This window comes from Setaria italica, chromosome VI, assembly GCF_000263155.2.
Source record: "Setaria italica strain Yugu1 chromosome VI, Setaria_italica_v2.0, whole genome shotgun sequence".
NCBI classification, from domain to species: Eukaryota; Viridiplantae; Streptophyta; class Magnoliopsida; order Poales; family Poaceae; genus Setaria; species Setaria italica.
In genome coordinates, this window is record NC_028455.1 from 19,176,113 (window position 1) to 19,247,336 (window position 71,224).

The 71,224-nt window shown below is 46.7% G+C and overlaps 3 protein-coding genes across 7 annotated transcripts in view; 2 read left to right on the top strand and 1 right to left on the bottom strand.

Moving 5' to 3' along the window:
• LOC101781131 overlaps positions 1-4,312 on the top strand; it is a 12,525-nt gene extending 8,213 nt beyond the window's left edge. For 2 of the 3 annotated variants that reach the window (XM_004973171.3, XM_022827545.1), the window contains exons 12-13: positions 1,402-1,443; positions 1,919-4,312. In XM_004973171.3, the coding sequence (XP_004973228.1) occupies positions 1,402-1,443; positions 1,919-3,874 (1,998 nt within the window). In that variant the 3' untranslated portion in view covers positions 3,875-4,312. The remainder of the gene's footprint in view (positions 1-1,401; positions 1,444-1,918) is intronic. The other variant, XM_004973173.3, reaches the window with a different exon arrangement.
• Positions 4,313-16,307: 11,995 nt separating this feature from the next.
• On the top strand, positions 16,308-35,747 carry LOC101782057 (protein ENHANCED DOWNY MILDEW 2). 3 transcript variants are annotated; one of them, XM_012847039.3, is made up of 21 exons: positions 16,308-16,453; positions 16,814-17,255; positions 17,353-17,449; positions 18,015-18,062; positions 18,152-18,333; positions 22,135-22,231; positions 22,326-22,421; positions 23,436-23,683; positions 23,779-23,862; positions 24,014-24,421; positions 25,315-25,459; positions 25,540-25,641; positions 26,495-26,587; positions 27,401-27,442; positions 27,695-27,805; positions 28,681-28,752; positions 33,750-33,868; positions 33,966-34,029; positions 34,100-34,249; positions 34,326-35,148; positions 35,209-35,747. In XM_012847039.3, the coding sequence occupies exons 2-21, from the start codon at positions 16,843-16,845 to the stop codon at positions 35,544-35,546; spliced, it is 3,732 nt and encodes a 1,243-aa protein (XP_012702493.1). In that variant the 5' UTR covers positions 16,308-16,453; positions 16,814-16,842; the 3' UTR covers positions 35,547-35,747. The 3 variants fall into 3 exon arrangements, with proteins under 3 accessions (XP_012702493.1, XP_004973232.1, XP_022683434.1); XM_004973175.4 differs by having other exon boundaries at positions 34,326-35,747; XM_022827699.1 differs by lacking the exon at positions 16,308-16,453 and having other exon boundaries at positions 16,462-17,255; positions 34,326-35,747.
• A 1,585-nt stretch (positions 35,748-37,332) lies between these two features.
• Positions 37,333-40,805, bottom strand: LOC101783010 (growth hormone-regulated TBC protein 1). Its single transcript, XM_004973177.4, has 8 exons — positions 40,390-40,805; positions 39,541-40,272; positions 39,062-39,178; positions 38,790-38,968; positions 38,612-38,705; positions 38,430-38,507; positions 38,207-38,308; positions 37,333-37,906 (listed from the first exon to the last, which is right to left on the bottom strand). The coding sequence occupies exons 2-8, from the start codon at positions 40,084-40,086 to the stop codon at positions 37,775-37,777; spliced, it is 1,248 nt and encodes a 415-aa protein (XP_004973234.1). The 5' UTR covers positions 40,087-40,272; positions 40,390-40,805; the 3' UTR covers positions 37,333-37,774.
• Positions 40,806-71,224: the final 30,419 nt, after the last annotated feature.

Here is a 71,224-nt window from a genome sequence, read left to right on the forward strand (position 1 = left end):
AGCATGTAGGTAGTGGCATACTAGGTGTGGGTGCAGTGGCTTGGAAGTCTGAGGATGGCTCAACCAGCTCAGTGGTGTGGAGTGTTAGCCCAAAATGATCCTTAACATTCCACACACCCACAAAGGGGTTGTTTGGGGTACATATAGGCCAACCATGGGTAGATGGCTTAGAAGCTAAGCAAAGCATCTAAGTAGATAAGAGCATCTAAAGCAGTAATTGGTGATAAGGTGCACGTAGGCACGAACCACCCACGGGTACAAGTGCTCACAGGCACCAAGTGCACACAAGCACTACTAATATATTATTCTATCACCATCAGGACTTAACTCTACATGGAGGGCTACCCTCTGCATAGGTATCGTGGCAGTGAGCTCTGCCACGAAGGTAACACCGTGGTTGAAGGTAGCCAGCTAGGCATCCGTACTCGTAACGCAGCCATTGTTGTAATACAACATCCCTCCAGCTTGCAGCAGTGCTTGCCAGGAGGAAAGCCATGCCACAGTGATGTGATATGACAAATGACACCTGACTTTGGTGGTCCAGAGCATGCACGTGTGGTGTGAGCTGTCAACACACGTTGTGACACTTATCCAGTCATACTAGCACTTTGCACTCACATTTGTGGAGCTATTGATACCTAGTACAGTTGTCTGCTCATAAACGAATTCCTTTTTGATCTGCTGCCACTTGGCCCCTTAATATTTTCCACTTACATGCTTGGTGTGACGCCACTGCCTTGGGCGGTTGGGCCTACACTGCTCATGCTGCCATCACTTCAAGAGATTGTTTCTTCTTTTGCTGTTCATTCTTCATACTTGTTCTGCCTTGAGCGATCCTAGTCTCCACAGCTTACGGCCTGCACCCATGTTATCACACCCACAGTGATGGAACGGTAGTCTCCACAGCTTACGGCCTGCACCCATGTTATCACACCCACAGTGATGGAACAGTAGCCCTCAAAATCAACCAATAGTTGTGACTACCACAGTACGACTTGCAGTAGGAGGGCATGGTGTCATCTCTTTGATGAATAGCCTTAACTATACAAATTTCTTTTGTTCTTGGTCTAGCTTGTTAACCCTTGTCAGATTAGTAGATTACAAGGAACCTCAAGTTTGTCACCTTGTTGTCGCACCATAGGAATTGTATAGTTTAGGTCTTTAGCAAATTTGCAATTTAATGATCATAGTGGCATTATGCACTTTTCTCTTACATAAGAGGGGTTTTTTTACCTTCAGTATTATGGCTCTGTAAGAGTGTTTCGAACAACATAAGTCATTATCTAGGAAAGAGAAACCCTGTGAAATACAAAATGCTTATGAATTATGGTCCTTCAAGCATCTGTAGTATTTTTCTGAAGTTCCTTTTTGTGGCTCATTTATGTCCTTTTTTTGTTGTAGATTTCTGACAAGCTTCATTCGCACATGCAGCCCAGTGACATGGTATGTTTTTTTATTATTGGAGTATGAGTTGTATAGATCCTTGGCACATGCCCTACTCTTAAGTTGTTCAGTCATTGTATGCTGGAATGTACAGTTATGTTTTAGTAATGGCTGTTTATGATCTTTGTGTCATGCCATTTCTTATGAAACTACTCCCTCTGTCCCAAATTACTATTCGTTTTGGCTTTTTCAGGTACATAATTTTTTATATGCACCTAAATATATACTATGCCTAGATACATAGCAAAAGTTATGTATCTAGAAAAGCCAAAATGAATAGTAATTTGGGACGGAGGGAGTAGATCCTAATGAATTAATTGAGGGAGTTGAAAAGATAAGCAATCATATACTTCATTCCATTAAGCCATAGTTATGGATATATAAGAGTAAATGTTGGGTATGGGCTAATCCTATAGTACCTGGCCCTACAAGGCCAACTTCACGTCGTATGAAAATGATATGATATCTGTGACAGCAGGACAACTTGATGGATAATCCCCCTGTGGTCAAGGATGCTGAATTGGACAATGAGATCTGCAGAATTCCAGAGGATAAAGATGGCAATGGGAAAGAAAAATCATCAGAGCGTTCAGGAAAAGCAGAAGAGGCTACCAACAAAGCCACTTCCAATGAAAATAATGAGCCAAATGGTGTGCTAGGCAAGAACTTTGTGGATATACACACTGAAGCGGATCAGAGTGAATTTAAATCAAGAGCAGAGAGAAGCATGGAGTTGGGAGAAAATGCAAATGGACGTGACTCAATATTAGGACAAGAGATCTCAATGGGAGAAAATCAAATGTGTCGAAACCTATGTGAACAAGAATTAAGATCAGGTAAAAGGAAGAATGCCAGTAATAAAAGCGCTAAATTTGGTTTGGGTAACGGTGTAGTGACACCAGATCATGCTGATGACAATCCTCCTGAAAAGCTGCTGCATGTTCCACATGTGGATAAGATGACTATTATAGATAAACAACACACTCAGCCAGAATATTGTCGTGACAAAGGCCGAGAAGGTAATGCGAGCCATGCTTTTCAAGAGGAGCCAAATAATGAGCAAAATCATGTGCTAGACAAGATCTTTGTGGATATACACGCTGATGTGGATCAGAGTAAATTTAAATCAAGATCAGGGAGAAGCATGGAGTTGGGAGAAAATGCAGATGGAGATGACTCAATATCAGAACAAGAGATCTCAATGGCAGAAAATCAAATGTGTCGAAGCCTGTGTGAACAAGAATCAAGATCAGGTAATGGGAAGAATGCCAGTAATGAAAGTGCTAAATCTGGTTTGGGCGACGTTGTAGTGACACCAGATCATGTTGATGGCAATCCTCCTGAAAAGCTGCTGCGTGTTCCTCATGTGGATAAGATGACTATTACAGATAGAAAACACACTCAGCCAGAATACGGTTGTGACAAAGACCAAGAGGTTAATGCGGGTCATGCTTTTCAGGAGGAACCAAATAGTTCTCGATGCGATGTTAATCGTAAAGCGATGGCCATAGATACTTCAGGTGACAAGTCAAGAAAGAGAAGAAAGCTCAAGGAAAAAGCAGCTGATGGTAACAACACAGACTTGGATAAGAACAAGAGATGCAATCACATTGAAGATAGGTGGCCCAATGGTTCTCGGTGCCATGATGAGAACGGTAGAACTGAGGTTTCTGAATATAAATCCATACAGAGTACTAGATCAAATAGAAGAGAAATCTTGACCCATAGTACAAGGGAAAATTCATCTAACTCAAAGATGCCTAGAAATTCTTGGGAGAAACCAAGAAAGCATTCACCAAACAGGCAGAGGACATACCATGACATGTATGAACAACATCCCGCAACCAACAAACATAGGTATGAACAGTGGCATCATGTTAGCTATCCCAGTAATCGTAATTATGACCTGAGGAGTCATGATCCCTTGCGGCCAGTGTTTGCTCCTACTGATTTTGATGCTAATGGATGCTATGATCCCCATTTATACCTGAGAGAAGCAGAACATGATATTCCTGGATGGAACAGTCCCTGTTTCGACCCTGGAAATCAGGAATATTTTACCAGTGGATGGCACGGTCCTCCTTATTGTCCAGCAAGACCAGAGGATGTAGACTATTCAAGGAATGTGAACAACTTGCCCTTTCGGGGATATGATGAGCGCGGCAATTTCATGCATGGTGAATACCGTGCAATGGGATTTGATCCTTCCTCTATTTATCCCCCCCTTCAGGTCAGCAACAATGGCACATATCAACCTCACCCAGATGTCAGCGTGGAAGGACGGGGAGCAGCATATGGTGGGCGCAATAGAGAGTATGGAGCTAGATCGAATTATACATTTGCCTTGGGACCTCAGCGCCCAGCTGCAGGGTCAGTTATGGAAAGGTATGCTCCTCGCCTTGAGGAAACAAATAATCGACCAAGAGGGTGACCTACATCATGACCTGCCTCATATTCAGTGGTAGCAGGACTTGACACTAACTCTATGCCATCACAATCACCTGCCCTTTTCAGACAACGAAAAGCTTTCAGGAACCTAATCTGAGTAGGTAGCGTATGTATTCCGACATGTCCTAAGGTTGAAGTCACTGTCGTAATCACGTAATCCTCTGTTGTGATGGCTTGTATGATATGATCTGAGTTTTAGAACTCCAATGCACCCGATCCGAAAAGCATCGTGCGTTTGTCGTTCATTAGATGCTTTACTTGACGTGACTTGTGTGGAGAGGCTTATAATCTTCCTATACCCCTAGGCGTTTTGTTGTTGTCATGTTGGTTGACTCGTTGCTGCTGCATGTGATTCATTTGTACAGTATTTTACCTTTTTTTTTCTCCTTCGTTTTGATGGTTGCGAAGATGAATTTGCTTATTTGTTCTCATGCACGCATAAATTCGTGTCACATTCATTGCCTTTGCAATGAGAGCTTGTGCACTAAGGAGATCTTAGATTTGGTTCGATGATATTGATAGTAGTTTGATACTAAATGGAAGTTGTTCATTTGTTAATAATCTGTCTAGTAAGCAATTTCGAACCACGACCAGGCTCCTGCATCAGCGGCACAAAATGGAACTAGCTGCATGCATATAAACGAAAAAAAAATCAGAACACACCTCCATTCGGCATGCATCCATGCCTTCCTTTTTAGGTGAAAAAATGCATGAGCTTTACCCCTTTTTGAAAAAGAAAAATCAAAGATAGAGATCAGCGAAATTTATCCGTATATCAAGTTGCCAGTTCTATCAAGAAAAATGATGGCAGATAGCAGTGGCGAACCAGGATGCAGCTCGAGGGGTCCTTTATGTACATACGGTCATATGTACACATACGGTAATATGTACACATAATCACTGGATGTAGTCGTTGGTTCTAATACATAGTGTTTCTGTACTATAGGTATATGGCCGTGCATTGCTACACAATAAGAGCATGAAAAACATATTTTGAGATCACCAGATAGTATAATCTACTATTCTACTTGAGATCACCAGATAGTATAATTTGCATATCTAATTGGTAACAACCAGTCGCAGGCCCAGTTGCACTTAATCAATTCCTTCAGCAAAGCGACCCAAGCACGCAAGCCAGCCCAACTCTTTCCTAGCATGCTCATGCGTCATGGGTCCTGCCTAGACTCCTGCCTGCTGGAATGCTGTAGCTGTTATTCTGTAATCTGTAGCTGTAGCGCGTCCACCCATTGCCAGCGTCAGCAGCGAAGCGCGCTCAACAACCGTGTGATCACCCATGATCTCAGCCACCACGGTTCCGTTTGTCGTCTCTCCCCGTTCCGTTACGCAGCTGGCGACGGGTTGCAGCTGTGCTGTCACCGCCCTTGCTCTTTATTCCGCGCCGCACAACTGCGTGGCTCGTGTGTTTTAACCGCAGGTTGCCACCGCCCATGCACGCTGCTATTGCTCGATAGATAAAGGGCGTGCTCGCATGCCAGCCACGGGCTGCCACGCCACACATGCAACTCGCCATGGCTATGGTGCTGATTTTCGGCGCCACACTCCCTACGAAATTTTTTATTCTTTTTCTGCTGCTGTCACACGTCACGGCTTCCAACCAAACAACAACTACGATTCTATATTGCAACCATAGGTTTGGCATGGCAATTGGTGGTCTGGATCCAAACATCCCAAAAAGCAACTGCCTGTTCCTGTCCTCCGTCTTCCGTCCAGCGCTCATTGCCACCCCAGCAGTGTCGTACGTGACGCTTTCACTCATGACACTCGATGGCCTTGCCAATGCGAGATATCGGAGCCCGTACACCCGCTCGGGACAAGAGAGCGTTGGCCCTCGTCATGCCGTGGCTAGGTGAGTAGGCGTTTCGGCCCCGCGCACACAAGGAGATCTTGATCGCGACAGGGACGGCTTCCATTGTTGGTGGCCCATGTGATGTGAGCATGTATAGATGGTCACATAGGTCGCCTGGTACTAGTCCAGCAGTAGCCCACTTTGGCCCGACACGAATAGGTTCGATGGCTTTTTCGTGCCAGGTCAGGCCAGCACTGCGTGCTGAACTGTTAGCCCAGGCACGGCACGATGGCCTTTTTATCGTGCCAGGCCGGCCCACTAGCACGGCTGGCATTACCGTCTTAGTGCCGAGGCACTATAGGCCATGCCCCACTCAATCAAGACTCCAAGTTAAGGAGATGCAAAATTTTTCATCAACATCACAGAATTCACAACCAAAGAGACAGGAGAAACATTTTGAAAAGTTTGAGCTGGTGCAATAACTGCCTCATTAAAAACCTATCTAGGTAAAACTCACACCTCGTGAGAAACCCTAGATAGGAAAAAAGAGTGTAGTCCAGCTTAATCAAATAAACGTTAAAGTTGTTCAAAGTTATTACAGGTCAAGTTTTACACATCTGAATCACCAGGAACATATAGATAAAAATTAGCAAAACTATCTTCAAGTTCCTTATCCTCCAACAGGTTCTGAATTCTTGTTTTGCAGCCTCCCAGTACTTGACGCAAGAGAGCATCTCCACCATCTCCAAGCTCAATCGACGCCGCCTCTCCTTGATGATCTTGCCAGATGTACTGAAAGCAAACTTTGATGATACTGTAGAGATAGGCATAGTTAGAACATCTTTAGTTAAGTATAAGTTCTTTTATGCTCATGCCACCAATTTAAGATGCTGAAGCTATCATCAAAATGGGTGACAGTGTCACTGTTCAAGTAGATAGAGAGTTCGGAGCCAATACCCATACTAGTTGCACTAGTGCTTGCTGCTTGCAGCAAAGCACTTGCAGATGATCTTCTAGACAAAGCAAGAGGCAAAGCAGGAGGAGGGGTGGAGAAAGAAGTACCAAGGACATCACCAAATCCAAAAGCAGATACATCAGCATCACCACCACTTGACAAAAAGTCATCACAAGCATTATTTTTCTTACCAGAACTGGATGGCGGTGGAGGCGTTTGCAATTTAAATGCACCAAACTTGTCATCATACAGCTTAAATGCAGTAGAAAGTTCCTCTCTTACATCAGTGAAGTAAGCAGAATAATTAGTACCAGTAAGACTACATAACAACGTGAGCACATTTTGAAAACCTTTCAATTTAGCTCTAGGGTCCAAGATAAATGCAACAGAATAAAGCATTGGAATATCCCTCCAGTACTTAAGATAGTAATCTTTCATAGGAACAACCACATGCCTAAGGAATTCATCATGTTCATAATGTTTCAGATCCTTAGCAATCAAAATAAGCTGATGCAATATAAGTGGAGATGTAGGATAATAAACATTAGAAAGTGCAACAGTAGAATCATAAAACAGTTCAAGGAATGGTAACATACTCTCTGCAACAGTCCAGTGATCTTTTGTCAAAAGTAAATGATCCTTTTCACCAGTGGGATAGTTAGTCTTAATAAAAACATTAAATGTCTGCCTGTAAGCGATCAGATGCTTAAGCATGAGGTATGTGGAGTTCCACCTGACATCCATGTCCAAACCAAACTTTCTAGGATGAATATTCACAGCAAGGCAAAATCTCTTAATGCAGCAATGCATTGGTTAGAAGAATTGATGAAATAAATTGCACTTCTAAATGCTTCAAGATATTGCTTAATATGATGCAAGGCAGATTTAACCATATGATTAATGATATGACAAGCACAACGCTGATGTAAGAACACTTTACCAACATAAGCAGACAATTTAGGACTCAGTTTCTTAATAACATTGGTATTAGCAGAGACATTATCCAAAGTAACAAAAAACACCTTTGAAATCAAACCATACTCCTCAAGCACAGCAATCACACGATCAGCAATGTTCTAGCCAGTGTGAGATTCATCAATAAGCTTAAAACCAATTATCCTCTTCTCTAATTGCCATTCAACATTAACATAATGAGCAACCACACTAAGGTAATCTTCCTTAGTATTACCAGACCAAATATCAGAAGTGATAGATACAAATGAAACACTACTTAATTGGAACGACCTCGGTTAAAAATCCCTCTCATTAATCTTAATCTGAGTCCCTGATCCCCTGCCTCAGTTTTACCAAGCCTAAGCGCTCAACCTCCAGTTCGGTCCCGACCCCTGTTATCCGACCCCTCGCCGTTTTCCCCAATTCCGACCCCGCCGATCCCAACTCACCCGCCGGATCTTTCTAAGTCCTCCCCTTACGCCTCCCTTCGATCTGAGCAGTGGACCACCGCGATTGACCGGTGGACCCACGAGATCTTTCTCCCAGATCTCCCGCGACAGGCGCACTCGAGTTGCATGCCCGCTTCAGAGTTCCCTTGCCGCGTGGCTCGACTTCTCCGACGCCCGCCGCTCCGCCTCGTCGCCGGTCATGACCGGATGGATTCTCGCGCTCCCTTCCCCAATCGCAGCGGAAGCTCCTCTGCTACCCTTTCTGCAGCACCTCGCCGCCCGCGCCCATCATCACCTTGCCAAATCCCGGCTACAGAGCCAGACGCCACCCGTCTTTTCCGTTGCCCCTCCATAGTCGTGCCGCCCCGGTCCTCGCTACGCGACGATTCCTCCTCCGCCAACCCAGACCCTGGCAGTGACAGCTCCTTTCCCCGCCCTGTCAGAGCTCCGCCCCCGACAATCTGTTGCTCCGCGCTCGCCCGCACGACCGCAGCCGCTTGTCTTCTCACCTGTGCGCTCTCGTTTCTAGCACCGTTTCCCCGGTCACTTCCATCAAATCCACCACACGACCGCGCCTGCGCCGTCCTGTCATCGGTGCCCAATGACCGCCGGTGTCATCCCCGAAGTCCTGCTCCGCCGCCCTCGTCGCTCAATCGCCGCCCCGGCAGCGCACTCCATCGTTTCCTCCCCGGCCTTCGCGCCGCTTCCCCCTTCTCTCTTCCGCGCAGCTATAAAAAGGAATGCCGGAGCCCCGCCGGAGTTCCCCTTCGCCATCGCTGCCCTCCCGCTTTGCCCCCTGTTGGTGCTCACAGCGCCACCGCCTAAGTTCTGAGGAACTCTCCTCTCCGCTCCACACCGCTCTCTCAATCCGCCCAGCCTCTTGCTCCTCCGCGCTGCGCAAACGCTTGCTTGTGGTTCACAAGAAGCCCCGCCGCCGCCGGAACCCACCGAACCTCGCCGCTGTCCCAAGCCTTAGTCTTTCCGCCCGAGTCTGCTCTTTCCCAACCCCAAGCCTCATCTGTAAGACGAAGGTAAGCTACCGACCCTTTGTTCATCTCCTCCGACCCCTCCTATCTGCCCGACTCCGGTTCCGTCTCGCCCGACCCTGTCTGTTCCGCCGACCTTTCTCCGCCTCCCCCGAGGGCTCGGCTGTATCTTTTTCCTTGAACCGAGGGTGTATGTGTAAAACTTGGGGACTTTTCAACGTTAAGTCTGAGGACCCCTAGCACATCTATTCCTCTAGATTAAGGGTCTGATCATAAGTTCCTTCCCATCTGACCCTTATAGCTTGATCTCCACCAACTCAAGCGAACCTCTCCACCCTCCCGTAACTTGCCGCAAGTTTCTGGGCTCAAACTTGCAAGTGTTGCTGTTGAAATAACCGTCTAAATGCTAACCAATGCATTGCATTCGTGTAGAGCTGCGTCTCGCCGACGGCTTCTACGAGCTGCACCTGGCGCCAGAAGACGAAGGTGTAGCCGAGCTCCCGCCTTCGGAAGCCGACGCCGTCCAAGCAGAAGAGCAGCTTCCCTCCCCCTTGTTCGAAGGCAAGCCCCGGATGCATGAATCCCCCTGTGTTTTACCAAACTTGCGCATGCCTTCTTTATCACGCTTGTGCATTTACGTTTAGGAGTTGTTTGGAACCATAGACGCATGACTTAGAACCCTTGATCTGATCACTAGTTGTTGGACCGAGTAGATGTTTTGCTTAAATAGGAAACGGTAAAAGCCGAGTGATTTCCTGTCACTCGTGAGTTGTAGGAGTTGGTTGTTTTCCTTCTATTACAACTATAAGGACGATGGACGGGGCAAGGCGTTGGGTAACTTTTTGGTGGTCGGTTGATCGCCCCGTCTGTCTATGAAACTTGCTAAGGCCCGACAGTGGTGGTGTTCGTGATCAAGTGTTTGAAAGTACTAATCTCATACCTAGTATGGGATGGGGAAGCCTAGTACCTGATTGAACTAGGGCGTGACTTATACCCCTGCTGTCCCTGGAACGAGGTTCCCATGGTGCATCATGTGGGTGCAAGTACGGTCACAGTACGGTAGAGACCGGGACTGTGGAGCATTGCATTCCAAGCGAAGTTTGGACCTGACACGCGCCTGGGAATTGATGGGGACGGCCGACACAGGAAGCGACCCTTGTGGTGCGCGGATGTCGTGAGATTAGGTTCGCCATGCATGGTTAAAAATCTCGAATCGATTCGTCTGCCTCTCACAGTTTGAGACTGCTTGATCACTATATCACCCTGAGTAATAAAGGAATCTGATGATGACATGGTCTTGATGATTATATATATATACACACCTTTTGGTTGGTTCTATGGTTGCTTAGAATAGGTTGCAAACTTAGACCGGATAATGAACCTAGAACCCGAGCTCAAACTTGAAAGTAGGAATACACCTAGCGCTTTTGGCAAACAAACCCCCCCTCAGCCAAAAAGCCTTGCTTGTCTAGAAGTGGTGGAGTAGCTTCCTCCCATCGGTTAAGTCTTGTTGAGCTTAGTAGCTCAGCCTTGTTGTGGCTCTTCTTTTTCAGGTGAAGTTGCTGCCCCTGAGCTCTCCTCTGTTGGCACTTGGCCGCCCCAACTCCCTCCGGGTTGGACAGTTGAGTGGGATCCCTACTCGGACAGCGAGGAGAGGGATCACTGACGTCCCGGTTAGCCTCACCAGGGATGTCTGACCCCGACGAAGTAGCTTCCGCTCGTTGTTTACCTTCTGTTGTTTTCTTCTGAACCTTGTAAACTCTGATGTTGTTTTATGGCCAAACTAAATGGTTAATTTGTTAACTCAGTGGACTTGTTGTATTCTCTGGAACCGCTCACCTTCGTGTGAGTTTGCTATTCGGTCCTGTTCAAGTGGTTAAATCGGATGAAATCTGACGGCACTTCGTGTTTACTTGGTTAAGGCATGAGTGTCGCATATCAGGCGGCTTAATCATGTTTAATCAAGCAAATTCGAAGTGGATCCGCCACATTAATGATTCAATAAGCTTAGCACGACAATCATTAAAGTATTTGCTGAAAACTCTAGTGGTCGTTTGCCTAGAGACAGTAGAGAATCTAGGATTATGAGCAAGCTTAATGTACTCTTCAAATGCAGCAGATTCACCAAAGCTAAGAGGAAGATCAAGTCTAGCAGTCATTCGACAAATCTGAGTACGAGCTACCTCAAAACTGTAATCCTAGTAATTGATACTTTTGTCCGTATTGAACTGAATCAAAGATTGGGAAACATGAAGCTTTGACTTCGTCGTTGGGCATTTCTCAACATGATGGTTTAGATGGCCAGTGCTAATAGAAGATTGAGCACTGTATAAAGTGTCATAATGAATGCACTTGGCAGAGATCCTTACCTTGTTACCATTGATGTCCTTGAATATCTTTTCGAAGTCCTTCCAGAATTCAGAGGTGGTGGAACGGCTCCTCTTGGTGCCGTTGCTCACCATGTCTGGATCAGCAGTAGTAGGTGCTGCTTCACCAGCACCGTCATCGCCACCATCAGTGATGTCAATTGGTTCAGCAGCGCTGCCACTGAAGAGCTCTTCCCGCTCTGCCTCTACGTCACTCTCGTCATCTGGACACTGGCCCAGCATCCGAAGCTCATTGTTGTAGGTGTGCCCCTGGAACTTGTCATCTTCATCCATCGCTGGTGCTTTGGTCCCTCAACGAACTGCCTTGCAAATAGAGATGATAAGACATCAAAGAAAAGAAGCAGTCAAGCAGAGCACTAGAGCTAGGGAGGAGTGAGAGATCAATGGCTTACCAACGAATTCAGAGCACCAGAACGGCCGGCGAGGTCGACGAACAATGGATCCGGAGCACTAGAGCCAGGGAGGAGCGAGAGGACGAGAGAGAGGCGGCGATAGGAGAGAGGAGTGGGCTGGGGATGGGGAAGAAGACAACTAGGCAAGAACAAGATCGATGGCTTACCAGCGAATCACTGGACCTCTGGTCCCTCAACGGCTTCGAGACCGGCGGTTGCAGGTCCGAAGCACAGAGCAACCGGCAAGGGAAGGAGATCTTACCGACGGTTCTGGAGCACCAGAGTGACCGATGAGGGGAGATCTTACAGACGGTTCTGGAGCACTAGAGCAACCGGCGAGATCAACGAACAATGGATCTAGCAAAGAGATGACGAGAGCGACCGGAGAGTGGATCTAGTTATCTAGATCGAGAGAGGTGCGAGATGTTAGAGGATGAGAGAGAGAGAGAGGCGGAGAGCGATGGGAGTCGAGGGAGGCGGCGACAAGAGAGAGGAGTGGGTGGGGGAGCTAGGAGGCTAGGTTTTCTGGCTGGGGCGGCGGCCGATGCTGGCTTCCGGTTGCCAGAGAGGGAGGAGACGAGAGGGCGAGAGAGCCAGAGAGGTGTGAGAGGGCAAGAGCGTCGACTGAACGGAGGAAATGAGCCGCTAGGGTTTCTGGCAGGGGGACACGGCCGACGCCGAGTTATATACTACCCTCCCCCAACGGTCCGATCCAACGGTCGGGGTGGAGGGGGGTCGCTAGGGTATCGGGCGAGCCCAAAAACCGTGCCGGGCTCAAGCTAGCCCAACATGTTGGGGAGGCGGCCCAGGCACGGCCCAATGCATTGTGATAGGCTGGCCCGGGCACTATCCACTACGGGTCGTGCTAGGCTAGTGTCGGGATTTTTCGGGCCATGCTACGGGCCGCCCAGTGGGCCTGGCCCATCTGGCCATCTATATGAGCATGGCGTCGCCGGTCATAGACATCTCCAGCATAGACCAGATTAGTACGACCGAGTGAGGGCGATGGTGCAAATGGAGCAAACTAGGATTGTAGGCCTCAAATTGCTAACTATCCGGCAACACCGCGGAGCAAGGCGGCGTGTGCTCAGAGCCGCGTCACGACTGGCCGAGCAATCCAGGGTGGATCCATATGAATTGTTGTTGCGATGAAAAAACGGAACGTGAGCCGCTTCGATGTGATCGAACGACGCAAAACTATCCATGGCAGGAGAAAACGAAGGCCGACTATGGTTCGCAGGGGTCAGTCAATGGGACTGAAAGTTTTTTCGCCTAATCACCTTTATTAGTTGTATTGTAGAGAAGTTGTAGAGATTGCATCAGTTCTACAGTGCTCCATTTTATAAACCGAAATCCGATCGCCCACAGATCGTGCATTACTGCATATAGCCGTTCATTTCTGCATTTTGTCACTGCATTGGAGAGGATCGTCCAAACCTCCCATCTCAGCCATGTGTGTTTAGCTTTATCGATGCCAGTACCACAAATGACCCAGTTTTGGGTGTCGGAACATGCCATTGTTAATCAAACCATATCGCGGGTTGCCAATTTACGGCTACAGCCAAAATCTGGCGACTGAAGTTAACTTTGGTCAATGCTAACTCGCACGGTATTTTACTCCATGATGACCCATTTGGAGAATGCATGTGCGTAAAAATCTATCAAAAATTACCTTCTTACCCTTGCGGTATTATTATAACTCTTCTACATCTGCGTGTGCGTAAAAAATCTATCAAAAAATATAGATGGATTTCGGTATTATAGGCATTTGTCATCATGCACATTTGAAGATGAACAAACACTTGTGTAAGGAGAAATAAAAAAGAAATTTCTACAAGAATAATTGCAGGTATAAGCGTTTGTCTGAATTTTGATCCACAATTGTTCACATACATGTACTTTCTATTTTCTTCTCCTTGCATAAATTTTGTTTAACAAATTTTTACATGATATGTATTTGTATGCTCTAACCGTTCATATTTTTTTATGGACTTTTATGCCCTTAGATGCTTTTTTAAAAAGTAGTTACACGGTGGCGCTATATTGCGCGGTGGCAAATCTTCTCTTGCTTTATTTTTGCAGTGAAAGATTTTATTATCTTTACCAATTTCTCCATCATGTTTTTTTTAATAATGATTTCTCCGTCATGTTTGAGGTATACAAAGGCAAATTGCTTGGCGTGAGAAACACCATGCAGACAAATCACACACATGTACATACACCTACAAACGTCTATGAAAGACTATTATGGCAGGTCTCTATATTGACTCTGCAAGGATCTTACTATTAATGGATGTATCACCTGCCACTAAATAAGTAGCCACTGCACTTTGACGAAAAGCAAGACATCAACCTAAAATATGGTTTGATTCTTTATTGGTAGTAGGTACAAGTACAATCACCCGAGCAATTGTTTGGTTCGTACCTAGATCTGAGTATTTTGAGCCCAGCACGAGCCTGTGGGTTTTGGCCCGCCCATGCTAGCTGCCAGGTCGAGCGAAAAATCGGACCGGCTCGATAGTCCAAACAATTAATTTTATTTATTTCTCAACTTAAAAGGAACAGGAAGCCTGAGTTCAGCCCAAGCTCGGCCCGAAAACTTAGCCCGACAACACTTATGGAACTTTCGTGGGCACAAATTTTCAGTCTAAAATAAATCGAGCTTTTTTTTCAACTCGACCCCGTAAAATGCTCAGGTCTATTCGTGCCCTTTGTCAACTAGCATGTGACATTATAGCATGTTTGATTAAATTAGTTAGATTGCAAAATTAGGAACATTATCTTTGCCTAAGTCTGGTTGACTACAAAGAGTACCTTTGCAATTTGGGTGGAATCTGTCTAACCGTTGGGTTATTCTAAAACTAGGTTGCACCAGCTTGCTTAAAATCTGACCATCATGTGAGGGTGAGGGAGCGAGGAGAGGTACAACAATGTGAAATAAATGCTACTCCCTCCGTTCCAAATTATAAGTTATTCCAACTTTTTTGGAGAGTTAAAGCATCTCAAATTTGATCAAATTTATACAATAAAGTACTAACATTCATGATACCAAATAGGTACCATTAGTTTCTTCATTAAATATATTTTCATAGTATATCTATTCAGTGCCATAAACTTTTGTGATTTTCTTTATAATTTTGATCAAAAATAAAATGGTTCGACTCTCCAAGAAAATTAGAATGACTTATAATTTGGAACGGAGGGAGTAACAATTAATTTTAATAGGGTCAAAGAATTTGATTTGGGAAATTTTCGGAATTAATAGAAAGTATTGGAAGCCTTTGATTTCAAAGATCGTCTAAATCTTTTTTTCCCACAAGATCTTCTAAATCAATTGAATGTATAACCTTTGCGCGGAAGATCATATGCATTAATTGCAATTTCACTTAGCCCCTAGAATTTTGTTCAAATTGGTTGGAAAGCTTTTGCGAACAAGAGACGCAGACGCGCAATCGTTCGTGGATAACTTCATATCAAATGCTTCAAGCCACTTGAATGCAAAAAGAGATTTCCTAGAGCTCAAATGTTTGATTTTTAAGTTTGTCTCAATCACTTTTTCTAGGTGTTCTCCCTAGCTCCGGCAATGGTGCCGGCAAGCTTTAGAGTTCAGATTCCGGGTTTGGAGTGGGGCATGTGGTTACATGTGGTCTTCGGGTCTAGAGGAGGCTTCGGGGCGGCTCGCCGGCCGGCGGTGGTGGCGGTTGAGATGGCGGGAGAGTGGAGGTGGTGCAGGCGTTGCTGGAGTCGGCAGCGGAGGATCCCCGGCTAGGCGGTGGAGGTGACGTGGGCGAGCACCATTGATGGGTTAGCGCGGGAGCGCTCGAGACGGCGGCGGTGGATCCGACGACCCCACCATCGGAGACGGGAAGGGCGGCAGCGGAGGTGGGGGCGAGCGGCCATCAGCGGCGGTGGCGGTGGAGGAGGAGGAGGAGGAGGAGGAGGAGGAGGAGTGGTGGGGGACGGGGGCTCGATGGCGGGCCTTGCCGGTGCTGGGATGGCGCTGGCGAGGCGGAGGGCGGGCGGGCAGTGGTGGCATCGGAGGAGAGAAGGAAGGATGCGGTATCGGGGGAGATGAAGAGGAGGAAGGCGGCTGGGAAGAAGATAAGGGGGAGAGAGAGCGCAGATCCAAGTCATTGATTTGCAATCGGACAATCATAAAAAAGTGATTAAGATATAGCTAAATCTCAAACGAGGTATAACCAAACGCATGGAAAACCATCGAGAAGCACCAAATGATTTGTGTATGGTTTTCCTCGAGCCCCTCCGTGATTTGTTATGCTTTTTCCTGAAAAATATTCAGGCGAGGACTTTCGTGCGAATTTGCGCCACGTTTTCCCTATCCGTCGAAAGCTTTGCGGGTCGCCCGCAGATTGTTTCCGCTGACACGTCCTCGCGGCATCCGCACGTCAAACCCCCTCACCAGCAGCAGACGACACGCACGCGCGCGGCGCACTCTCCGAGTCAAAAAGCGCCGCCTGACCGCCCGACCCCTCCCTCTCATGTTTCGTCTATCGTGTGCCTCCTCATCAGCCGAGGGGGCCCTCTCACTAATCACCTCTTCCCGCGACTGCGACGGCGGCGAGCCGTGCCGAACCACGGCAGGAAGCGCTCCTCCGCCTCGGCCTCTCTAGGGTGCGTACGATCCCGCGATTCCCGCCTCCGCCTAAGCCTGAGAGCCCCTCCTCCTCGTGCTGTCCTTGCTCCTCTTCATTTGGGGGATTTTTGGTTGGTTTTAGCTGCGATTTTGGGGGGATAAACCTCGGCTTCTCGTTCCGGGTGAAATTCGGGCCTTCCGATTGTTGCTTGTTTCTGGCAGCGGATTTCCCCGATTGATTTGGTGACTCTGATTATGCCGTACTCCACTTGGCGTGCTGCTCTTGCCGAATTCCCCCTTCTGTTTATGGAGTTTCTCCCCAACTTTGCTTGGAGATCTAATCTGTACTCGGTTAGTCGGTTACCCCGTGCCGCGCGCCTGACGTTTCCAATTTCCAGATTGGGTAGGCCACGGCCGCGGCGGCGCCATGATGTCCTCGGACGATGACGACGCGGAGCCCCGGCTGAGAGCGGTGCAGGGCTACTACTTCGTCGACGACGACGACGCGCTCGTCTCCTTCGACGTGCTGCCGTTCCAGTTCGACGCCGCCGAGGAGGTCCCCTCCTTCAAGAAGGACGTGTACCTGCGCGGCCTGGCGGACGGCGGCCTCCAGAACGTCTACAAGCAGGTGGTGGCGTGGAAGCTCGGCCTCGACGGCGACTCGCCCGAGATCACCGTGCTCTGCACGGAGGGCAGCTGGATTGCCCTGCTCAAGCCGAGGCCGAGCTACGAGGAGACTGTCCGCTCCGTGCTGGTCACTGTGGAGATGCTTCACTTTGTTCGGAGGAGCCCCACAGCCTCTGAGGAGAATATTTGGGGTTACCTCCGCCGAGTTTTTGAGTATGTGCTACTGCATCTTTTTCTTTTATTTTATTTTATTCTCATGGTGATTGTGAAGTCTGATTAAGATTCTGAAGCGTACCTCTTTGTGTCACAGTAAATATGAGGTTAAGCCCTCAGATGATGACATTAGGGATCATGTACGGCTAATAAAACTGTTTTCTGAGAGAGACCCTGCTATAGCAAAATCACAGGTATGTAATCTTTTTCTTGTTATATGCTAGTTGGGTTTAGTGGGGTTGTCTCCAGCTTTCAGTGTTTGTAGTCCTTAATATTTACTAATAAATTCTTGTAAACTTGTATAAAGGAAAATTCTGGTATGAATGCAAAGTACTGTCATCTTGAATAGTATGGATTCAATTTTATAGTGTGAGGCATGCTGTTGAATTTGTTTTCACATTTCCTACCATCATAAGGTCTTATCTTAATAGCACTATTAGCACCACTTGTTGTTAGGCATGCTGTTGTATTTTATCACCTCATTGTTAGGCACCACTTAATTTTTATTTTTCCAGATTGGTGATTTAGTTGTTATGAAAAAAGAATAATACCAGCTTAATACATAGTCGTAACCTTTGTTTTATAATTGTCTAAGATTGAAATATTTGATTTTCTAAAAGAGCATGTGTTTGTTGCAACATTTACCGATTTATAATCTTAATGTCATGTATGTCTTCATTATCATTATAATTACTTACTACTGATTCCTACTGCTTACAATATCATGCTTCATGACAACTTAATGATGAATTTTGACAGACTTTGCAACTATTCATTAAAGAGGAATCTATGGAGAAGATTGACGAGGTAACCCAGATTATGTCCATATTGAAAGTTCTAAGTATCAAAACCATGCTTCTAACCTTTCTTTCTTTTTTTTTTTGAATTTCAATTAGGCTGGCTCAAATGATCTGGACAATAAACAACCATTTGTTGTTGATGATAAAGAAAGGGAGGAGGTAGTTGAAGATAACAATAAGCATGAGCCTAGTAACGATGATGATGAAGAGGATGAGGATGATGGAGATTTGTTTGATTCAGTTTGTGCTATCTGTGACAATGGAGGGGAGCTCTTATGGTAAGCCCTTTTCTATTTTGGCAGAAGCATGATGTTTTTGTTAATTAGGTGCTGACTGTCCTGTTTCAAACATACTGGTTGAACGTTGCAAGTTGTAACCGGATGTATCTTGTGTATGACTTCAACAGCTCAATGCATTTCATGATCTTTCAGGCTTCTGTTAGAGGAACATAGGGTTGTTCCTCAAAGCTTATGTTTGGCTACACACAATACCTTGATAAATCAGCTATTTGATGTTGCTTAGTTGATGGTCATATGCATTATTATAGGGCAAAGATGCACAACTTGATTACCAGTAGCAGTTTCTAATATCGCTCTGTTCTGCTTAGACCCAACATGAATGATTGTAGCTAAATTCTCCTCACAAGCTAATAGTTCACAGTTTTCATAGACATTCAAGTGTGTTGTCCGTAGGAAGAGTCCTTCTATTCTTATAAAGTGAAAATGATCAATTAATCACTATCATGTTGGCACTGTAAACTCGGACCATTAGAGTTATAGGTAACAAATAGGACATGTACCCTCTGTTCAGGATCTGTTGTGGTTAGCTGTAGAAAAAACTATATTATAATATTGTCTATGGGTTTTTATGTTAAGTTAATCATCATGTGATTGTAGCTATAAATTAAAACAATGTGATAAATAAAATTTAAAAGGAATACAAGAGGCTTCTTTCTCTATTTCCAAAAATATGATAGTTTATAGGATCTATGTAGAGACAAAGACTGTTATCAGCTATATGCTCAAACTGAATAAGGTTGTACAGTTGAGTTTATTTCATCTCTAGCAATTACCGGTCTCTCAATTTGCGAATATCACATTTTAAAAGAGTAAGCTTCAAAAACATACGACTATTTTGGCATGTTGCAGAAAACTACAACTTTTGACACCCATTGCACAAACCTACAGCTATTTTGATACTTACTGCTGGAAACTACAATTTTCTTACAAAGCTACAGGTTGACATAATGGGCCTACCTTAGAGGCTGATGGGTGGGTCCATCTTGAGAAAGTTGTAGCTTTTTGCGACAGAAGTGTTGAAATAGTTGTAGGTTTCTGCAGTGGGCACCAAAACTTTTAGCTCTGTGCAACATGTGTAAAAATAATTGTAGGCTTTGAGATATCCTCCATTTAAAATTGTTAACAAACATGCTGATGTTCGGATTCTCTGATATATTAATATGATGATGCATCTTCTCGCTGTAGCAACCTTGCCTACAGAATTGCATCTGTGCTCCTACTTAATGTTTATTTGCCCTATGCTTTGTATTGTTCATGATTCTCATTGGTTTTCAGTGATTCTGTCTTATGTTTGTGGTAGCACTGTATCCTCCATTGTACAGCACTTTTGGGGTTGGCACTCCTGGCATTTTTTGTTGGCTGTTCACTTGATCTAACAATTGCGTGAAGACGACAATGACAAGAACACAAGTCTCCTTTTCTTTTCCTCCTTTTTCCAATGTTATATAGAGAGAACACATCTGCTTATGCAAAGCTATTCCCATCTTGTCACGCATGCATGATGGACTATTACAGTCTTACTCCAGCATTGTTTAGTACATGGACTCATGCAACAACTAATGCATGGATCCTATGACTAACAAAGTTACCATATAGTATATGAAACACCTTGATCTCTTACCAAATTAGTCACGCAGGACTCCATACATGTGGCTTCTGCCAAAGTGTACAGCTTCCTACTAGCTACTCGGGCGACAACACCATCTGCACCTGCACGGCACCTCCTAAATGCAGGATTAAGATTATTTCTGTCATTTCACGCCTTTAATCTTGGTATCTTCAAGTACCCTTGCACTTCTTTCCTGCTTCCGCTCGAGTTCTATCATCTCCACTTGACATGGAGGCAGCGCGCGCTGGCGGGGAGCCAGGCGGCGACACCCTGGAGGATGGCATACTGGCACCTAACGAGGAGGTGATGGAGACGTACCTTGCCAGAGGACAGCGAGTTGCAAAGATGGTGGGGATCAGGAGCCCGCGAGGAAGCGAAGCTCCGGGAGGAGGGCCAAGCCGCGATGCTAGAGGCTAGAGGGGTGCTGGTTGGGACGGCAGCATCGGTATCGAGAGTTTAGACTTGAGACGGAGGATGACGATGACTGGGGAGGATGAAAGTAATGGGCTATTGGGCTGTTCGTGGGATAACTTTGGCTCATTACTCATTCTTCTTCTCTCGTTCTTTTTTGTTTTTTTCTGGTACATATAGTGCTAACTCAGCCAATTAGACTAACAAAGGGCATCATCTAATCCTCGCCTAGGGAAGCGCCTAGACATCTAGGCATCCAGTCAGTTGGACGTCACCTCACCTCAACGCAGCGCCGTCACAACTATGACAAGGTTACCATTTGTGTCGTGCCAAACTCATGCATATGTTTTTGCCACCACGGAGGATGCTTTGATGGCTCCATCGCCGTGACACGCTTACCAGCAACCTTTCATCTTAGCCTCAGCTCCAATTATCTTCTACATCTTGATGGTGTTGTAGACTCACTGGAGCCGACCCACAAGAACTCTGCACACTCTACTCACCTCGCGTGCACCCACATGTACTTTTGCACTATCTTCTAACATGTGTATTGACTCGAACTAACATGCATACCGACATAACATAATAGTACCATAGTATGCATTCATGGCCATGATATGATACTGTTGTCTGCGTGTACCTGTGGCATCATTGAGCACAATGAGATTGCAGGCATTCTAGACACCTTGTACAGCTGGATTTCCATGGTCTCCCTTACCTTGATGAATTTGTGCTATTGGTGCACCTGGGTTGCCTCCTTTAACGGTGCCTTCAATGCTGCCTTGCTTGCCTAGCATCTCTGGACCAGTGTTGTCGATGTCGTAGCCTCTCACTACTAATCTGATGATGGCATGCTGCTAGTGTTGCCGCTCCTAGACGTAGCACTAGCCTCCGGAGAGCATAATCTTCTGCATCTTGATTGGCTCAAGTCTCTGATGCCAAAACTACTGGTTGTTCACATAAACACAAGAGAACACAAGTTTCTTTGAGGCTGTGATTACTTAGCCCCGTTTCCTTTCCTTTTCCACTCCTTTTTCTCATGTTACATAGAATGCAAGCTGCATGTTGTTTCATTAAAGAAGAGGAAGTGACCAAGTACAACCCCAACCCACCTAAAATACATTTGCAACATACGTACCACATATAATGAAAAAGAGCTACCAAAAACAGGAATGCATACCAGCTTATACAAGCATGACTCAACCTATTATAGTATCATGCACACATGATGAACTCAAACTCCCAACATCGTATAGCATGTAGACTCATGCAACAACTCAAGCACGGACCCATAACTAACAAAGTTACCATACTAAACAAAACAACTTGATCTCTTACCTAACTAGTCACCTGAGGACTCCATACATGTAGCTCCTGCCACATTAGACACCTTACCACTAGCTACAAAATTTTGACTATCTTGTGCCGCACGTCAAGTCCTACACACTAGTACTTGAGAAACATCATGATTGCTTCCATCATTCTTTACTGGAGACCTTTGTCGGTTGATTGTAGTTCATTTGATCCAGCTCTCATGATATTTGATTGACATGACAATGGAATTGAATAGGCTAAGTCTAAATTACGTGTGCATATAAAATGTTATATATGGGATTCCTTCTGCAATGATACAAAAGGTGCTTTTGTCATATGCTATGAACATGAATTATTATTTCCATGCACCTTTCCTGAGTGATAAAGCCTGCCATATTTTGCATACTTCTCCAATATTCTAATTTCACCACTTTTTTACTTGTTAGCTGTGAAGGTTCATGCATGAGATCCTTCCATGCAAAATTAGGAGATGGTGAAGATTCTTACTGTGCAACATTGGGGTACACAAAGGCAGAAGTTAAGGTAATTTTGAACTTTGGCTGATAAAGAGCACCCAGACTCAATTGCTTTTTCTTTCCTCCCTATTTTTCAGGTATTCATTTGTAATTCTTTGTAGGCTATAAAAAATTTCCTGTGCAAGAATTGCGAGTATAAGCAGCACCAGTGTTTTGTCTGTGGAGAGTTGGAGCCTTCAGATGGAACAAATGCGAAGGTATATGGCATTATGAAACAATGGACATTATAAGTGCTTGACAACTATATTAAGCCTTGCCAAAACAGTGCATATGTTGAGTCATCCTTTGCAAGCAAAAAGGGTAGTTGTCATCGTAGAAGCAAGAATATAATGGGCTTGTTCATATCCTTTATGAAAGTACTGCATCATTAAAGGTTGACTGTCATCAATAAGTGGCAGCGGAGCACTTAATATGAGCGTTTCCATACCCTTTAAGATGGTTATTGCACGTGTCATTTAGTCACATGTTCACATCCATAAGCCAGTTTGCTGTTGCACCTACTGCTATTCACTAGTCATCTTGAACTCCTTCGCTATCTGAATGGAACCATGTTGCCATCTGTTCTTTCCTTGCTCTAGTTTGCTGTAGTTTTAGGCATATTGTGATGTGATCCGGTCTATCTCCCTCCTGCCTGTTGGCCTGTTTCCACCTATTGTTTTCCTTGGTTCCTTTCTTATTGCTTTGAAGCCTAAGAAGCAGATGGCTGTATCCCATTACTGCTGAGGCTGAGTTGATATGGCATCGGTGTCTGCTGAAGTGCTGAGAGCACCAAGTTGTTGTGGGCTGTGGCTCCTTGCTGTCCATAGTGTCAGACAGCAATTTGTATCAGCAATCCAGCATTACTTTTGATGGTCACTCATGATCTCACCAGGCGTTTATGTCTTGATGCTTCTGGTACCTGGTCTCAGAGCCAGGAATATATATGTCTATTTATAGGTATTTTCACATTTATTGCGAATTCCTTCTCTAATGTTAACTAGGGCATTATACCTTTACATTACATTTTATTAAAGTGAGGAGCATCTACTTGAAATTTTAGAAGTTTCACATGCTAAAAAGTGCCGCTTCCTGGAACTCTTCTAGCAATAGATGAATGTGCAAGTTGAAGAGATGCCAATACTTTTCCTCATAAATCCTTTATCCTATGTATCTTAGTTGATAGTTGATTAAAATTCCTTCTTGAAGCTTCTGAGACTAACATTATTATTTAGGTGTTTCTTTGCAATAACGCAACATGTGGGCACTTTTACCACCCCAAGTGTGTTGCGCAACTACTTCATCCTAACAACAAGAATGAAGCCTTGGAGTTGGAGAAAAGTATTGTGGCTGGGATTTCATTCACATGCCCTGTGCATTGGTGCTTTCAGTGTAAAGGCCTAGAGGATAGGACTCAAGAGTCGCTGCAGTTTGCTGTTTGCAGACGTTGCCCAAGATCTTACCACAGAAAATGTTTGCCAATGTATACAATTTTTACTATTTGTTCCCTGGATCAATTTATTCTTAATAAAAACATGAAATGATTTTATACATCTAATTGTTGAAATTGTTTTATAGGGAAATTTCATTTGAAGACAATGATGCTGAGGGCATCATAACGCGAGCTTGGGAACTTTCAAAGAGAATTCTTATCTACTGCCTGTATGTAAACCTCGTAAAATTTTCAGGCCCAGTTGCACATGAAAATTTCTGTCATAGTTTCTCATAACTTCCATAATTTGTGCCTTTTAGCTTCTCGCCAAATTTATACCATAATTGCTTATCAAACCCTACATATAACTTACTGTTACAGGGACCATGATATGGACATTGATATTGGAACACCATCCAGAGATCACTTAAAATTTCCTCGTATTTCAAAGCCACTGGATTCTGTAAAGAAGAAAGTTAAGGAACTAGCTGAGAAGAAAAAGAGGACTTCTGACTACTTGTATGTTAATGAACCTATGCAGAAATCTTCAAGAAGGGTTGGTATGAAGGGTTCATTTGACCAATCTGGTTTTGAACCTGAGAAGAAAAAAGCTAAAAACCTCAAAGGAATGATACAGCCTGAAGAACCTGTGGTCAAGCGTGCTGCTCTTGTAAGTAGTCTAAAACATCTGAAGGAAGAGGAGCAAGAGTTGGAGAGTTTGTCTTCACTGGCAACAGGGAAAACACCCCAGAGCTCATTTCCTGTTATTGATGGTGATACTGAGAAGAGGTAACTTGGGTCCACCATTTCATATAGAAACAAACTACTATAGCAAGGCACTAGAATATGTTATTTTGTTTTGCAAGAGCACATGTTGCTTAATTTTCTAGCTCGCAGAAACTCCTTTAGTTAGTTGACATAATCCAAGAATTCAAGCCTCCTTTCCTTCTGACTATCAGCAAAAGAGCTTTTGGATATGTCCAGACTCTGAATTTGATTTAATAGGCTATTATGTCTAGGCTGCCTCGCCTTGACATCATGTAGAGATGAGTATTCAGTGGCTCCAGAGTTAGATATTTCTACCCAGGGCCAGTCCTGCACCAAACATATAGTGTTAACCCTTTCAGTTTGTTTCAGGATGAGTGATTGCTCAGATCCAATATGTAATCACCATTTGATGGAAAAATTAATGAGAAAGTATCTGTGTTTGGTTTATTTTTCCAATATTTATCTTCCTTTTATGGTTCCCAGTATTGCGGATTCCTGTGTGCTTATATTTTTTTATTCGCAATATGCCACCTGTACATCTTAATTGTATGCATTAGCTCATTGACACCTCTAATCTAGGACCACCCAGATACAAGGGTATATCCATGAAATAAAGTGGGAAAATGCTGTCTTTTATAAAGTGAAACAGGTCAATTATCCTTACTCTTATGTGTTAAAATATAAGAAATCTTTTGCTTTTGTGATCTCTGAATCTGTTGCTGTACTATTTGGAATTATGAGAGTTAAGAGAATTTTGCGAGAGTGTTCAACACAGAATGTTTGGGACGTAACATGTTGAGGCTCATTTGGAATTGCAGTGATAATAATGAGGCATAATAGGGGTAAAAGCTATGACCAAACATAAAGATTCCTGATGCCAGTTATGAATGATGATATATTTTATTGTATCATAGGGTGCTAGCTTTGGTAGAAAAGGAGGTCTGTTCCTTGACATTGGACGATATCTCTCGACGGTGTGCCATCCCTTCAACTTATAAAACCTCCGGCAGGCAGATTGACAAAATCATTGCACGGGGCAAGCTTGAGCGTTCTATTCAGGTACCCCAAAATTCAAACAGTGAAAACTAGTATATCCATCGATAGTCGATTGTTCATGTATGGATCTATGACTTTTGCAGGCTGTACAAGCTGCTTTACAAAAACTGGAACACGGAGGTACCATTGATGATGCTAAAGCAGTATGTGAAGCTGAAGTCTTGAGGCAGTTAACAAGGTGGAATGTATGTAGATACTAGCACTTTATGTATCATTTGATAATAGTCATTTTGTAGCCTCTTTCCCTTTCTGATCAGCTATAGCCTTTTCTTTAAAAAAAAATGTATATCCATCATTCAACGAAACAACCTATGAAAGAGCAAACCAGTAATAGGGTTGTGTTAACCTTTTTGAGTTGCACAGCATAAGGATGGTCTCCATTTTCTTTATGGGTTTAGTTGAGCAAATGGTAAGTTATTGTGGCATTTATTATGTTTGCACTGAACATTTTTAGCGGTTACTCCCCTGCTCACAAACCATTATCATCCGGCTGCAAGATGCCAGTTCTCATAAATCATGTAGCGGAACTTTGATCTTTGATTATGTAGAAATAATTAAATAGACTGGTCATTAGAAATAGTGCACAATTCAGTGGGTACATGTCTGTAGATTTAATAGTACCTGGCCAGTGCATATCTCATGAATTACCACTTATTGTAACTGTAGCTACTTAGGTGGTGTTTGGTTCAGCAAAATGTAACGCATTTGGATTACGGATGGTCACGAATCATGTTACAGCTGTTTGTTTGCACCCATCCGTAATCGGTTAACACTGTAATCAAATCCCCATGCTATATAAGCATCTTACCACCCCTTTCCCTCCGTAATCAGAAAACAGAAGCTGTTTTTGCAGATTAGAAGAAGCATACTATTCGATTACGTTACCGCAGTTGAACCAAACAAAGAGTGTAATCGCTCATTCCATAGTTGAAAGCACTGCAATCCCATTCCATTTGCATTTACGTTACCGTTCCATGAACCAAACACCAACTTATTGTATTGATAAACTATTCTAATATAGTACCATTCTGTTACCAGAATAAGCTCAGAGTGTACCTTGCACCTTTCATTCATGGTATGCGCTACACTTCGTTTGGTCGGCATTTCACAAAGAAGGAGAAACTCAATGAGGTACATTTATATTCAAAGCTTTGCAATTGCATGATAAGTGGGAACTTAACGCTTTCATTCTCAAATATATGTTGGTCTCTACATTGATGAAATAAAAGCGCCTTTGTTAAATAGGACAATATTAGATGCTTGATTTAAGCAAAGATAGAAAAAAATGCACATTCCCAAAATTTTATCCATTTATTGAGGTGGCTATTGTAACCATGGGTCTTGCCCTACCTTGAGGTCTGTGCTAACATGAGACGACTGCATGGTGGTGAACAATGGAATGCTTGACCGTAAAACACCAGTTCACAAATGACATTTAATGTGAATGATTTGCGATTAAATGTGTGCATTCAATACTTCTCGTATATATAGTTAAGCTTGTTTGACGCCTCTATTCCAAAGACAATAATTGAGTATACATGTTTTTGTGAGCATTGCATTTCGATTGAAAGTCTGGAATTTGTCTGTTTATTTAATATCTATGCAAATTCCACTTGGACATCTCATTATTAGTAATCCTCCTGTCATCTATATATATTTTAGTTGAAAGTGTGGTACCTGCAAATGCATCTATGCATGTTTAGTAACCGCTGCCTGGGTCTATTCAACTGTTTGGGCTCCAGTGGGTTTTGTATGAGTAACATCATCTAGCTGTGATTTAACAACGATAACATCTCCTGAAAATATACCTCTTTTCAGTTATCATATAAGCAAACATAATAATTTGCTTCTTTAGTATTTTCATTTGAGACTTTCTTAATTAATGTTGTTCTGTTGTTTTAACCTGCTTCACACTTGCAAATGAATCTGTCTTTCTTGTCGCAGATTGTTGATAAACTTCATTGGTATGTTCAACCTGGCGACACGGTATGTTCACCTTGCAACCCCAAAGCCACACATGCTTGCATTGACATTTTGTAGATCAACTAAAGTTGGTAGTCTGTAAATCAGAGATGTAAGGCAGTGCAAAACTTGCAGGGTTCACTTTATTTATACTTAAATGCTTACAACTATTGTGACAGCATATGCATCTTTTGTTTCTGTTATAGTTTTCATTTGTTATTAAGTACATTGAGTAACTTGCTTGGGACATGGTCACATAAATGCTCTTTCTAGCAGATTGTGGATTTCTCTTGTGGTCTAAATGACTTCAGTCAGTTTATGAAAGAAAAGCTTGATAAAGTTGGCAAAAAATGCAACTTCAGGAATTATGATGTTATTCGACCAAAGGTAAAATTGGTAAACTATAGTCCCTTTTTATAAGATCATGCTTGACTAAATAACCCTTTGAAAACTTGTTTGTTTATTATGCAATTACACTACAAGAGCCAACAGGGATGCCTCAGTTGTAGGTTCAGAAAATAATGGTCCAGTAGCAATTCCCTTGTGTTGGACTTTTCATATGTCGGTGATCTGCCTACTAAAAAATGCTGGTAGAGCAGGTTCGTAGAGTACCAAGTCAACAGTGTCATCTCTGGTCCAAAAGTGAGTCAAATCCAGTAACTATCACATTTTTAGTCTTCAACATGCATCATGTCCTGCGATTCTTCGGAAGATGATTTTAGTCTGCGATTTTGTTTTGTCAGAAAATAAACTTGATTGAACCCAGTAAAGACTTGTGCTCTAAGGTTGATTGGTTGGGTTACACTATAGAAAATTGTTAGTGCGGGCTGTGTATTTATGACTATAGGGTGGATTCAGTTTGTTTTCACTTGATTATCTAGCCGAACTATTAAATTTGGCTTTTATACTTGTTCAAGCAATTTCTCATTATTACTACAGATATTCAAATTAACATGGTCTTTCCATTCACTATTTATTATACTTCCATAAGTATATAATCTATGTCCATGGAAGGTATAATTTTAGTGGGTTCATTTGAACTTAGTTGCATCACTCATGTCTGCACTCATTGATGCAATGCATCGCAACTCATCACATCCTGGAACGTATTGTGTCACTTGTGAGAATTGCCATTACTTGAATTTTCTTATTATCCCTTTTCAAGATTCATTTAGTATGCTTACTCAAAGCAGTTGTGCCTCACATTTATAATTGCATACATTTTCTACATGGGGTCTGACATAGCAAGTGTCATTTTGCAGAATTCTTTCTGTTTTGAAAAGAGGGACTGGATGACTGTGCGTCCAAAAGAACTACCACATGGTTCTAAACTAGTATGGATCTTTTCTCTGTAATTAAAGCTATTGAGAATTCCAAATTTGATAACTTGCAGTGTTGCTCAGAACTACGATCCTGACCTGACCGATCATGACTAAAATGACAACATTATTTAGTTCCACTTGCTAATAACAATACACAAATATGATACTCTTTTTGATTGTTAATGGTGATAATAAGCTGTTTGCTCTGGACAATGTTGTTTAGATCTCAGAGTTTGAATTTTTTATGTTGAATGAAAATAAAAATGATGTATGTCGGGAATGATTGTACATTCATTAAAGCCAGGCCATCCAACTTACCACCTCCATGCCGGATGGAGTTTATGCTTACTGTAGATTAGCGGGTGCCTAACCATTGTCGCTGTAATTTGATTGCTCCCAAATTTGGCCACTGTTTTCATTGTTGCCAATTCTTTGTAAACTTCTGTATTTTTAGTCATAGAACATGCATTACCCTTGGACAAAATAGTTTCGTACGGTTGATTTGCACTTTCAGTTTGTCACCTCTTTTCTTTCGCTAATTTGTCTCATTCCACTAGCTTGCATTTTTAGTGTAATTTTTACTGGCGTTTTCAGGGAAAGTTTTGTAAACCAATGCCATTTTTCATAACAGGTTCACCAACTTATGACATATCCAGTAAAACTTCTGTTCATTTATCGCAAGCATAGCATTGAAGTTTATATTGTTTCTTTCTCGCCCTGGATATCTTGGTTCATTCGATCTTTCTCTATTGCCAACAACAGTTGTTTGCATTACACGTGCTCACAGCAGCAGTGTTTCAAAAGACGCTGTGTGCTCCTGTGTATCTGGAAGAAAAAGAAGACGCTATGTGGGTGACCAGCTGCTGCCTGGCACCTAGCACCTAAGTACTACTTAGGTGGCTGAATGTCCTCCAGATGGCATGTTAAAAGCACATTGCTTAGATATGCTAATTACCTCATCATCAGCACCATCTAGCTCTTAGGCACCACCTGAACTAATTTTGTTTAACACAGGCAACAGTAACTGACTGGCAATGTGATTATCATCCGTGGATGGGCAACCCTAGTGGTCAGAGCACCTGAATAGCATCCAGCAGGCCTTGTTCCCCTGTGGGAGCGAATTGAACGGGGCTGGAGAAAAAGGCCCCTTGTGGCTGTTTCGAGTTATACCTGTAATCACTGTGGTTGCTTTCAGCAAAATGCATGTGGCCCACGTTTCCTGGGCATCGTCTGGCATGTCCGTGCAGCTAGCCTTCGGGGTCTTTTCTTGACCGGGCCATGAAGAGATTCTTCTTAGTGAAAAGCTGTGGAAGCGGTCTCCCCCAGTTTATCATGTTGTCTTGAATCTACAACAACAACATAGCCTTTTAGTCCCAAGCAAATTGGGGCAAGAGCCACAAATCATGGTTCAAGCACATGAATAGCTATTTTCCAAGCACTCCTATTCAAGGCTAAATCTTTGGGTGTATTCCATCCCTTCAAATCTTCTTTTATTGCATCTATGTCAATTTTGGTCTTCCTATGCCTCTCTTCACATTACTGTCACGCCTTAGGGTTCCACTACGCACCGGTGCCTCCGGAGCCTTTTGTTGGACATGTCCAAACCATCTTAGCCGGTGTTGGATAAGCTTTTCTTCAATTGGTGCTACCCCTAACCTACCACGTATATCCTCATTCCGGACTCGATCCCTTCTCGTATGATCACAAATCCAACGCAACATACTCATTTCCGCAACACTTATCTGCTGGACATGTTGCCTTTTTGTAGGCCAACATCCTGCACCATATGGCATTGCAGGTCTGATCGCCGTCCTATAAAACTTGCCTTTTAGTTTCAATGGTACCCTCGTCATATGAAATTCCTGATGCTTGGCACCACTTCGTCCACCCCACTTTGATTCTACGACTAACATCCTCATCAATATCCCCATCTCATTGTAGCATTGATCCCAAATATCGAAATGTATCCTTCCTGGGCATTACTTGGCTTTCCAAACTAGCATCTCCCTCCTCATGTGTAGTAGTGCTAAAGTCACATCTCATATATTCAATTTTAGTTTTGCTGAGTCTAAAACATTTTGACTCTAGAGTCTCCTGCCACAACTCTAGTTTCCTATTTACTCCTGCTCGATTTTCATCAACTAGCACTACATCATCCACGAAGAGCATACATCAAGGTATATCCCCTTGAATATCCCTTGTTACCTTATCCATCACCAACGCAAATAGATAAGGGCTTAAAGCAGACCCTTGATGCAGTCCTATTCTAATCGGAAAGTCATCTGTGTCGCCATCACTTGTTCGGACTCTAGTTACAACATTGTTGTACATGTCCTTAACAAGTCCAACGTACCTCGTTGGGACTTTATGTTTGTCCAAAGCCGACCACGTAACATTCCTTGGTGTTTTGTCATGCGCCTTCTCCAAGTCAATGAAAACCATGTGTAGGTCCTTCTTCTCCCTATACCGTTCCATAACTTTTCTTATTAAGAAAATAGCTTCCATGGTTGACCTTCCAGACGCGAAACCAAATTGGTTCATGGAGACCCAAATTGGTTCATGGAGACCCGTGTTATCCTTCTCAAACGATGCTTGATAACTCTCTCCCATAGCTTCATAGTATGGCTCATCAACTTAATTCCTCAGTAATTAGTACAACTTTGAATATCTCCCTTATTCTTGTATATTGGTACCAGTATGCTTCTCCTCCACTCTTCCGGCATCTTGTTTGATCGAAAAATATGGTTGAACAACTTGGTTAGCCATACTATGGCTATATCCTGGAGGCATCTCCACACCTTAATTGGGATACCATCCGAGCCCATCACCTTACCACTTTTCATCCTTTTCAACGCCTCTCTCACCTCAGATTCTTGGATCTTCCCCACAAAGTGCTTGTTGGTGTCATCAAAAGAGTCATCCAACTGCAAGGTTGTGTTCTCATTCTCACCATTGAACAATTTGTTAAAATACTCTCGTCATCTATGTTTGATCTCATCCTCCTTTACCAAGATGTTCTCCATTTCATCCTGAATGCACTTCAAAGTCCCTCGTCTTTCTCTCACGAACCTTAGCCATCCTATAGATGTCCTTCTCTCCTTCCTTCGTACCTAATCGTTGGTAAAGATTCTCATACGCCCTACCCTTTGCCACACTTACAGCTCGCTTTGCGATCTTCTTTACCTCCTTGTACTTTCTATGTTGTCCACACTCCTGCCATGGAACAAGCGCCTATAGCATTCGTTCTTCTCCTTAATAGTCCTTTGGATTTCCTCATTCCACCACCAAGTATCTTTATCTACGCCTTTATCTACACCTCTACCCCCCTTGGTCACTCCAAGCACCTCCGAGGCCACCTTCCGAATGCAGTTTGCCATCTTCTCCCACATGTTGTTTGCGTCCTCTCCTTCTTTACAAGGGTCCTCTTTGATTATCCTTTCCTTGAAGACCTCTGACGTCTCCTCTTTTAGTTTCCACCACTTTGTTCTTGCAATCTTGGCTTGTTTATCCCTGCGTGCGCGCATCTGAAAATGAAAGTCCGCCACCACAAGCTTATGTTGAGAAACAACACATTCCCCTGGTATCACCTTGCAATCCAGCATGCCCGTTTATCCTCTCTTCTTGTGAGGATAAAGTCAATCTGGCTATAGTGTTGGCCACTACTAAAAGTCACTAAATGGGACCGTCTCTTCCTAAAGAAAGTGTTCGCTATCATCAAGTCAAAAGCTACTGCAAAGTCCAAGACTTTCTCTCCCTCCTGATTCCTACTACCATACCCAAAACCTCCATGAACCGCCTCGAAGCCTGCACTTGTACCTACATGCCCATTAAGATCTCCTCCTATGAAAAGCTTCTCGCTAGAAGGTACAATTCTAACCAGGCTATCTAAATCTTCCCAGAAAAGCCTCTTAGCACTCTCATCGTGGCCTACTTGGGGGACATACACACCAATTATGTTGAGGACCATATCACCAACGACAAGCCTAACTAGGATAATCCTATCCCCTTGCCTTCTCACATCCACCGCTCCATCCTTGAGACTCTTGTCAATCAAAACTCCACTCCATTTCTATTTGCAGCTGTCCCTATGTACCAAAGCTTGAAACCGATATTGTCCACCTCCTTCGCCTTCTGGCCCTTCCATTTAGTCTCTTGAACACACAAGATATTTACACGCCTCCTAATTGCTACGTCAACTAACTCTCTTAACTTACCTGTAAGAGACCCTACATTCCAACTACCTACACAAATCCTAGTTGGTTCGACTAGCTTCCTTGCCCTTCGCACCCGTCAAGAGAGATGTGAAGACCCTTGCTCATTTTCACTACACCCGGGCGCCGATGTAGCGCGCCACTAAGGAAATGACGACCCGATCCTTGCTCACTTGACACCATGCCCAGATCGCGACACGTCGTGTCACCAAGGGGGAGACGACCCGGCCCTTGCCCATTTAACACCGTACCCGGGTTCCGATATGGCGCGTCGCTAAGAGGGTTATGCCCCCAATGGATTTCTCTTGGGTTTCATCTCCATTAGAATGGCTAGGTTTAATGTTGGCTCGCCAAGCCTATCACAACCCTCCTCCTTTACCAGGGCTTGGGACCTGCTATGTTGAGACAACATAGGCGGAGTTGTTGTCTTGAATCTAGATGTGTGAATATACAAGTGCTCCAAAAATTGATGGCGTTAAGGCCTTGTTCGGTTAATCCCCTTGGGAAGGGGATTGGAGGGGGTTGAGGGGAATTTTGACTTATTGGAGATTTAATCCCCTCCAATCCTCTCCAATCCCCTTCAAACCGAACAAGGTATGAGTTCAGATTGTGTGTGATTTAAATGTGTTCAAAGAGGCTACATATTTTTATACTTATGTGGGGCCATAAGAGGATGCCTACTGTCTTACCCTTTTGGCGCATATAGCATTTGGTGATTTGTTAAAAAAACAATGTTTTACTTCAAGAATTGTGTATGCCATATATTCAACTAGTTGTCATGAAACTTCAATTCTGCAGATCATGGGCCTTAATCCTCCTTTTGGATCAAAAGCAATCCTTGCAAACAAATTCATTGACAAGGCGCTTACTTTCAAGCCAAAGCTCATTATACTAATTGTTCCTAAGGAAACTGAAAGGTAATAGAAACATTTCTTGGAAAGTAGAATTAGACAGATTTATACTGTCATTTATTCTCCCTTGTTCATATTTCACCTCTGTGCTGGACATTATCAGGTTGGATGAAAAGCGCCAGCCTTATGATTTGGTGTGGGAGGATACTGGAAGTCTTTCTGGAAAGGTATGAACATATCCAATGGAAGAACCAATCTCCTGCTTCACATAGTAGTTGACTTATTTATGTGTTGCAGTCATTCTATTTACCCGGTTCATTGGATGTGACTGACAAACAAATGGACCAATGGAATGTAACCCCACCCCCAATCTATTTGTGGAGCCGTCCTGATTGGACACAGAAGCACAGGAGAATAGCTGAGGAGCATGGTCACTCTACATTGAAGGTTGTTTCCAGACCAAAGTGGATTGTCTTTTTAATGATTTCCTACACATAATAACTGTGAATTTCCTTATGAGCAGAATGGCAGATCTGGGACTAGGAATGAAACCTACATGGGTGAGAACACAAACTTCATCTTTGAGAAACAAGAACGAGTAAATGGACTCCCTGCAGAAAAACATGTAGAAATTGCATGTGAGGAAATGAAGTTTGCTTTGAAAAGAAGTGATGAATGTCAAGAAAATCAAAATGGTGCTCATTGTGAAAGAAGAGAAGAAATAGCCTCAAATACCACCAGGAGGATAAGGGAATTGGAGAGTACAGTATATGCTACAAAACCAGATTCGGACATGAGCATCTCACCCTCTGAGACTAGGAATTCTCAGTACAAATCGAGGAGTGATTCTCCAATTCATAGTGAATACCCCTCTGATAGAATGGCACATCAGGACAATTATTTCAGTAATCCTGTTCATGAGCCCTGCACATCTCCCCATGAGAGAGTACCCTATGAGGACTACATTAGAGATGTTGCTGAGTATGGAGTTGCATCTGTAGAAAAGCACCTTGCCTTTTCTGCTGATAACGTTGGTGTTGGCTTGAGGATGCACAGTCCTGATCTCAAAGAACTGAATGGGGTTAATGCTGGTGGTCCAAATAGTAATTTATACGGTCCAGCGTCTGGTGGAACTGGTGGCAGCTTTTACAGGAACCAGAACTTAGAAAACTACCCAATGGATTACAGCATGGAGAATACTGTCTTTGCTCAAAGGAATGCTGTTACTGGTGTAGACGTGGAGGATGCAAGAATGTATGATGGACGCATCAGGGACAACCATAACCTATCAGTGTCCACTGCCACTGATATTCGAGCACAGATAAGAATGTATGGTGGGCACACAGGGAATGATCATCCCCAGACACCCATTTACCCTCCTACCACTGATATTCGAGCACACACAGGGAATGATCATCCCCAGACACCCATTTACCCTCCTACCACTGATATTCGAGCACAAATAAGAATGTACGGACGACAGAGCACACATACAAGTGGATACCCTGGATATGCAGACACACAGTCTACTTTAACTTCCTCCCATGGAGTTTCGTCTTTGGGTTCAGCAGGGAGGTCCACCATGGACAGATATACTCCCCGCCTTCATGAAACAAACCATGCAACAGGCCTGTACGGTGTTCCTGGCAATAGAAGCGAATTGACACCAGATCCTTTGAACTTCACCTCTCGGCAGCAGTATCCATACCCACATCCCGGCTCTTTCGGTGACTGGCATGGCTAGTAACTGAACTTTTGAAATTTCCATAGGATCAGATTCTAACCGGCGTTTGTGGTTCAAATGTAATATAGTATGAAGATGGAAGAGAACCCCAAGGATGTTAAAATTAAAAGTTACTATGTATATAAATGAAGTTGGTTAGTGGTTCCATTTTGCGCTTCATTGTTGTAATCTTGAGCTTCATCTATGAAGCGGCTGTTTTTACATGTTTTTTTCCCTCGTATATAATTTTGTCGTGACCAGGTACATAGGCTATGTTTGACGCATTCAAAATTGATGCGTACCCATTGAAGTCCTCCAATAACTATTCTATTTTCTCAAGAAAGCGTGTTGTTTCCGCATCCCATTCCTGCGATGTCAGGGACATCCAGTTGAAAGTTTGAATTATATCGAGCTAATTTCAAAAGTCCCGGTGTCCGTTACAGCTGATACTCCATCCGTTTCAAATTGTAGGTTGTTTTAGGTCTTGTTTGGATATCAGGGGTTAAACTTTAGTCCTGTCACATCAGATGTTCGGATGCTAATTAGAAGGACTAAACATAAGTTAATTACAAAACTAATAGCAGAACCACTAGGCTAAATTGCAAGACGAATCTATTAAGCCTAATTGATCCATCATTAATGAATGGTTACTGTAGCACCACATTGTTAAATCATGGACTAATTAGGCTTATAGATTCGTCTCGTGATTTAGCCTAGGGGTTGTGCAATTAGTTTTGTAATTAGTCTATATTTAATACTCCTAGTTAGTATCAAACATCCGATGTGACAGTGGCTAAAGTTTAGCCCCTATCTCCCAAACATCCTCTTAGCTTTTCTAGATTCACAGACACTACATCTAAGTGAATAGAAAAACTATATATTAGAAAAAGTAAAATGACTTACAATTTGAACGGAGGGAATAGAACTACGGGATTCTATTTTACCTCTTACATACTGTGTATTGGTGCATGAAAATATCATGCGTGTTGGCGTATATTTTTTTTGACATGCCAATCAAATACAGCTAGTGTACCGACTCATGGGATATCATGCGTGCCAATATATACAAAGGATCATAATTTTTACATAATCCCATATTGTAAGGTACGGATCTGGATGTTCATCTTCCTATTATTATAATAATCTATTCATATCTCGTCCTCCAGACTAGTGTACCAGCGCATGAGATATCATGCGTGCCGACGTATATAAAGGATCATAATTCTTACATAATCCCATTGTAAGATATAGATCTGGATGTTCATCCTCCTATTATTATAATAATCTATTCATGTCTCTTCTTCCAGGCTAGCAGATCCACGATATGGAAGGGGGAATATTGATTTCTGAAGTGGTGGTACAGCACACAACGTAGTAGTGCATGGGCACTACCCATTCAACGGAGAGGAAGTCAAGGTAAATTGAATAAGGCAAACCAGGTTCTTCTACCTTTATTTAGGTATCAAATCTGATTATCTTATTTGCACCACTACGATTTTGTATTTAAATAAGCAAGCACATATTGAAACGGCGTCGGCGTCGGCGTCGGCGTCGCTGTTGTATGTTGTGCTTTTATTCAGTCAACAATTGACGTAAAAACTAACATGGATTTTGCAATATCAATGAATACATCAATATTTCTTATGGCATCACAAAGCAACATTGAGTAGTGCGTGCGTGGCACTAAATCCGAAGGAAGAATCGAGCTCTATTGTCCTAGCGCACTGAAAGTCTGTTCTACAAAAATGCTTTTATGCGTTGTTTAGTCGGTGCATTGCCGAATGACGGTATACTGCACGAAAATCACTTGCTAACAAAAGAGTAGACTTGAAGAGCACCATTTCGTATCTGTAGTAATTTACAAGCAAAGGAAATGCAGTAAGCACCCTTAAAAAGCACCCCTTGCTGGGCTCAGAGCCGACAAAACAAAACTTCCAACATTAAATCTATACAGGTGGTTCCAACCATAAAGGAAAATCAGCACCATGACCCGTATCTTGCAAATATGAATGGCAGACACCAAGAACGCCCAAAAGCACACAATATGAAGTCCGGAAACTAGTCTTAAACAAACCCACATTGCAGTTTTGTGTCATCTCACAACAATGCTTGGTTGTCCATGATCTTCGCTCACTGGAGCAAAGCGCTGTCTGACCCCAGGTGTGAAATACTGACTAGCTGTGCCATTCGCCTTTGCAAAACCTACAGGGCTACAACTTCCACAAACTTGTATTTTACACACTATGACACTATCCATCCATCTTGAGTGAACTCAGCCGTCTTATCCTTTGATCAAGCTCAGCCATGACAACTGTCTCCTGCTTTTTCCTCTCCTTTGTGATTGTGTTTGTTGTCATTGAACCAATCTTGTCAAATGCGAACTGGAAAAGCATAAAAGATCATTAACCAATGCTTGGAAAAAGAAGTTTTCAAGAACATCATCTACAATATAAGTTATACAGGGCATTTCTCTTGAGTTACAGATTTTGTTTGTGATTTTCCCAGCAATCTCTCCTTTTCTTTTATTTATAAAAAATTTAGCTGCTATAAGTCATTTGCATAGACTAGTAAACAATGTGTCACTTCCTACACCAAATTTGTTGGTACAGTAAACAAATGATTATGAATATACCCTGCAAAAGGAAAGACTATGAATATAACAGGGAAGAAGGAAGATTTACCGTGAGTAGTTCATCAGGGTCATATAGATGATGAGTGGTTGTTTGCAAAATATCAATCACGTCACCTATATGTTGGATGCGTAGTAGATCATCTTCTCTCATCTACAAATTTGGAGAACATAAGAAAAACAAAGTAATGTGATAGAAAAAGAAGGTATTCTTTAACTGATATAGTTTGGGGATTTAAACACCCAGAATAAATCTAGTATGGGAGGCATCCTACCTTGAAAATTGCCAGAGCAACATGGAACAAAACCTTTGCTCCTTCGTTGAATAAAACATCCCACACCCGAAGGGTTGTCTGCTCACAACAATGACAAGAAGTGTGAGAAGAACTTCAAATAAGTTTGGGCAAATCATACAGGGACTGCATAAACATATGTACTGAAGGGACTAGTGTCTAACCTCTGAAGGCAGGCTCTTTGAAAAGAGGCACAAGAACCATTCTGTTGCAACAAGTGAAACATCAAACCCCATTGCTTCAAGATGAGAAGCAATCCTACACCAGTGATCAATACAATATTGTTAGCAATCATAGCAAGATGGTTTCTGCTATGAATGTCACAAACATAAAGGGAAATACCTTGGGCATTTCTTAGCCAGGAGATCTTTGAACACCCTCTGCTCAACATGACATCCAGAAAGAGTGTCAGTATAGCAATCGCTGACAAGTACATTCTCAAGGAGTACAGCAAGCATCCAAAATGCATCTTCCTCTTTCTTCATCACGAGCAACAAGAGTGCAGCTACATAGTTTAGGCCCTGCAGTAGATGCAGTAGTGATGGATGTGATCATGGATATACAAAAACAGCAAAGCCTTTTAGCCCCAACCAAGTATATGGAATTATTCTAACCTGGCAATATCCAACTTCTGAATCACGGAATGAGTACCCTACAAGTACTCGTCGAAGAGATGCCTGGCCTTCCTCACTGTTCAACCAAGGATGGCAAGGGAAAGTCCGAGGAAGATCCTGTAAAATCCTCTTCACATTAGTATTAGTTTCTACACCATTTTATAGAAATAGGGAAATGATATAATGAAACCACCCACATTTGTAACTAGGATGAATTTATGCTAATGCAGTTTCTTTAGTTTTTTTTATGGACTTAATTTCTCAGTAGAACAGAATAAACTAGTGAGAATATTTAAGAGTCACCAACACATATTACAGTATCAAAGAATAATGTTTTTTAATAAACATTTGCTAAATATTGAGTATAAGGTCACCTAATTGCTTACCTTTACTCTTGAGTAACATTGATTCTATAAGATGTAAGATAAGAAGGCATCAATATGCAGATAAAAAGTCCATAACAGCTTCATAAAACTCACATGGTCGATTTGCCTTGTGGCTGGCGTCGTCTTCCCTTCCGTGGCCCGGATCAGCTCATCGTAGTATGTCTCTGGCACTGTTGACCGCTTCTTGGCTGCTCCTGACACAGATAACCACACCTTTGGCCTCAGCACTGGCGGCACACCCTTTCTGATCAACCTCCTTAGTGTAATAGTATTTGTGAGCACTGATAGCTTAAGTGACGTGACACTAATCATCCCCTCATTCGAAGATATCTTTGGTTGGAGGTACCAATTTGCACCCTTGTTTGCCTCCAGAGCCCACCACACCCTCCCTTGTTCCCTGATTCTTTCCCTTACCTCGTTCAGCACATTGACATCATCCACATTGCCCTCCACCATGAACCCGTACAGGTCCTCAAACTTGACAGACATGAGATGTGGGTTGAACAGGTTTTTCTTGCCTGTGTTGTACCTGATGGTGTGGGTGGTGGTGGGCATCGATTTGTTGGGTGTGTTCCACAATGTCCTCCTCCTACTGGGGTTGAAATCATCTGCCACATCCCTAATTTGGGTCCCAAACATGTTTTTCTTTGCAAATTTTCCCTGTTAGTTTTTTGTTTGCAAGGGTTCTTCACCAATCTATTTGCTAATTAACTTCCTCAAAAAGCAAATCTATTTGTAATATATCTACTAATCTACACCCAAATCTCCCCTCCCTTCTTCCTAGATGCTCCTTGCGTTCTTGGTTACCTTCCTAATCCTCGAACCCTGCAACCATTTAAAAGTAAAAACCAAGAAATTTACCGCATTTCACATGAAACAGCAAGCAATCAGGACAAATAACTCCTGAGAAAGAACGCGACTAGTTAAAGAAAAGCAAATCACCTGCCGACTGCAGTAACCCTCACGGATCTTTCCTGCTGAGCTGACTTATTGACCAAGAACCAAGAAGAGGAGCGGATCGACTCGGTCGGTGCTGCTCGCTCTTGTGGATTGGAGGCGAAGGCAACACGGACGGCCGCAGATTGGGAGCAGCGACGACGACGACCCGCTGCGGGCCTGCGGCAACGGCTAAAAATGGGATGGCTCCTCGCTCCTGCCCCTATTTGAACACTATTTTCGGAGGTCTGATGGCTCTGATTAAAGCCGGATTGGGAGCTCCATTTCGATCACCAGCGTGATGGAATAGCGAAAGATTTGATTGTATTTCGAGGTTCTTGCAATGGTGGCGGCGGGTTTCTTGCAAATTTGGTGGAAGGGGGGAGCTTGGGACACGGCTTTAATGGAGGATATCTTCTTCATGTGACCGTGTCAGCTACTCCTAATATGCAACTTTTTCTAAAAAAAATGTTATATTTTTTAAGCAGAAAAGGATTGCTCTATAGATTGATCACATTGAATACGACAAATGGGCCCTTTTACATGTTGTACCCTAACAATGACTCAATTTTAGAAGGACAGTGCACTAATTCACCTAATTTGTTTTTTCCCGGATCAACCAAATATTTACAGATAAAATATGTTTGAAACGATCAGCTTATAAACGAAAATATAAAATCATACTGATTATGTTGTAGGGATGTTGCGTTGTCCGTACTTAATATTCAGTTAAAAACAAGAACTATGTTACAATACAATTTACATTTACATATTCTCTCATTTGTTACGTGACTGCCATAGCTGACAGCCTGCTAGAGCCGTTTGCAAATTATCTTTCAGCTTGAACATAAGTGCAAAATGTACAAAAGAGGTTTGACTGAATAATAGAAACTAGAGAAGTTGATGGTGATGGAGCCTTGTGATGCAAATGTGCGCAAGGGATCGGCCATACACACCATGGGAGAAAAATATTAACATTTCATATCACTTTTCCCTTTCTCGTAGCCCCGTCCACAACAGATTTGTGTGTTAGTGGGTGAAAGTGCCATAATAGTTTACGAGAGATTTTAGTTTTCACAGAGGTTAACATGATTAAGTGCGATATGTGAACAAAAATGCATCTGATTTGGCATTATATTTTAAAAAAAACTTGCTACCCTTCTTCAACTTCTAGTTTTCATAAACCTCTTTTTGTGCTTCAAGTCCAACTCCAGTGGCATCCTGCTTGACTGCACTGCACTACATCTCCATCTCCATCTCCATAGTCACTACCTTATGGCCACCGACGCTCTTATTGTTTGTGAAGGCCTTGTTCTAGTCCCACTCACTAATCACTACCTTTAGCCACAACCTTTTAAAAAAAAACTTTTGGCACGCGTCCACCCTACCACCTATATGCAACATGATCCGCTACCGAGCCAACTTCTCTTTGGTTCCCATATTCTATTGAAGAAAATAAATCCTAAACCTATAACATACTACTTTTATACTACTTTTAGATAGTTAAGCATGTACCCTCTCCATTTCAAGTATTTTTTTTTACAAAAATTCAGACACATTAGCAGTTGTTGTGACAAATGACTATGTTACCTTTTATTACTCATAGGAATTGTGATTGAAGCAGCGTTGTTTGTTTAATTTTCTAGATCCTAAATGCATAAGAATCATAAAAATAATATCAATTAATCATCTAATGGCTTCATACGCTTCTTCATGTGCTCTTTTTTGTGTGGATGTTACTTTAATTAGCTGAGTCTCACTAGAAGCTAAAGGTGCCCTCTTTGTGAGATAAAATTTGAATACTAACATAACACTATTTTTGTATGGAGGGAGTATCTAAATATTCAAAAAATATGTTTTTGTTAAAAGTACCCATGAGTGATACTTTTGTCTCTAATTTTTGTCCACTGTCTAATTTGAAAAAATAACTAAAAGAAGTTAAAATTAATGACTATTTTTGTTACTTGATCCCACCAATTTGGTACTCCTTGGTACTTCTCTTTAGATAGGTACTTTCTTTATTTCCACAATTAGATTTTTCACAATGGACGGCTCTCATTTTTTTTCCGACCATTCTAAAATTTCTCTATATTTGCCACACATGTTTTTAATAAGGCAATATCTATTTTTTTTACTGGAACATTTATTTGCATCGAAATGGTACCGGAGAATTGGCCCCCCACAAGATAAAGCACCACATCCTAACCTAAAGTTGCAATAGGTTTTCACGGCCGCAGCTGATCTGTCTTTTACATGCTGCCGTGGGTACGTGCATCATTGGCTGCATTAATTTCTCCATTGCAGCCTTGCAGGCCTCGGATATTATTGCAATGCTTCGCAAAAAAGAGAGAGATATTATTACAATGATTTGGTCAATCAGGGAGCTAGAAGAAGCCTTATCAGCTAATACCTGTCATCAAATTTTGGAACTTACTTTCTCGATTAATGGTAACTAGCAATAGTGTATTAGACAACATAGTCAATGGACTGGCTGTGTTCTGTATGGTTTACTAGGTTTAAAGATATGGCCATGTGAAGCAAGGGTTGAAATTTTGGTCTCAGTTGCTGGTTAGGACGAAAATTGAAAAGGAAAACAAAATATAAAATACTTCTATTGAAAAGTTTAACTTCTGTGAAATTTAGATGTTAGATACACCTGCGGCTGGACCAGAGGACGTAGATCGTTAATGAAATTCAACAGGTATGCACGTGTAATGGTGCAGGCGCAGCAATGCTTGTCAGTTAATTTTGAAACAATATTTGTATACAAACACAGCCAAGTTAGTGCATGCCCATGTTGAACAGGTGCTTTACAAACACAGTCAACTTCTCTTTGATTTATAAATCCTTATTGAACAGCTGCATGTCCTAGTTGCGATTCAATAATGTTTTAAGGTCCGTTGCTGCGAGATGTAGGTGGTGTTTGGGAGACAGGGACTAAACTTTAGCCCTGTCACATTGGATGTTCGAATGTTAATTAGAGGACTAAACATGAGCTAATTATAGAACTAATAGCAGAACCTCTAGGCTAAATCGCGAGATGAATCTATTAAGCCTAATTAATCCATCATTAGCGAATGGTTACTGTAGCACCATATTATCAAATCATGGACTAATTAGGCTTAATAGATTCGTCTCACGATTTAGCCTAGGGATTGTGCAATTAGTTTTGTAATCAGCCTATGTTTAATACTCCTAATTAGTGTCAAACATCCGATGTGACAGGGGCTAAATTTTAACCCCTGTCTCCCAAACACCCCGTACTCCATCAAGACTGCTAATGGTCCAAGAACTACCCATAATCAAACAAACCAAAAGTTAATTTTAAACCACACCAACCAACCAACCAACTACTTTTATATATCTAAACCAAACCAACTCATTGGTATAAAAACTCCAAACCCAATCAAACCACATGTCTCGAATCGGGTTTAAGCCACTTAAAACCTATTTTCTATAGATATATATATATATATATCATATGGTTAGCTTTTGACATGGGCCCACATGTAGATGTAGTAGTAAAAATTTGCCTAAAGCAACTTGCTATCCTTCTGAGATATCTCCAACAAATTTCAATCAAATTCGCTAAAATTTTAAGGTGTAAACGCGAGATTTTAGTTTTAGGATCCGGCTTTCGACGTGGGACCCACGTGTTGATCTAGGCATTCTGAGACATCTCCAACAAATTACAGTCAAATTCGCTAAAATTGGAAGGTGTGAACGTGAGGTTTTAGTTTTAGGGTCCGGCTTTCGACATGAGGGTGTGACGACCGACCCCAAATCTTCCGAGTTAATCTTAATCCGAGCCCCTGCTCACCTGTCTTAGCTTTCCAAGCCTAAGGGATCAACCTCCAGACCGGTCCCGACCCCTGGACCCCTCTCCGCTGGTCTCCAGCTCCGACCCCGCCGACCCCAACTCACCGTCGGATCCTTCTAAGTCTTTCCCGAGACATCCTTTCTATCTGACCGGTGGACCACGAGATCTTTTCCCCCAGATCTTCCGCGACAAGCGCACTCAAGTTGCATGCCCACTTCAGAGTTCCCCCGCCGCGTGGCTCAACTTCTCCGACGCCCGCCGCTCCGCCTCGTCTCTGGCCCGCGATCGAATGGATTCTCGCGCCCCTTTCCCCAATCGCAGCGGAAGCCCCTCTGCAACCTTTCTGCAGCACCTCGCCACCCGCGCCCATCATCACATCGCCAGATCCCGGCCGCAGAGCCCGATGTCGCTCGTCTTTTCCGTCACTTCGACACAGTCGCGCTGCCTGGTCTTCGCTACCTGACGATTCCTCCTCCGCCAACCCTGACCACGGCAGCGACAGCTCCTTTCCCCGCCCTGTCAGAAGCCGCCCGACAATCTGTTGTTCCGCGCGCCCACGGCCGCCTGTCTTCTCACCTGTGCACCCTCGATTCTAGCGCCGTTAACCCGGTCACTTCCATCAACTCTACCGCACGACGACGCCCGCCTCCACCAAATCTCAACCACCGGCATACCCGCTCCTGCGCCGCCCTGACGCCAGAGCCCGATGACCGCTGGCGTCATCCTCGAAGTCCTGCTCCACCGCCCTCATCGCTCAATCGCCACCCAGGCAGAGCACTCCATTGCTTCTTCCCCGGCCTTCGCGCCGCTCCCCTTCTCACTCCCGCGCTACTATAAAAGGGAATGCGCGAGCCCTGCCGGAGTCCCCTTCACCATTCCTGCCTCTCCGCCTTTTCGCTTGCTCCCTGCTCGAGCTCCCAGCGCCACCCCACGAAGTTCCTGAGGAACTCTCCTCTCCGCTCCACTCTGTTTTCCCCAAGCCACCCAGCCGCTTGCTCCTCCGCGCTGCGTAAGAGCTTACTTGTGATCCACAAGAAGCACCGCCGCCGCCGGAGCGCTGCCGGACCTAGCCACTGTTCAAAGCCTTAGCCCCTCCGCCCAAGTCTGCTTCTTCCCGACCCCAAGCGTTCCTTGTAAGAAGAAGGTAAGCTGCCGACCCCTGGTCCGCCTCGTCCGACCCCTGTCCGCCTCGCCCAACCCCTCTTATCCGCCCGACCCCGGTTCCGTCTCGCCCGACCCTGTCTGTTCCACCGACCCTTCTCCGCCTCGCCCGAGGACTCGGCTGTATCTTTTTCTTTGAACCGAGGGTGTATGTGTGAAACTTGGGGACCCTTCAGCGTTGAGTCTGAGGATCCCTAGCACACCAAACCCTCTAGTTTAAGGGTCAGATCATAAGTTCCTTTCCTCCGACCCTTACCTCTTGATCTCCACCAGCTCCCTTGAACCTTCCCACCCTCCTGCTTTTTGTCGCGAGTTTCTGGGCTCAGACTTGCAAGTGTTGCTGTTGAAATAACCGTCTATGCTAACTAATACATTGCATTCGTGTAGAGCTGCGCCTCGCCGACGGCTTCTACGAGCTGCACCCGGCGCCAGAAGACGACGGTGTAGCTGAGCTCCTACCCTCTGAAGCCGAAGCCACCCCAGAAGTCGAGCAGTTCTCTTCCTCCTTGCTCGAAGGCAAGCCCTGGTTGCATGAAACCCCTGTGTTCTCCAAACTTGCGCATGCCTTCCTTAAACATGCTTGTGCATTTACGTATAGGAATTGGTTGGAACCCTAGATGCATGAACTAGCTCCCATGATCTGAACACTAGCTGTGGACCGAGTAGATGCTTTGCTTAAACAGGAAACGGTAAAAGCCGAGTGATTTCCTGTCACTCGCGAGTTGTAGGAGTTGGATGTCTACCCTTCTGTTACAACTGTAAGGACGATGGACGGGGCAGGGTTTGGGGTAACTCCTTGGTGGTCGGTTGATCGCCCCGTCTATCTATGAAACTTGCTAAGGCCCGACAGTGGTGGTGTTCGTGATCAAGTGTTTGAAGGTACTAATCTCATACCTAGTATGGGATGGGGAAGCCTAGTACCTGATTGAACTAGGGTGTGGCTTATACCCCTGCTGTCCCTAGAACGAGGTTCCCATGGTGCATCATGTGGGTGCAAGTGCGGTCACAGTACGGTAGAGGCCGGGACTGTGGAGCATTGCATGCCAAGGGAAGTTTGGACCTGACGCGCGCCTGGGAATTGATGGGGACGGCCGACACAGGAAGCGGCCCTTGTGGTGCGCGGATGTCGTGAGATTAGGTTCGCCATGCATGGTTAAGAAACTCGAATCGATTCGTCTGTCTCTCACAGTTTGAGACTGCTTGATCGCTATGTCACCCTGAGTAAATGAGGAATCTGATGATGACATGGTTTTGTTGATATATACATATCTTGGTTGATTCTATGTTTGTTTAGAATAGTTTGCAAATTTAGATCGGATAATGAACTTAGAACCTGAGCTAAAACTTGAAAATAGGGTTTTTATTTAGCGCTTTTTGGCAAACAAACCCCTCAGCCAAAAAGACTTGCATGTCTAGTTCTGTGGAGTAGCTTTACTCCCTGTCAGTTAAGTCTTGTTGAGCTTAGTAGCTCAGCCTTGTTGTGGCTCCTGTTTTCAGGTGAAGTCGCTGCTCCCGACCCTTCTCCCGCTGGCACTTGGCCGCCCCAGCTCCCTCCGGGTTGGACGGTCGAGTGGGATCCCTCCTCGGATGGCGAGGAGAGGGATCAGTGATTTCCCGGCTGGCCTCACCAGGGATGTCCGACCCCGACGTTTGCTTCCGCTAGTGGTTTACCTTCTGTTGTTTTTCTTGAAACCTTGTAAAACTCTGATGTTTTTTTAACCAAACTAAATGGTTAAGTTGTTAACTCGGTGGACTTGTTGTATTCGCTGGAACCGCTCACCTTCGTGTGGGTTTGCTAAATGGTCCTGTTCAAGTGGTTAAATCGGAAGAAATCCGACGGCACTTTGTGTTTACTCGGCTTAGGCATGAGCGTCGCGTATTATGCGGCTAAATCATGTTTAACCAAGTAGATCCGAAGTGGATCCGCCACAGCTGGTACCAGAGCCGGTTTAGCAATACAGAGAACACAACAAGCCCTAACACTTCTTTGAAAAGATAAAAGTTGCATGAAACTCTTTGAAAAATATCGTGCGATCGTTAAGGATGACCTTAGTGCGAGAGGCCCTAGGGGATTTTGGGGTTGTTTTAGTTGGCTAGTATTATTTGGTTATCTTGCTAATCATTCCAGCACTTCGCCATGTTTATCATATATGTGCCGAGTTCCGCATCACGAGTATGCGAGGGTTGATAGGGAGTTCTATTCAAAGGATCCTATCATCGTGGTTGTTTTCGCCCACGTCTATCATACGTGCGCAGGTTCCGTATGAAATCCGTAAGAAGGTTGGTACGGTTCGATTCCAACGAGCCTATCAGCACGGTTGTTCGCCACGTCTATTATACGTGCGCTGATTCCGCATCGCGAGTATGCGAAGGGTTATACGGTTCCATTCAAAGGGAACTTATTTCCACGGTTGAGTGTTGTCCATGCAGCCTTAAACGCATGGGTGTCGTTCCTATAGTGAGCGGTAATGTTTGGGAACGCTTTCGTGGGTGCTGGCACGAAAGGTTCGTGTGGTGGTGTTTTCTGCAGGTACACTAACCGCGTTTGCTTAGGAGACGTTGCTAGAATTGACTAGCTATTATAGGGAGAGACGTACTTGTTGCCTTGCCACCGGCACTGACCGCGTAAGACCCAAGTTTTGGGCAGTTGTTTTGGTTAAAAGTGAGGTAGGACGTGCATGCGTCATAAGCTAAAATCTGTAAAGTCACCCTCCTCAAAAGCAACCTTGCCCGGAAAAGCTCTTCTTTAGTTCTAAGGATTTCTAGTTCCTTCCAGTTGTTCTCGGTTAAAACCTATTTCTTCTCTGTCCGACCCCTGACCTTTGGAGTCTATCTCACGTGGTTTTGGTTTCTTGGTTCCAGATGGCCGTCCCTGGACACGTTCTGTTTGGAGTGGATGGTACCTTCCAGTCAACCTGTCAACACTTCGAGGGCTTCCCCGCGATTTTGTGGGACACCTTGAAATGGTTCGGGTACCAGTCCCCACCATTGTACGCAGGACGACTGTACCTGGAGCAGGGCGTCCAGACGTGCAACGTACAGGCGGTAGTACCTCCTCCTCCTGTGCGGCCCGACTGGCCCTCCTTCGGGATATCAGCATACGGTCTTGCTCCGGAGGACACCTGGGAGTCCGCCGCTCTTCAACTCCTTACCCAGTTTTGTCAGCTGCACCCCCTGGTGGTCACCCTAGACCCTATCGGCCTGTTCCCTGCCAGGAACCGGTTGGATCCGGCGTGGCTCGACCGCGTCGGAAATATCGAGGTGCTGGCCACCACCTACTCCATGGTCACCATCTCCACCAACATCAGGTGTATGACAGCCCTCTATCAGCTGATCGAGCTCCAAGGAAGAGCCATGACCATCCTTGCTCGAACCGCAGTGGATGCTCAAGGACACCTCCAGTCAGCCAGAAGAGACCTGGTAGGCCAAACCTACCAGCTTATCCAACGAGGCATTCAGATACATGACATGCAAGACAGGATCTCTGAGCTCGAAGGAGAAGTAGCCGACCTGGTGGACGGCATGATCAAGCTGTCAGAGGAGAAAATGGAAGTGGAAATGGAGCTGGCGGTTGCCAATGCTCACCTGGACGAGCATCAAGCTGAGCTCGACGATATGCATGCCCTCCATATGCAACTAGAAGCTCAAGAGGACCCCGAGGAGGATGAGGGAGCGTCCAGTATGGACATCGAAGAAGACGGCGCCCCTTCTCCTACTCATAGTGTTCATTTGTAGATGAAGAGTTGCAAGGGACTCATTATTTTGTTGTACTCCTCGGCAGCCTAAATTTTGGAAAGAATTGTAATAGGTTAGCCTTGAGTCGAGTACTCCCTATGTTGGAATACCTCTATAAAGATCCAAATTAAATTAAATCTGAGTCTGACCTTTAAACTCTTGCAAAGTGTTGGAATGTTAGACTAAGTGAGTTGTGCCGCGACCACACACGCTGTTTTCTGTGGGTCTGTTCAAGTTGGCCGACCCCGGTTCGCGTGATCGGATGCGCCCGACCCCTCGAGACAGTTCTCCGCCTCGCCCGACCTTTCGAGGCAGTCTCCGCCTCGCCCGACCCCTTTTTAGTGTGGATCGTTGCCGACCCTTTTTCTCGGAAGGATCGCCTAGCCCGACCCCGTGGCTTAAGTTGGATTCCAGGAGTCTGGGTAGGGTATGGTTCACCCGAAGTCTAGTACAAGGCTAAGATATACGCTAACTAACATGATGATGAGAAGAGTGTATCTCCCTTATAAGGACGTGTGTTGCATTATCAGCAAGAGTTGTATTGGAGAATTTAACTTATGCGTTCCACCTGTTGGAGTACTCCTAAGGTTTGAATTTAATGGAACGTTAACTCTTGCAGATGGCGCATCGCACCAGATCTGGTTCTGTGCCCGGCAGCGGTGAGCAGAGACAGGATCTTCCCCCACCCCCACCCTCGTCTCCACTAGAGGCAATCCTAGCGGCTCAAACCGAGCTGCTGAGGCATCTTGTACAAGGACAACAGCAGCAGCCCCATGGTGGAAGGGCTCAGCAGCAGCCACATGTTGCTCGCTATGAGGACTTTTTGGGGACGCAACCCCCTTTGTTTCAGAAGACACAAGAACCGCTCGACGCCGACGCCTGGGTTCGTACGATCGAATCCAAGTTCGAGCTTCTCACCGCCCCGTGCCCCGACCATAACAAGGCTCGGTTTGTAGCTCAATAGCTGCGTGGCTCCGCACGGCTCTGGTGGGACCACTACCATGCCATGTTGTCGGCTGGCCATGTGGTCAGCTGGAACGAGTTCAAGACCGCGTTTAAAGCGCATCACATCCCGGAAGGTCTCCTGGAGCGCAAGCTCAACGAGTTCCTGGCTCTTACCCAGGGAACCCGAGATGTCCTGCACTACGCCCAAGCTTTCAACGATCTATGCCGTTATGCCGGGTATCATGCGGACACAGACGAGAAGAAGCGGGACAGATTCCGCCGAGGACTGAGCTTGGAGCTCAGAGAGAGGTTGAACCCCATTAAGGTGGATACCTACAATGAGTTGGTCAATCTGGCCATCTCTCAAGAAGATTGCATGCAGGCTCTCAAAGCCGATCAGAAGAGGAAGGCCTCCGTGGCATTTCCAAGCCAGCCGACTCGAAGGTTCCGGATGGTTCCTCCACAAGCTCCCGGCCGACCCCAGCCGTCGGGAAGGTGGATTGCCCGACCCCCACCAGCAGCAGCGCCCCGTTTTCCCGGCTTCCAACCACAGGTGCCCCGGCCGACCCCACCCGCACCACCGCGTCCTGCAACTGGTAACCGCTGTTTCACCTGCGGCAATGAAGGACATTTCACCAAGGACTGCCCCAGAAATCAGAGCCCGTGCCCAGGGCAGAGCAATGCAGCGCCCCACCAAGGGAAGAGGCCCAAGGTGCAAGTTCGCCAAGGGCGACTGAACTTTACCCACGCATCAGAGCTTCCCGAAGGTGCGCCGATAATGACGGGTACTTTTCTGATTCACAGTTTTTTGGCTTTGGTTTTGTTTGACTCGGGAGCTTCACATAGTTTTATCGGGAGAAAGACCCGTGACAAGTGTGGGTTACAAGAATGCCAAACCAGAGGGTCCTTTAGAATATCCACCCCGGGTGGAGTGATCACCTCTGATAGGATAAGTGTCAATGTGCCTATTCAACTAGGTCAAAACCTTTTTAAGGAGAATCTTATCATCCTTGACCTGGAAGGAATAGATATCATCCTCGGGATGGATTGGATGACCAGACACCAAGTGGTCCTAGATACAGCTGCTCGAACTCTCCACATCAACTCACCCTTACATGGCAGTTCTACCCTATCCTTGAAATCTCCTAAGTCCGCGCTCCCTTGTGCGTACCCTCTATCGGAAGCCCGGCTAGAAAGCCTCCCTGTTGTCTGTGAGTACCCTAACGTGTTCCCAGAAGACTTGCCTGGCATGCCACCTGATAGAGATGTGGAGTTTTCCATAGAGTTGATCCCCGGCACCGCTCCGATATCCAAGAGACCCTATCGAATGCCACCTGTTGAATTGGCCGAGTTGAAGACCCAGTTGCATGATTTGTTGGAAAAAGGCTTCATCCGACCCAGCACATCACCTTGGGTTGCCCCGCCCTGTTTGTGAAGAAGAAGGATGGGAGTCTCCGCATGTGTGTGGACTACCGACCCCTCAATGTGGTGATCGTCAAGAACAAGTACCCACTTCCACGCATCGATGTCTTGTTCGATCAGTTAGCTGGAGCAAAAGTGTTCTCCAAGATCGATCTTCGTTCAGGTTATCACCAGATCAAGATCCGACCCTGCGACATACCCAAAACAGCCTTCTCCACAAGATATGGACTATACGAGTACCTGGTCATGTCTTTTGGACTCACCAATGCACCCGCCTATTTCATGTACCTCATGAACTCGGTGTTCATGCCCGAGCTGGACAAGTTTATAGTGGTGTTCATTGATGATATCCTCGTGTACTCGAAGAGCGAAGAGGAACATGCCGGTCATCTTCATGTAATCCTCCAACGGCTGAGAGATCACCAACTCTATGCCAAGTTCTCCAAGTGTGAGTTTTGGTTAGATAGTGTCAAGTTCTTGGGACACACTATCTCCAAGGATGGTATAGCCGTCGACCCCAGTAAGGTACAGGAAGTTATGGACTGGAAGCCTCCTGCCTCAGTGCACCAGATCAGAAGTTTCCTTGTACTGGCAGGCTACTATCGGTGTTTCATACCGGATTTCTCCAAGATAGCTAAGCCGATGACAGAGTTGTTGAAGAAAGAGGTCAGGTTCGCGTGGAGCGACAAGTGTGAAGAAGCCTTCAAGACCCTGAAGCACTTGCTGACCACAACCCCAGTTTTGGCTCAGCCCGAACCTTCTAGGCCGTTTGACATGTACTGTGACGCCTCTGGCACTGGACTTGGGTGTGTTCTTATGCAAGACAACCGAGTCATTGCCTATGCCTCACGGGCATTACGACCTCATGAGCTGAACTACCCGACCCATGATCTTGAGTTGGCAGCAGTGATTCATGCCTTAAAGATATGGAGACACTATCTGATGGGCACCCACTGCAACATCTACACCAACCACAAGAGCCTCAAGTACATCTTCACTCAAGCCGACCTCAACATGCGCCAGAGGAGATGGTTAGAGCTGATAAAAGACTATGAATTGGAAGTTCACTATCATCTCGGCAAGGCCAATGTGGTGGCTGATGCTCTTAGTCGCAAGAACTGTTGCAATTGCTTGTCGGCAAGAACTTTCACCGAGACTCTGTGTCATGAGATGGGGAAACTTAGTTTGGAAATTGTTCCCCATGGAACCCTCAGCCACATCACCCTTGACTCAGTTTTGGAAGATCAAATAAGGTCAGCACAAGCGGAGGATGAGGAAGTAAAGCGGATCATCAAGAAGATCTCATTGAAGAATGAAGGGTATAAGCATTTTCGACAGGATGAGACTGGGAAAGTGTATTATGAAAACCGACTGGTTGTACCAGCCGACCCCAACCTTAAGAAGCAGGTCCTAGATGAAGCTCATCTCTCCAAGTTCTCAATCCATCCTGGCAGCAATAAGATGTACCATGACCTCCGCCAAACCTTTTGGTGGAGTGGAATGAAGCCGGAAATTGCCCGTTATGTTTCAGAATGTGACACCTGTCAACGTGTCAAAGCCAGCCATCTAAAGGTAGCAGGTACCCTGCAGCCCTTACCCATTCCCTCTTGGAAATGGGAAGACATCAGCATGGACTTCATAGTTGGATTGCCCCTTACATCATAGTGACATGACTCCATCTGGGTTATAGTGGACCGCCTGACCAAGTCTGCCCACTTCCTTCCTGTCCGCACCACCCACACAGTCAAGCAGTATGCAGAGTTGTACCTCGACCGCATAGTTTCCCTGCACAGTGTACCCAAGACCATCATCTCTGATCGAGGAGTCCAGTTTGTGGCACACTTTTGGGAACAGCTACAAGCATCCATGGGCACCAAGCTCGTCCGTAGCTCAACCTATCATCCTCAAACCGATGGTCAAACCGAAAGAGTCAATCAGATCCTTGAAGACATGTTGAGAGCTTGTGTCATCCATTATGACAAAAATTGGGACAAGTGCTTGCCCTTGGCAGAGTTCTTTTACAACAACAGCTACCAGACCAGTTTGAAGATGGCACCGTTTGAAGCTTTATATGGCCGGAGATGTCGGACACCATTGAACTGGTCCCAAGCAGGAGAAAGACAGATCTATGGTCCTGACTTAGTGGCAGAAGCCGAAGAGCAAGTAAGGGTAATTCAAGCAAATCTCAAAGCTGCCCAATCTCGACAAAAGAGTTATTCCGACAGGCGAAGAAGGCCCCTCCAGTTTGACATTGGTGATCATGTGTATCTTCGAGTCTCCCCGACCAAAGGAGTGCAACGGTTTGGAGTGAAAGGAAAATTGGTTCCCCGCTACATTGGCCCTTATGAGATTGTGGAGATCTGTGGACCCGTTGCTTACCGGATCCAACTCCCAGAACAGCTATCGGCCATACACGATGTCTTCCATGTGTCTCAACTGAAGAAATGTGTCCAAGTTCCAACCGAGGTCTTAGAGCAAGAGCAGCTTCAGATCGAGCCCGACCTAACCTACGCCGAGTACCCAGACAGAGTTCTTGACCAGAAAGAGAGGCAAACCCGCGCCTAATGGTCAGAATGTACAAGATCCTCTGGAGGAACCACACGGAGGATGAAGCAACATGGGAAACAGACGAGTATCTGAACAAGCACTTCCCAGGTTTTCTGTCTCGTCAGGGAGGTAAGAACGGCACACCCTACTTTTATACCTGAATCTTGGGACAAGATTCTTTTTAAGAGGGGCAGGCTGTGACGACCGACCCCAAATCTTCCGAGTTAATCCTAATCCGAGCCCCTGCTCACCTGTCTTAGCTTTCCAAGCCTAAGGGATCAACCTCCAGACCGGTCCCGACCCCTGAGACCCGAACCCTCTCCGCTGGTCTCCAGCTCCGACCCCGCCGACCCCAACTCACCGTCGGATCCTTCTAAGTCTTTCCCGACACATCCGTTCTATCTGACCGGTGGATCACGTGATCTTTTCCCCCAGATCTTCCGCGACAAGCGCACTCGAGTTGCATGCCCGCTTCAGAGTTCCCCCGCCGCATGGCTCAACTTCTCCGACGCCCGCCGCTCCGCCTCGTCTCTGGCCCGCGACTGAATGGATTCTCGCGCCCCTTTCCCCAATCGCAACGGAAGCCCCTCTGCAACCTTTCTGCAGCACCTCGCCACCCGCGCCCATCATCACATCGCCAGATCCCGGCCGCAGAGCCCGATGTCGCCCGTCTTTTCCGTCACTTCGACACAGTCGCGCCGCCTGGTCTTCGCTACCCGATGATTCCTCCTCCGCCAACCCTGACCACGGCAGCGACAGCTCCTTTCCCCGCCCTGTCAGAAGCCGCCCGACAATCTGTTGTTCCGCGCGCCCGCGGCCGCCTGTCTTCTCACCTGTGCACCCTCGATTCTAGCGCCGTTAACCCGGTCACTTCCATCAAGTCTACCGCATGACGACGCCCGCCTCCGCCAAATCTCAACCACCGGCATACCCGCTCCAGCGCCGCCCTGACGCCAGAGCCCGATGACCGCTGGCGTCATCCCCGAAGTCCTGCTCCACCGCCCTCGTCACTCAATCACCGCCCAGGCAGAGCACTCCATTGCTTCTTTCCCGGCCTTCGCGCCGCTCCCCTTCTCACTCCCGCGCCGCTATAAGAGGGAATGCGCGAGCCCCGCCGGAGTCCCCTTCGCCATTGCTGCCTCTCCGCCTTTTCGCTTACTCCCTGCTCGAGCTCCCAACGCCACCCCACTAAGTTCCTGAGGAACTCTCCTCTCCGCTCCACTCCGTTTTCCCCAAGTGTAACATCCGCAGAAATCACCAACTAAAATCACCCGTTAAAAACCGTCTTTAAAATCTTTTTACCGCTAAGCTCCCGGAAATCGGAAATCTCCCCGGCGATTTCGCCGTCCCGGCACCCATGCCGACCCCCAACTATCTTTTGCCTGTGCCCGTAAATCTCGCCGCGTGCCGTCGACAGACCGCCGCGCGCGTGCTCCGACCGCGTGCCGCGATCGCCGCCGATCCCTCTCTTTTTCTTTCTCTTTTTCTCTTCCCCTTTTTCCCTTTTCCTTTTTCCTTTCTCCTTCTTCCTCTTTCTTCTTCCTTCTTCCTCCTTCCTTCTTCTCTCTCCTTCTCTTCCTTCTTTCTGGCGCCCGAACGGTCGGCCCCAGCTCCTTAACTCCGGGCGCCCGGCCTCCTGGCGCCATACCCCGGCCCCCGCGCCGCTCGGGCCCCCACCACTCGGCCCGGTCCCGCCGGCCGCGTCGGCACCCTCGGGAGGCGCGCTGCTCGTCGACCGGCCCCGCACCGGGACCTCGACGCCGGCCCCTTCCTCCTCCGCTCCACCTCCGGCCCGGCCACGGCACCGGTGCCGTGCCGGCCACCGCCGCCCGCTACCCCCCTTCCCCGGAGCCGAGCCCCTACTGCCGCCGGCCCGGCTTGCTCGGCCCCCACCGCCCTGCCGTGCCGCCGCCGCCACCACTGGCCATTGCCGGGCCCCTACCCCGCCGGCCACCTCGCCGCCTATAAAAGGAGCCCGCCCGGCCGCCCTCTCCCCACACCGCGCCTCAGCCACCTCCTCCACACACCGCCACCGCCACCTGGTCGCCCGCGCCGAGCCCCGCCGCCGCCACCACCCGAGCCCTCCGCCCGGACGCCGCCTCCGCCTAGACCGCCGCCGACCGCCCCCTCCTACCCCAAGTGCCCGAGGTAAAAGGGGTAAAACGGGATCCCCTTCCCTTTCCCCACCTCCTCCGCCCCACGGTCGCCGCCGGTGTGGCCTGCCGGCTGGCCGCCGTCGCCCCCCCCCCATCTTCCCCAACCTCCTGGCCGGCCCAGTAGAGGAGAAAGGGGAAGTTTCCCCAAGATTCCGATCTGACCCCCACTTTCTCCCAAATTATGAATAGGTCCTCCCACCACTCTCATAGCATTTTCACAGATAAGCACCTCCACCTTCGGAAGAATTCACAAATAGGTCCCTGGTTTATTATAAATCATTCCTAAACCTCCGTTTAAGCCCCTAATTCATGTTTAACCCGTCATTTCATGCGCCAAACTTCCTCCAATTAATCCCAAATTTCACTACGTCATCCTTCAGAATGCTTTCGCCGATCCATATCCAAATTTCCCAAAAATAATCCTTATACCTATTTTCCGTTCACATTTTCTGTTCGGAGCTCACGGTTAAAAACCGACCCTTCTTTTATTTATTTGTGTGTCTGCTTGTGTGTGCCGTAGATCGCGGATTGCCTGAGGAGGAGCCCGAGGAGGAGTTTGACCGCGAGCCCGAGCCCGAGGACCAGTACCGCGAGCCGGAACTCCCGGAAGGCTTTGAAGATGGCAAGTCCAATCTCACCCTTTGATGCATACTTAATACCTAGTTTTTCAAACACAACCTATTGGCCTGTTTTACAAAGTGCATATTATTTCATCGCAAGACATGGTTGGATAGCCACCCCTTGATTGTTATGAACATTCCTTGTTATCCTATGGTTGTCTCTAAATATGACACGCTCTATTTAGTCAATAACCACCGCTAGAATGCTTAGGAAATTACTACTTAACTGCAATCATTATTACAATGGTGTATTCGGAAAATAAATGTGTCTGTGTGTCCAAGTGAGAGAAATGGCTTTTGGGTTCAAGGGAAAAGGATGTGTAGACGGGATGGATGGGTATTCCTTGTGTGGGATGCCAGATTGTTGTGCTCGTACCTTGGTGGTTGAGCATTGTCGGGAGATATCCATCTTGTCGTGATTAAGGACCGAGTTGATGTGTCATCTTGCCTAATTCCACCATCGTGCAACCACTCGACCGTTGTATGGGCAACGGCTTAGCATAATTCCCACTAGCTGAATTGTTAGTCCTCAGGGTGCTGGTGAGCAACGGGAGCCCACGGAAAAGGAGTAAGATCTGGGTGACTTAGGTCCCGGTTACGGGTCTCATGAATGAGCCGTGAACCCCTTGGGTGCTTCCGTGAGGGCTAGTCAGTCTTAGCTAAGGTGGGTAATGGCTTTGTTAGGATCCGCATCGACACTAAGGTGATCGTGCTGCGGTACCCTACTTGTGGGAAAAGTGTACAACCTCTGCAGAGTTAAAACCTATCCGGGTAGCCGTGTCCACGGCATTGGACGAGTTACAACTTGGTCACATAACTATTACTTGGGCAAGGATGTCATGTGTGTGTGTGTGTGTTGGATTTTGGAAGAGCCCGGCAGTTGTGCTGTGCGCTATGGTGGACGGGGAGTCCGATAGCAATAAAAACTTGGATCCTTTGTGTAGGATCAACCCCACCCCAATGTTTCGGGTACTAAAGGAAAACTTTACAAAAACCCTTTCGAAAACGATCCCCTGCATGTGTTAAAATTTAGCTTTACCGCAAATAAACTCTAGCCTACGCTTGTTGTAACCTGTGCATATGCTTGCTTGTATCCCCCTCTGTGGATGGGGTTGGACTTGTTGAGTATGTTTGTACTCACCCTTGCTTCATTGCTACAGAGGAAGACCCGGACTTCATCGCCGAGGACCTTGAGTAGAGGTTGTGTCCGCACCCAACGCTGCCTGTGGTGTTGGCCTACCCAAGATGCTGCTGCTGCCGTGTAGTCCCGAGTGCTGTCTTTTGGCAGTCGCTTGGTTAGCCGCCGTTATTTATTTACTGTTTATCGCTACGTGGCTTTCACACAAACTCCCTCGGGAGTTGTACGGTAACTGAATTATCTGTCGAATAAATGTGCTATCAGCCTCCTGGGACTGATATTTGTATCACATTTAGTCTCTACTTATGTGGGGACGCTTCAGGTGGTATCAGAGCCATCGTTGGCTGTAGGACGCGACCTTAGGACCGGATTAGCCCTTTTGACCAAAATAAAAGAATTACAAAAATTTCTGCCTACCTCTGCTCTATTGTAAAACTAATTTGTGCCCCGGATCTTTTCCAGATGGCCGAGGAAGGATTGTGGACCCACAACCGTTGCACGGAGGAACCCGGTTTTCCCAAGTTATTGCTTGTCTGCCTGAAGCGCCTTGACATCCGGGAGCCCCCGGAGTGTTCCAGCAGAGAATACGAGCGCTACGGTATCCCTCAGTGTGAAGTAATCATCCACATCGGAAGGAGTGCTCGCTACCCCAACATTGAGCCACTCCAAGTATCAGCTATGGGATTCAGACACCGGGATACCTATGTCAGATGTACGAGATGCACCTTGAACCCACGTCCATGAGGTACTTTCCGCCCGCCGAAAAGGACCATTCGGGTTGGAGAGCCCGAATGAGAGCCTTGGATGGACACGGAAGGTGCGAAGAGGACGCCACCATATATCATATGGCCGCTTACCTCGTCAGCTTGGATAGACTCTATGATCAGCAAGCTGCAAAACTGAGGCAACAAGTCCGCCATGTCGAGAGGGTAGAGATTCACATAAGGATGCTCCAAGCAATGCTAAGGGAAGCTAGGGCACAGGTGGCGGCTGCCCGAAGCACAGAAAATGCAGCTATGGAAGCCCTTAAGCAAGTTCAGAATCGGCACCTCCGAGAGCTCAAGGAGGCGCATCTCAGCGGGATTTCTAAAAGATGGATGGTTATCTCGGAAGCCGAAGGGCCTCCTTGCTCTGAAGGGAATCCTCTCGCTCGCGAGTACTACAAGTACCATGGTATCCAAATCCCATCAGTTGCCCCCTTCCCCGATACTTCCAGAAGGGGCATTGATCTCACGGTGGGAGAAGCCGCAGATTCCCCTCTCGAGTGCGGAGCATGGAACAAGGATGATGAGTCATCCCTCCTCATCCCATTAGAAGACCACTCAGTCTAGGGAGAAGACTCGCCCCGCGAGTAGTATGCCCAGCCAGGATTGCCCAAGGAATGAAGCCGCCATGGTCTGCAGTTTAGAATTGTACCCTCCAGTTGTGTTACTATAACCAGTCGTGTAGTACGTGTTTTGGCCTTACCCCAGCAGTGTTGTACCCCCCGTGGCAAAATAAATAAAATCATTTGTGTTTGTTGCTTGTTAATCTGTGTGTTTGTTGACAGGAGGTGGATTCTGTCTCTTCGAAAATACGAATTAACCACTTTAAAGATCACTAAAATCCAAATCACACTCTCATAAAGTCTCACTCAATCTGCAGATGCCGCCCAAGCGTGCCACCAGGACTTCCCCAAGTCAGGCCCATGCCACCCCCAGTGCAGAGAGGCAGCCAGAAAGGCAAGAACCGCCTCCGGCAGCGCTTCCTGAGGAGCAGGAAGTGAGCCAGCCAGAAGGAAGGGGAGAAAGTCAAGTGGGAACACAGCAGCCACCGCCCCCACCGGTTATTGATCTGGTTCAAGTGATGAACAACCAGACCCTTCTGCTGGAAGCTTTAGCCAACGCTGTTACTTGCCAGAGGCCCCGCGGGCTTAACATGAATGAGAAGTTGATGGACTTCCTCCGGACCAAGCCACCCACTTTTGGCGGGTCTGTCAACCCTCTGGACGCGGATGACTGGCTGCGCGTCATCTAGAGGAAGCTGGAGCCATTTGGTTGTGAGGGCAGGGACAGAGTTTTCTTGGCTGCCCACCAGCTCACTGGGGCTGCCCTAGCTTGGTGGGAGAACTACTGCTCTGCCACCCAGGATGCCTCCACTATCACCTGGGATGAGTTCGTGACGGAATTCCGTCGCTACCATATCCCTGCAACCACCATGAAGCGCAAGGCAGATGAGTTCCGTGAGCTCCGCCAGGGCAACAGATCTGTGGAGGAGTATACCTTTCAGTTTATGGAGCTGGCCTGTTATGCTCCAAAGGAGGTGGACAAGGATGAGAAGAAGCAGGACATGTTCAAGAAAGGCTTGAACGCGGAGTTGAGAACCCTGCTCACTCCCCAGATCTACCCCGACTTCAACACCTTGATGAATATGGCCATCCTGACCGAGAGGGCCAAGGCAGAAGAGCGGAGGGACAACAAGCGTCGGTTCCTGGAGAGCAAGGCACACCAGCAGGACCGATTCCAGAAGCCAAGGAGCTTCGATCACCCCTTGCCCAGATCCCAAGCTCCCATGCATTATCAGACCCAGTCCCAAGCATCTGGCTCACATCAGACCACTGCCCCATTCAGGAGCCAGAACCCTATCAAGGCCCCACAGAGCAGCGCCAGCCAGGTCACTAGCAATGGTAGAGCATACTTCAACTGCCGGGAGCCAGGACATTTCATCGCCAACTGCCCCTATGCCAACAAGCCAGTAGCGTCAGCCTTGTCCAACTCAGTAGCTGGGCCCAGGGCCGCATTGTCAGGAGCCAACCGTGTGCCAGTCCGCAGCAGCGGCAACCCCAGCAACAACAACAGCCGGCAGATGAGGCCGCCCCAGCAATCATTCGGACGAGCCCGCGTCAACCACATCGGCGAGCAGGAGGCTCACGAAGCTCAGGGCGTGGTACTCGGTGAGTTTCTAGTCAGCTCAGTCTTGGCAACAATACTTTTTGATTCTGGAGCATCACATTCCTTCATATCCTTAAGTTTTGTGGAAGAACACCATATACCTACAGTGATAGAGTCGGAGTGCCCGATCTTTCGGTGAGTGGAGATAAATTCGACTTGGTGGAAGTAGACCCTCACGATCCGACTACGACGAGCGAACCCGAAGCGCCAATGCAATTGCTGAACCAACTCCCGATGGTTACCAACCTCGCCGGTGCGAGATCAGCCTGATCACGAAGATCGATTCCTGTCCGCAATCGAAGAACGAATAAGAAAAAGAGGCGAGCAATCTAAATATCACTCGAAGGTGGAGTTCTGAATCACACAAGGACAGCGCGTATTTGCGCGTGTTGAAGAGTAGCTAAAGCTAGATGTAAAACAAAACTCAAGTCGTAAACAAAAAGGACTCGGACTAAATAAAGGGGGCGCAGCCCCTGGAGTCCGAAGGGGTCACGGCGCCCAACCCTAGGCGCCCCACCTGGGCTGCCCTGTTGGGCCATCTTCTTATTCCGATGGGCCTTCGTTCCTTAACAGCATGATGAAGTTTAATTCTCTTGCACGGGCTCGAGTGATTGGCCCAACTGGATGAGCAACTGTAGGCGCCTGAGGTGGAGGAGCAACTGGAGGCGCCTGAGGTGCTGCTGGTGTAGATGTACTCGTGGTGTCCTCATCATACAGTACTACTAAAGTTACCCCTATTAACCTGAACCCCTGGAGCCGACATTCAATGTCGACTAGGTTGTTCTCGGGTAAGGATCAATTTAAGTGGGGTAGAATTTCTAGCGGATCTAGTAGTACTTAAGTCTAAGGGGATAGATGTGATTCTTGGAATGGACTGGTTGAGCCTGCATGACGGTCATATAGGTTTTACTGATAAGGTAGTGCACCTGACCAATCGGGATGGTGTGCAAGTGACCTGCCACACCCGAGGAAGTGGTCCAGACCCCATGGTGTTCAGCATGGAGACCAAGACCTTAGAAGAAGTCCTGGTAGTGAGTGAATACCCGGACGTCTTTCCTGAGGAACTACCTGGAATGCCCCCTGACAGGGACATAGAGTTCGTAATTGACCTCGTCCCCGGAACCTCCCCTATAGCCAACAGACCCTATAGAATGGCAGCCTCAGAGTTAGCCGAGCTGAAGAAACAGTTGGGAGAGTTGCAACAGAGTGGCTTTATCAGGCCTAGCTCATCCCCGTGGGGAGCCCCCGTACTCTTTGTCAAGAAGAAAGATGGGAGTATGAGGATGTGCGTAGACTATCGCGCACTAAATGAAGTCACCATTAAGAACAAATACCCCCTCCCCAGAATAGATGACCTATTCGACCAGCTGAAAGGAGCCAAGTATTTCTCCAAGATAGATCTGAGATCAGGGTACCATCAGCTCAAGATCAAGGAGAGCGACATTCCGTAGACAGCCTTTGTTACCCGTTATGGTCAATTTGAGTTTACAGTGATGTCCTTTGGATTGACCAATGCACCTGCTTATTTCATGAACCTAATGAACAAGGTGTTTATGGACGAGTTAGATAAGTTTGTCGTAGTCTTCATTGACGACATACTTATTTACTCCAGGAGTGTTCAGGAGCATGAACAACACTTACGGGTGGTATTGGAAAAATTGAGAGCCCACCGACTCTATGCTAAATTCAGCAAGTGCGAATTTTGGCTTGAGAAAGTGGCATTCCTTGGCCATATCTTGACCGCGGAAGGAGTAGCAGTTGATCCTGAGAAGGTTGAAGCCATCTCCAACTGGCAGCAACCCACCAATGTTAGTGAGATCAGGAGTTTTCTGGGTTTAGCTGGGTATTATCGGAGGTTTATTGAGGGATTCTCCAAGATAGCCCGACCCATGACAGAGTTGCTCAGGAAGGATAAGAAGTTCACTTGGACCGAGTCATGTGAGCGGAGCTTTCAAGAGCTGAAGAAGAGGTTGACGATAGCCCCAGTATTAACCTTACCAGATATCCAGCGAGACTTCGTCATCTACTGTGATGCATCCCGACAAGGATTAGGATGTGTCCTCATGCAGGATGGGAAGGTTGTGGCATATGCTTCCCGACAACTCAAGCCCCATGAGCAGAACTACCCAACCCATGACTTAGAGTTTGCAGCCGTAGTGCATGCCCTCAAGATCTGGAGACATTATCTGATTGGGAATAAGTGTGAAATCTACACCGACCATAAAAGCCTAAAGTACATCTTTACCCAACCCGATCTGAATTTAAGGCAAAGAAGGTGGTTACAGCTGGTAAAGGACTACAACCTAGAAATCCATTACCACCCCGGCAAAGCTAATGTTGTAGCTGATGCCTTAAGCAGAAAGTCATATGGACAGCCCGGACCCGAGAATGCCCGTCTACAAGAGGAAGTGGCCCGGTTGAATGTGCATATCATTCCCCAGAATACTAGCTGCAGGCTAAGTGTCCAGCCCACCTTGGAGGATAAAATCCGAGAAGCCTAGGGTTCAGACCAAGACCTAGTAAAAATCCGCAAGCAAACCGGAGAAAATAAAGCCCCGGATTTCAGAGTAGATGACAAGGGAACCTTGTGGTACAAGGACAGAATTTGTGTCCCCAAGGACGGGGAATTCCGGCAGACCATCATGGATGAAGCCCATAACTCGGCATACTCCATTCACCCCGGATCCACCAAGATGTACATGGACCTAAAGAAGAAATACTGGTGGAATGGAATGATGGCAGACATAGCTCAGTTTGTCGCCCGTTGTGACACTTGCCAAAGGGTCAAGGTCGAGCACCAGAAGCCAGCCGGCTTGCTACAACCCTTGCCTATCCCGGTTTGGAAGTGGGATGAGATCGGCATGGATTTTGTAGTAGGCTTGCCCAGAACTCAGAAGGGAAATGACTCCATATGGGTAATAGTGGACTGACTCACTAAAGTTGCTCACTATCTATCCGTACGGACCACATACGGTGGAGAAAAACTAGCTCGACTCTACGTCGACAACATAGTGAAGCTGCATGGTGTGCCCAGCCGGATCGTCTCGGATAGAGGAACTCAGTTCACCTCTAGGTTTTGGAGGAGCTTACATAAAGCCATGGGCACCAAACTGGATTTTAGTTCAGCCTATCATCCCCAGACCGATGGCCAAGCAGAGCGGGTGAATCAAATCATGGAAGATATGTTGAGGGCGTGTGTCCTCACCTATGGAAAGGATTGGGAACAAAGTTTACCCTATGCAGAGTTCTCATACAACAATAGTTACCAAGCCAGTCTAGGCATGTCACCATTTGAGGCCCTTTATGGTAGAAAGTGTCGAACCCCTTTGATGTGGTCAGAAGTCGGAGAGCGTTCCCTGGTCGGACCAGCTTTCATCAAGGAAGCAGAAGACCGTGTGGCAGAAATCCGAGAGAAGCTGAAGGCTGCACAGTCCAGGCAAAAGAGCTACTCGGACAAAAGAAGATGGGAATTGTACTTCAATGAGGGAGATTTTGTCTACCTCAAGGTATCCCCGATTCGGGGTACTCGAAGGTTTCAAGTGCAAGGAAAACTAGCCCCTCGGTATATTGGACCATACTAGGTGATAAAGAGAGTTGGAGCCGTAGCATACCGTATCCAACTTCCTGAGAAAATGTTGGATATACACCCGGTATTTCATGTCTCTCAGCTAAGAAATGCTTGAGAGTACCGGAGGAACAAGTACCCGTGGAGACAATAGATTTACAAAAGGACCTTCGGTATCAAGAAGTGCCCGTCAAGATTTTAGACACTGTCACCAGAAGGACAAGGAATACAGCAGTCCGGATCTGCAGAGTACAATGGAGTAGGCATGGCGAAGAAGAGGCCACGTGGGAACGCGAGGACGCGTGTAACAACCGACCCCTAACCTTTTCCAGTTAGGTTTGATCTCAGCCCTTAACCTGAGTCAGCTGTTTTGTTCGACCGCACCTAAGTGCTCAGTCTTCCGCCAGTTCCGACCCCTGGATCCGACCCCTTCCTGCTTCGCTTCTCTCCCGACCCCGGCGAGTTCAACCCGCCGTCGGATCCTGCTGATCTTCCTCACCCGTCCGATCTATCCCCCGGTGGACCCGCGAGATCTTCTTCCAGATCCCCCGCGCCAGCCGCACTCGAGTTGCATGGCCGCCTCAGAGTCTTCCTGCCGCGTGGCTCGTCTTCTCCGACGCCATCGCCCAGTTTTGTCTCTGGCCAGCGACAGAGTGGGTTCCCGCGCCCCTTTTCCCCAATGGCAGCGGAAGCCCTCTGCACCCCTTTCTGCAGAGCCTCGCCTCCCGCGCCCATCATCACGATACCAGATCCCGGCCCCGGAGACCGATGTTGCCCGTCTTTTCCGTCCTTTCAGCAACAGTTGCGCCGCCCAGTCGTCGCTACACGACGATTCCCCCACCGCCAACCCCGACCGCGGCCGCGACAGTTCCTTTCCCCGCTCTGTCAGACGCCGCCTGACAATCTGTTGTTCCGCGCTCTCCCCCACGCCCGCGTCCGCTTGTCCTCCCACCTGTGTGCCCTTGATTCTAGCGCCGTTTAACCGGTCACTTCTATCACCTCTTCTGCACGGCGACGCCCGCTTTCCGCCAAATCCCAACCACTGGTCTACCAGCGCCTACGCCGCCCTGATGGTATAGCGCAATGATCGCTGGCGTCACCCCCGAAGTTCTGCAGCACCGCCCTGTTTGCTCAATCGCCGCCACGGCAGAGCACTCCATTGCCTCTTCCCGGCCTTCCCGCCGCTCCCCTTCTCTCTCTCCGCGACGTTTCCGTTCCTCTGCTCCAGCAGCTATAAAAGGAATGCCCCCGCCACCGGAGTTCCCTCCGCCTTTGTTGCCTTTAGCCTTCTCTAGCTCCCTGCTCAAGCTCCTAGCGCCACCCACCCAGTTCTTGAGAAGTTCCTCTCCCAGTTCCTTCTCAGTTCCTCCAAGTCACCCAGCAGCTTGCTCCTTTGTGCTGCGTAGAGCTCTCTTGTGATCCGCAAGAAGCAGCGCAGCCGCCGGAGCATCGCCAGTCTTAGTCCCTGCTCGAAGCTTTAGACCTTCCACCTAAGTCTGCCTCTTCCCGACCCCAAGATTTCCTTTCAGGAAGAAGGTGAGTTGCCGACCCTAAGTCTGCCTCGCTCAACCCCTCCTATCCGCCCGACCCCAGTTCCGCCTCATCCGACCCCGTCTGTTCCGCCGACCCTGATCCGCCTCGCCCGAGGGCTTGGCTGTGATCTTTTCCTTCAACTCGAGGGTGAATGTGTAAAACTTGGGAACCCTGCAGCGCTTGCGTCCAAGGACCCTCAGTTATTACATCCTCTAGTTCAAGGATCAGACCACTAGTTTCCCTTCCTACCCTTACCTCTTGATCATCATCAGCTCTCTCGAACCACCATAACCTCCTGCTCCTTGTCGCAAGTTTCTGGGCTCAGGCGAGCCAGTGTTGCTGTTGAAATAAACGTTTAAGCTAACCCTTGCATTGCATTCGTGTAGAGCTGAACCTCGCCGACGGCTTCCACGAGTTGCACCCGGCGCCCGACGAAAAAGCTGTAGCCGAGTTTCTGCCCGCGGAAGCCGAAGTCGCCCCAGAAGTCGAGCAGCTTCCGTCCCCTTTGCTTGCAGGCAAGCCCCGGTTGCATGAGAATCCTACGTGTTTTGCCAAGCTTGCGCATGCCTTCCGTATAGCATGTTTGTGCATTTACGTTTAGGAGTTGTGTGAAACCCTAGATGCACGACCTAGTAACCCTTGATATGAGCACTAGCTGTTGGACCGAGTAGTTGCATTGCTTAAATAGGAGACGGTAAAAGCCGAGTGATTCCCTGTCACTCGCGAGTTGTAGGAGTTGCATGTTTACTCTCCTGTTATAACTATAAGGACGATGGACGGGGCAGGGTTTTGGGTAACTCTTTGGTGGTCGGATGGTCGCCCCGTCTGTCTATGAAAACTTGCTAAGGCCCGACAGTGGTGGTGTTCGTGATCAAGTGTTTGAAAGTACTAGCCTCATACTTAGTATGGGATGAGGAAGCCTAGTACCTGATTGAACCTAGACGTGAGCGGTCGCCCCATTGTTCTTGGAACGGAGTTTCTCCTGCTGGTTGTCGCACGTGGTGGCAAAGCGTGGTCACAGGACGGCAGAGGCCGGGTCTGTGGAACCTTGCACCAAAGGAAATGGGCCCGACACGGGTTAGGGGATTGATGGGGAAGGCCGACACAGGAAGCGACCTCCGGGTGCGCGGATGTCATGGGGCTAGGTTCACCATGCATGGTTAAAGAACTCGAATCGATTCGTCTGCCTCTCACAGTCTGAGATTTCTTGATCGCTATGTCACCCTGAGTAAATGAGGAATCTGATGATGGCAATGTTTGTTGTTATACCTACACATTTTGGTTGGCTCTATGTTTGCTTAGAACAGAATGCACAACCTAGACTGGTAAATGAACCTAGAACCGGAGCTAAAACTTGAAATTTAGGTTACTAGTGCTTTTGGCAAACAAACCCCTCAGCCAAAAAGCTTGCATGTCTAGAAGGAGGAGTAGTCCTTACTCCGGTCGGTTAAGTCTTGTTGAGCTTAGTAGCTCAGCCTTGTTGTGGCTTCTGTTTCAGGTGAAGTTGCCGCGTCCGACCCCTCTCTGGTTGGTGCTTGGCCGCCCCAGCTCCCGCCAGGCTGGACGGTCGAGTGGGACCCCTCCTCGGACGGCGAGGAGAGGACTCAGTGATGTTCTGGCTGGCCTCGCCCAAACATCCGACCCCGACGAAGTCTTCCGCTAGTTTTCTCTATTGTTCTTTGTTATAAAACTCTGATGTAAGTTTTTATGGCCGAACCAATCAAGTAAGACCTGCTTAACTCAGTGGACTCGTTGTATTCTCTGTAACCACTCACCTTCGTGTGAGTTTGCTAGACTCGATCCTGTTAAGTGGTTAAATCGGATGAAATCCGACGGCACCCCGTGTTAGCTCGGTTTAAGCAGAAGTGTCGCATGTTAGGCGACTTAACCTTGCTTAATCAAGCTAATCCGAGGTGGTTCCGCCACAGCTGGTATCAGAGCCGTGTTTAGCATATCAGAGAACCCAATGAGCCCTCAACACTTCTTTGATAATATAAAAGTTGCAAGAACCTTTTGAAAATCTCGTACGATCGTTAAGGATGACTTAGTGCGAGAGGCCCTAGGGGATTTTGGGGTTGTTTCAGGTGACTAATAAGTATCTGGTTATGTTGCTAACTCCTCCAGCACTTCGCCACGTCTATTATACGTGTGCCGAGTTCCGCATCACGAGCATGCGAGGGTTGATAGGGAGTTCCATTCAAGGGACCCTATCTTCGCGGTTGTTTTCGCCCACGTCTATTATACGTGCGCAGGTTCCGTATGTGATCCATACGAAGGTTGATACGGTTCGATTCCAACGAACCTATCAGCACGGTTGTTTCGCCACGTTTGTCATACGTGTGCCGATTCCGCATCCCGAGTGTGCGAAGGGTTATAGGGATCCATTCAAGGGGAGCCTATTTCCACGGTTGAGTGCTGTCCATGCAGCCTTAGACGCATGGGTGCCGTTCCTATAGTGAACGGTAATGTTTGGGAACACTTTCGTGGGTGTTGGCACGAAAGGTTCGTGTGTGGTGTTTCCTGTAGGTTGCTAACCGCGCTCGTTAAGAAGATGCTAGAACCGACTAGTTAATATAGGGAGAGACGTATTGTTGCCTTGTCACCGGCGCTGACCGCGTAAGACCCAAAGTTCGGGCAGTTGTTTTGGTTAAGAAGTACGGTAGGCCGTGCATGCATAATGCGACCCCTTTTCTTAGCAGCAACCCTGTCCGAAAGAGTTCTTCTGATCTAAGGATTTCTAGTTTCTCTTAGTTGCTCTTGATGAAACCCATCTGCTTTTCTATCCGACCCCTGATCCTTGGATCTATCTCATGTGCTTTCGGTTTTCTTGGTTCCAGATGGCTGTTCCCGGACATGTTGTTTTTGGAGCGGACGGTACTTTCCAGTCAACGTGCCTGCATTTCGAGGGTTTTCCCGCGATATTGTGGGATACGCTGAAATGGTTTGGGTATCAGTCCCCGCCATTGTATGCCGGGCAGTTGTACATGGAATAGGGCATTCAGACGTGCCAGGTGCAGGCGTTGGTACCACCTCCCCTTGCGCGGCCCGACTGGCCCTCTCTGGGCATAATAGCCTATGGTCTTTCTCCGGAAGACACGTGGGAATCCGCCGCCCTTCAGTTGCTCACGCAGTTCTGTCAGTTGCACCCTGTGGAGATCACGCTGGACCCGATCGGTCTTTTCCCCGTCAGGAGTCAGCTGGACCCGGCCTGGCTGGACCGCATCGGAAACCTTGAGGTGCTGGCCACTACCTGTGCTATGGTCACCATCTCCACCAATGTCCGTTGCATGGCTGCTCTCTACCGGTTGATAGAGCTCCAAGGAAGAGCCATGACTCTCTTTGCCCGGACGGCTGTAGACACCCACGGATAACTCCAGGCAGCTAGAAGAGACCTGGTAGGCCAAACCTACCAGCTGATCCAACGTGGTATCCAGATCCACGACATGCAAGATCGGATCTCCGAGCTGGAAGGAGAAGTTGCCGACCTCGTGGACGGCATGATAGAGCTCTCGGAGGAGAAAAGGAGGTAGAAATGGAGCTAGCTGTCGCCAATGCCCACCTGGAGGAGCACCAAGCTGAGCTTGAAGATATGCATGCCCTCAACATGCAGCTTGAAGCTCAGGAGGACCCTGAGGAAGACGAGGGAGCGTCCAGCATGGACATAGAAGAGGATGGCGCCCCTTCTCCGACTCATAGTGTCCAGTGGTAGCTTAAGGGTTCTCAGGGAACCTTCTTTCTTTTTGTTGTACTCCTCGGCAGCCTAGTTTTTGGAAAAGCTGTAATAGGTTAGCCTTGAGTTGAGTACTCCCTGTGTTGAAACATCGTTGTGTATAAAGTCGACCCGGTGCATAGTTTTATCCTTTTTCGTATGGTGTGGATGCTAGGGTTGAGTGGGTTGTGCCGTAACCCTGTGTTGTTTTCGGGGAGCCTGTTCAGTTGGCCGACCCTAGTTGCGAGCCAGAGTGCGCCGACCTTTGAGGCAGTCTCCGCCTCGTCCGACCCTTTTCGAGTACGGACCGTATCCGACCCCTTGGTTCAAGTGGATCAGACCCTAGGACTCTGTATGTGGTATGTGTGCCTAAAATGGAGTACCAGGCCCAATAGAGGTTACCTATGCCGAAGATGGGAGGAATGTGCTTCCTCTATAAGGAAGTGTGATGCACCATTAGCAAGAGTCGCATTAAAGGATTTAATTCATACGTTCCCATTTGTTGGAGTGCACCTAAGGTTATGAGCATTAATGGGGCGTTAACTCTTGCAGATGGCACACCGCACGAGGTCTGGAACTATGCCTAGTGGTAGTGATCAGCGACAGGATCTTCCCCCGCCCCCGCCGCCATCGCCATTGGAGGCAATCTTAGCGACTCAAACTGAGCTGCTAAGGCATCTGGTGCAAGGACAACACCAGCAGCCACACGGTGGAAGAGCACAGCAGCAGCCGCATGTCGCGCGGTACGAGGACTTTCTGGGAACGCAGCCCCCGCTGTTCCAAAAGACACAAGAACCGCTCGACGCTGATGCATGGGTTCGTACGATCGAATCCAAGTTCGAACTCCTCACCGCTCCATGCCCTGACAACAACAAGGCGCGGTTCGCAGCTCAGCAGCTGCGTGGTTCCGCACGGCTTTGGTGGGACCACTACCATGCCATGCTACCTGCTGGCCACGTGGTCAGTTGGAACGAATTCAAGATGGCGTTTAAAGTGCATCACATTCCCGAAGGTCTCCTGGAGCGCAAGCTCAATGAGTTTCTGGCCCTCACCCAAGGAACTCGGGATGTGCTGCACTACGCCCAGGCGTTCAATGACCTATGCCGTTATGCTGGTTATCATGCGGACACAGACGAGAAGAAGCGGGATAGATTCCGCCGAGGACTGAGCTTGGAGCTCAGGGAAAGGTTGAACCCCATCAGGGTGGACACCTATAACGAGTTGGTCAACCTGGCCATCTCCCAGGAGGACTGTATGCAAGCTCTCAAGGCCAACCAGAAGAGGAAAGCCTCTGTGGCTTTTCCGAGCCCTCCAACCCGAAGGTTCCGGATGATCCCTCCACAAGCCCCTGGCCGACCCCAACAGTCAGGGAAATGGATCGCCCGACCCCCGCCGGCTGCAATGCCTCGTTTCCCAGGCTTCCAACCGCAAGTACCCCGGCCAACCCTGCCAACACCACCTCGCCCGACAGCCAGTAACAGATGTTTTACCTGCGGCAATGAAGGACACTTCGCAAAGGACTGCCCCAGGAACAAGAATCAGCAACAAGGTCAGAACCCC

Excerpts from the sequence above, each read along its gene's own strand:
- LOC101782057 (XM_004973175.4), top strand. The coding sequence starts at position 16,843 with ATGATGTCCTCGGACGATGACGACGCGGAGCCCCGGCTGAGAGCGGTG. Across the intron at positions 34,030-34,099 it reads CTGGAAGTCTTTCTGGAAAG|TCATTCTATTTACCCGGTTC; the intron begins GTATGAACATAT and ends TATGTGTTGCAG. Across the intron at positions 34,250-34,325 it reads ATGGTCACTCTACATTGAAG|AATGGCAGATCTGGGACTAG; the intron begins GTTGTTTCCAGA and ends CCTTATGAGCAG.
- LOC101783010 (XM_004973177.4), bottom strand. The coding sequence starts at position 40,086 with ATGTTTGGGACCCAAATTAGGGATGTGGCAGATGATTTCAACCCCAGT. Across the intron at positions 38,309-38,429 it reads TTGCTCTGGCAATTTTCAAG|ATGAGAGAAGATGATCTACT; the intron begins GTAGGATGCCTC and ends CCAAATTTGTAG. Across the intron at positions 37,907-38,206 it reads ACCCTGATGAACTACTCACG|TTCGCATTTGACAAGATTGG; the intron begins GTAAATCTTCCT and ends ATGCTTTTCCAG.